The sequence below is a fragment of the Pelobates fuscus genome, chromosome 8, assembly GCF_036172605.1.
Source record: "Pelobates fuscus isolate aPelFus1 chromosome 8, aPelFus1.pri, whole genome shotgun sequence".
Lineage (NCBI taxonomy): Eukaryota > Metazoa > Chordata > Amphibia > Anura > Pelobatidae > Pelobates > Pelobates fuscus.
Window position 1 is genome coordinate 94,478,936 of NC_086324.1, and position 72,089 is coordinate 94,551,024.

A 72,089-nucleotide genomic window follows, 5' to 3' on the forward strand; every position below is an offset into this window, starting at 1 on the left:
TGGTACAAAACGCCAGAGAAACACGCTACCATGTACAGCACGAGCGCACCGGAATGCTGGAGATGCAGAACCGAACTGGGCACGCAATATCATATTTGGTGGACGTGCTCTTGGATCCAACCCTTCTGGAGGGCAGTCACAACACTCACAGACAGCGCAGTTGAGCTCGTGCCAGAAAACTACCTGCTGCACCCTTGCAGTTGGCTACCTACAAAAAGACAATTACCTCGTACTTGGTGAATGCAGCACGCACCCTGATCTCAACATTTTGGAAGAAAATCACAACCCCATCCATAACGGATTGGATAACGAGGGTCGAAGAAATGAGGTCCATAGAGGAAATGATCCTGACAGCAAGGGGACGAAGCCAGACGCACCAGAATATATGGTTTCACTGGCTTCAATGGCTAACGACTAGATTGAACCCACAAACCCACCCAAAAGGACTGGATACTGAGAATTGAGGACATGAGGACCAAAGAGAAACAAATCCTGTCGACAAGGAGAATACTACATGCATGCCAGAAGAAATGGCTTTCAGGTCCTCGATGGCTAAAGACTGGACGTACGAAGATGAAACTCTGCAAACCTGCAACAGACCGGGCCTGAGGGGAGCTCATGTGCCAGCGGGGCACAGGGGTGCAGGCCCTCGGACAGATAAGGGGATGCCTCGGTTAAGGAACATGGGACATAGTAGCCTGGACAGGCCCACACTTGAGGACACCTGACTGGAATTCACAGGAGGACAAACGGCACACCACCCCTTAGTAGAAAACATCAACAGTACTATAGGGAGACTAGGAGATTTGTGATTACACAATGCCTGAGCTAAACTTAATATATGACACTAAAAAAGGTTGGTACCAGTAAGAGAATGGGAATGTAACACCTAGAAACGAAATGAGGTATCAACAAAACTTAAAGGTGACTCAAAAGCGGTACTGATTCAAAAGGCACTGCTATTCGCGCACACCTCTTCATACTTCATGATTATTATAGCCTGGATATAACATAACTGAACATGTGCAGCTCTCCCATACGCCACATTACTACACATTGCAATGGTTCCAAATGGCTATACTGGGCATGTCAGGGCCGCCCTACCACACCTTCCTGCTTCCCCCCCTATTCTTGCAACCAGGCTACTCATTTGCACTACTCTGGTGTCACTTAGGGAAGAGTGCCTTCTATCACTCCACTGTTAATATGTGCTGCTATCTTCCAAATGGCTAAACATGTGCAATGCAAAGGTTATTATCTGAATATAACTACTGTTTCTATACCTGCACAATAATAATGTGTGTTATTGTCACGACTACTAGTGTGGTCCAGCACGCAGAAACTATGTAAACATATACATATACAAGGAAAGGAAAAATAAAAGGACAGAGCGTAAACCGGACTAGAATGGCCGGACTAATACGCTAGAGACAGAGAATGGTCAAAGGGAAAGCCGAGGTCAAGGAAGCCAGAAAATACACAATACCGTAAACACAAGCCAAGTCAGGGAAACCAGAATTCAGAATAACCAGGGAAAAGCCAAGATCAGGATACCAGGAAATCAGATACACGAATATAGAGCACTCTCAGGAAACGGAAACCACGACAGGGCAAGGTACTGGGGTGAGTTAGGGATTTAAATATCCCTCTCTATGCTCTGATTGGTCAGAGGGCGACCTCTGACCCCAAAACGTGCGTGTGCGTTGACGTCGTGACGTCACGCACACGTTAGTATAATTTTCGGGGGCGGAGCTAGAGATGGACGCGACCACGTGGTCGGCGCCATCTTGGATTTGGGCGCGATGCCCGGAAGACCTGGGGGAGCGGTTGCCGGCTCGCCGACGAGCAGGTAAGCTCGTGTTGTTGGCGAGGCTGTGCCGGTCGGGCACGGCCGTGTGACTCGGCGGGCTGGCGACCGCAACAGTACCCCCCACTCGAAGACCGCTCACCGGGCGGGAAGGACCCGGCTTAAGAGGAAAGTGGTTGTGAAACAACTGGACAAGACGGGGCACATGAACCCAGTCAGCAGGAACCCAACAACATTCCTCGGGACCATAACCCTTCCAGTCAACAACATAGGACAAGTAGTGTTGTCGCAAACCCGAAATTTTCGGTTCGCGAACGGCGAACGCGAACTTCCGCAAATGTTCGCGAACCGGCGAACCGCGCGAACCGCCATTGACTTCAATGGCCAGGCGAATTTTAAAAACAACAGGGACTCTTTCTGGCCACAATAGTGATGGAAAAGTTGTTTCAAGGGGACTAACACCTGGACTGTGGCATGCCAGAGGGGGATCCATGGCAAAACTCCCATGGAAAATTGCACAGTTGATGCAGAGTCTGCTTTTAATCCATAAAGGGCAGAAATCACCTAACATTGACACCTGTCCTCAAAGCCCAGCCCTGATACACACTGACACAGAGCAGAATAGAGACTGTTCCCCCTACATAGGGTCACTTGGCAGATATGGATTGACACCTGTCCTCAAAACCCCTGATACACACTGACACAGAGCAGAATAGGGACTGTTCCTCCTACATAGGGTCACTTGGCAGATATGGATTGACACCTGTCCTCAAAACCCCTGATACACACTGACACAGAGCAGAATAGGGACTGTTCCCCCTACATAGGGTCACTTGGCAGATATGGATTGACACCTGTCCTCAAAACCCCTGATACACACTGACACAGAGCAGAATAGAGAGTGTTCCCTGTCCACAGAGACCATGATACACACTGACACAGAGCAGAATAGAGACTGTTCACCGTCCACAGAGACCATGATACACACTGACACAGAGCAGAATAGAGACTGTCCCCCCTACATAGGGTCACTTGGCAGGTATGGATTGACACCTGTCCTCAAAGCCCCTGATACACACTGACACAGAGCAGAATAGGGACTGTTCCTCCTACATAGGGTCACTTGGCAGATATGGATTGACACCTGTCCTCAAAACCCCTGATACACACTGACACAGAGCAGAATAGGGACTGTTCCCTTGTCCACAGAGTCCATGATACACACTGACACAGAGCAGAATAGAGACTGTTCCCCGTCCACAGAGACCATGATACACACTGACACAGAGCAGAATAGGGACTGTTACCCCTACATAGGGTCACTTGGCAGGTATGGATTGACACCTGTCCTCAAAGCCCATGATACACACTGGGGGGAGCTACTGTCCTCCCCAAACCCTGCACGGTGGGTGGGGGCCATAAATCACAATGGGGGGACCTACTGTCCTCCCCCCCCTCGGCCCCCACCCCTGCGCGGTGGGTGGGGGCCATAAATCACCCCACAGTGTTTGGTTCTAATGAGTGCAACATAAATGGCTGCACAGGAGCTGGCCAACTGGAGAATTCAAAAGAGAAAACATGCACTGGAACTAATCGAGAAAGAGGAAAGACAGCCATACCAGATTCAGATGACTAAGCTGACACACAAAGGGTTAATTGAAATTGATACCGTGCCCGATCAGAACTTGACCCTAGAGGATCTGTCTGATTCTGTGTGGCAGCCTCAGGATTCTCAGCAGGATTGCATCTCAGAGAAAAGGGACAAAACATCCCAACACAAGAGCCACCTTTTAGATCAGGACTGCCTTATATGCAAAGGGCTGATAAACCCCCCAGGTGATGCTGACTTAAGCCAATGGGTAATTACCAAGAAACCAGAGAAAATATGAAAACACCATATAACTAATGGCAATCAACATTCTTCATGCATTGAAAAGAAGAACAAGAAATTGTATGATCCAGATACTAGACTCACAGATCCAGCAGACTCAAGTGTGTGGAAGGGATTCCTTCACATGTTCTCTATAAAGCAGTTTAAAGTTACAGCCACGCCAGAGTCTGGTTATAGCAGTCATCTTTGCCAGGATTTACCAAAAGTGTTAACATCCGAAGGATGCATTTTGCAAGAGTCTGTTTGGGAATATGTGGATCGTATCTGGCCAGAGTGCACCAAGGACATGTGTGTGATCCGACTGAATCAAAGAACGTCAAGTGATGCAGTTTCATATGCTCGGCTGTATTCTTATCTTAATCGGAAGCTGAGATATGCAATCATCAGAAGTCATGGCATGGAGGCGTTCCTAGTGCCTCTACCTGCCGGCCAACCCATCCCTCAAAGATTGCGTCCTTTGGAAGGTCCAGGTTTGGAAGACAACCATCCTATTCTGCTTCTGATCTTGCTTCTTCCAAGCCATCCTTCCTGGACAGCTTATCCCAAAAAATCTTCCAAGAAACATAAAGAAGGTTTGGATATCCCAGATGATATTTTCTCTGACATATTAGCAGATGTTGAACGAGAGGAGAGACAAATGGCCGAGCAAGGGCTCCCTCCTCCAGGTTTCCCAAATTTTGAGCAGTGGAATCAGAATTCTGAGGATACAGTAGAGGAAGTTGGCATGCCTGAGATCATGAATATGCTCCAAAATTTGAGCAATGGCCTTCAGTTCCCAGGAGAATTCTCTGTAATTATAGGAGAGAGTCAGGGTGCTAATATTATGCCACCTCTCCATGTGCCAAATACTGTTCCAGCAGGTCTCCCATATCCATCTTTTCCATTGTATCCAGAAGCAGCCTACCCTGGCTGGCATGGTATGTTGCCCCCTACTCATGCAGTAAATCCACTGTCCATTGACCCAGCCAATCTCTTCTCTTACCCGCTTTCACAAATAATACCACCTAACTTCTTATCTGATCAACATTTTACTGCAGGACCTCAACCTTTTCCATAAATGTTGTAGTTTTGTTATATTTACGTTTTTTGTTTTTTTTTAACTGTTATGTTTTAGCGAAATATTGAAAAAAATACATGTAATGTGCTGAACATCAAAGCTGAAATTTTAATTTGTCTTAGTAAGTTGAAAGCCATACTTTCTATGGGAGTTTCAAATGTTCAATAATTGTTTTCTGAAGAAAGCATAACTGTCTGTTTTTAGCAAGCAACAACCCCATATTAAGCTGTTTATTCACTGAACATCTATTTGTACTGAATTGAAAACTGAATGACAAAATGTAGGCAGAAAACGAATGATTTGAATATATTCTTCAAATACCAGAATTTTTTAATTTGTTTTTTAGTTCACTACTATTCTGTGTTTAGTAATGTATAAGTGTGCCAGATGTGACAAGTTTACATAGGTTAATTATAGCCACTGTTATATCTGGGCTACAAATACATGCATTTTGGCAAACACCTCAAAGCCCATGTAAGCTTTGTGTTGTTGAATTTCAGTGATTTCTTTTATGTTGCATGTGTACAGTTGTACTGTAAAATGGGTAAAGCATGGGATATGTTTTTACATTTGTATACTAAAAATTTTAATATACGTTGAAAAAAAAAAAAAAAAAAAAAAGGACGCATGAGCCTACAGGCATTGCGCATGAGCGTCCAGTAACGTGGCAAAAAAATTCCCAGCTCCCCAGAGGCTGTCCTAGCACCCCGGTCATACAAATATTCATTAACAGCTTTTTCTTGTTGGAGCAGGCGGTCGAACATTAGGAGTGTTGAATTCCAACGTGTAGGGCTGTCGCAAATCAAGCGCCTCACTGGCATGTTGTTTCGCCGCTGGATATCGGCAAAGTGAGCCATGGCCGTGTAGGAACGCCTGAAATGGCCACACACCTTCCTGGCCTGCTTCAGGACGTCCTGTAAGCCTGTGTACTTATGCACAAAGCGTTGTACGATCAGATTACACACATGTGCCATGCACGGCACATGTGTCAACTTGCCCAACTTCAATGCCGCTATCAAATTTTTTCCGTTGTCACACACCACTTTGCCGATATCCAGTTGCTGCGGAGTCAGCCACTTTTCCACCTGTGCGTTCAGGGTGGACAGGAGTGCTTGTCCGGTGTGACTCTCTGCTTTCAAGCAAGTCAAACCCAAGACGGCGTGACACTGCCGTATCCGGGATGTGGAATAGTACCTGGGGAGCTGGGGGGGTGCCGTTGATGTGGAGCAAGAAGCAGCGGCACAAGAGGACTCAGCCGAGGAGGTTATGGAAGAGGATGGAGTAGGAGGAGTAGAGGAGGTGGCAGCAGGACTGCCTGCAATTCGTGGCGGTGTCACCAACTCCTCTGCAATGCCACGCATTCCTTGCTTGTCAGCCGTCAGCAGGTTTACCCAATGCGCAGTGTAGGTGATATACCTGCCCTGACCATGCTTTGCAGACCAGGTATCAGTGGTCAGATGGACCCTTGCCCCAACACTGTGTGCCAGACATGCCATGACTTCCTTTTGCACAATCGAGTACAAGTTGGGGATTGCCTTTTGTGAAAAGAAATTCCGGCCGGGTACCTTCCACTGCGGTGTCCCAATAGCTACAAATTTTTTGAACGCCTCAGACTCAACCAGATTATATGGTAAAAGCTTGCGGGCTAATAGTTCGGACAAGCCAGCTGTCAGACGCTGGGCAAGGGGGTGACTTGGTGACATTGGCTTCTTACGCTCAAACATGTCCTTGACAGACACATGACTGTGGGCAGATGAGCGGGAACTGCTCAAGGCGGGAGACGGAGTGGCGGATGGTTGAGAGGGGGCAAGAAGGACAGCAGTGGTTGACGTGGCTGAAGATGCTGGACCAGGAGGAGGATGGCGGCTTAGAGTAGGCTTGCTGCTTGTACTCATGTGTTGATCCCATAGGCGTTTGTGATGTGAGATCATGTGCCTACGCAAAGCAGTTGTACCTAGGTGGGTGTTGGACCTCCCACGACTCAGTTTCCTTTGGCACAGGTTGCAAATGGCATCGCTGTTGTCAGAGGCAGACACACAAAAAAAATGCCACGCTGCTGAGCTCTGCAATGACGGCATTCTGTTGGTGGACACAGCATGCATTGATTGGCGTGCTGTCGGGCTGACCCCGGGTGCCGATGCATGCTGTCTGACTGTGCCACTAGCTCCTTGCGACGACCCCTCCTGCTTCCAACTCGTCTCCTCCTCCTCTCTGTCTCCCCATCTGAACTTTCGCCCTGTTCTTCTTCTTGCCGAGCAGGCACCCACGTGACATCCATGGACGCATCGTCATCATCAACCGCTTCGCTTGTATCTGACAACTCAGAAAAGGAAGCAGCAGCGGGTACAACATCATCATCATCACACCGTACCTCCATGTGTTTAATGCTGCCTGCCTGAGACATATCCCTGTTATCTACATCCTCTAGCAATAGTGGTTGCGCATCACTCATTTCTTCAAATGGGTGTGTGAATAACTCCTCTGACATACCAAGTAAAGCAGCTGTGGTGCTAGTTTTGGTGGTGGCGGCAGGCGGGTGAGTGCTATCTTGAGAGGTGCCTGAAGCTAAGCTGGAGGAGGATGGTGCGTCAAGGTTCCGAGCGGAGGCTGTACAAGATTGGGTGTCCTGTGTTAGCCAGTCAACTATGTCCTCAGAACTTTTCAAGTTCAGGGTACGTGGCTTCTGAAAACTGGGCATTATTCTAGGGCAAAAGGGAATCACAGCACCACGACCACGACGGCCCCTGCGGGGTGGCCTGCCTCTGCCTGTCATTTTTTTTGGGATTAGTGGTACTATGCGTGCAAGCTACTGTGAGACCAGATATGATTGGCAATGTGAACTGTAACAGTTCTGCAGAGCACACACTGTAGGCCTAAGACACCCGCTTGAAGACAAGCAACTGCTATTCAATCTATAACAGTGAAAAATAAATTTTGGTTTTAAAAGCACGCTATAGAGACACCAGATATGATTGGCAATGTGCACTGGAACAGTTCTGCAGAGCACACACTGTAGGCCTGAGACACCCGCTTGAAGACAAGTAACTGCTATTCAATCTATAACAGTGAAAAATTAATTTTGGTTTTAAAAGCACGCTATAGAGACACCAGATATGATTGGCAATGTGCACTGAAACAGTTCTGCAGAGCACACGCTGAAGGAAGGACTGACAGAGCCGCTTGAAGACAAGTAACTGCTATTCAATCTATAACAGTGAAAAACAAATTTTGGTTTTAAAAGCACGCTATAGAGACACCAGATATGATTGGCAATGTGCACTGGAACAGTTCTGCAGAGCAAACACTGTAGGCCTGAGACACCCGCTTGAAGACAAGTAACTGCTATTCAATCTATAACAGTGAAAAACAAATTTTGGTTTTAAAAGCACGCTATTGAGACACCAGATATGATTGGCAATGTGCACTGGAACAGTTCTGCAGAGCACACACTGTAGGCCTGAGACACCCGCTTGAAGACAAGTAACTGCTATTCAATCTATAACAGTGAAAAACAAATTTTGGTTTTAAAAGCACGCTATAGAGACACCAGATATGATTGGCAATGTGCACTGGAACAGTTCTGCAGAGCACACGCTGAGGGAAGGACTGACAGAGCCGCTTGAAGACAAGTAACTGCTATTCAATCTATAACAGTGAAAAACTAATTTTGGTTTTAAAAGCACGCTATAGAGACACCAAATATGATTGGCAACTGTCAAAGCACGCTGGAACAGGTCTACAGAGCACACGCTGAAGTAGGCCTGACACCCAGACGCTTGCAGACAACTAACTGATCTTCTATTACAGTGAAAAAAAATTATTTCTTTAAAATCTAAAGCTTAAGCTATTGTTAAAACAGATATGAGTGGTGGCACTGACTGTGCAAATGGGCAAGGCATCCAACCTGACACAGAAGCTGGCAGGCAGGCAACTGCTCTTCTATTACAGTGAAAACTAATTATTTATTTTAAATCTAAAGCTTAACCAATTGTTAAAACAGATATGAGTGGTGGCACTGGGCAAGTGGGCACAGTATCCAATGTGAACCTCACACAGAAGCTGGCAGGCAGGCAACTGCTCTTCTATTACAGTGAAAAAAATTATTTATTTAAAATCTAAAGCTTAACCAATTGTTAAAACAGATATGAGTGGTGGCACTGACTGTGCAAATGGGCAAGGCATCCAACCTGACACAGAAGCTGGCAGGCAGGCAACTGCTCTTCTATTACAGTGAAAACAAATTATTTATTTTAAATCTAAAGCTTAACCAATTGTTAAAACAGATATGAGTGGTGGCACTGGGCAAGTGGGCACAGTATCCAATGTGAACCTCACACAGAAGCTGGCAGGCAGGCAACTGCTCTTCTATTACAGTGAAAAAAATTATTTATTTAAAATCTAAAGCTTAACCAATTGTTAAAACAGATATGAGTGGTGGCACTGACTGTGCAAATGGGCAAGGCATCCAACCTGACACAGAAGCTGGCAGGCAGGCAACTGCTCTTCTATTACAGTGAAAACAAATTATTTATTTTAAATCTAAAGCTTAACCAATTGTTAAAACAGATATGAGTGGTGGCACTGGGCAAGTGGGCACAGTATCCAATGTGAACCTCACACAGAAGCTGGCAGGCAGGCAACTGCTCTTCTATTACAGTGAAAAAAAAATATTTATTTTAAATGTAAAGCTTAACCTATTGTTAAAACAGATATGAGTGGTGGCACTGGGCAAGTAGGCACAGTATCCAATGTGAACCTCACACAGAAGCTGGCAGGCAGGCACCAGCAATTCCATTACACAGGAAAAAAAAAAAAAAGCAGCCTGATGTTATAGCCCTAAAAAGGGCTTTTTGGGGTGCTGTCCTTACAGCAGAGATCAGATGAGTCCTTCAGGATTGTAGTGGACACTGAATACCCTAGCCTAGCTATCAATTTCCCTATCTAATCAGCAGCAGCTAAACTTTCCCTCCTCTCACTAAGCATGCATCTTCCGAATGAATCGAAAATGGATGCTGGGAGGTAGGTTGGAGGGTGTGGAAGGGAGGGAGTGCTGCTGATTGGCTGTAATGTGTCTGCTGACCGAGAGGCACAGGGTCAAAGTTTGCCCAATGATGACGAATAGGGGGCGGATCGAACTGCGCATGTGTCCGCCTGCCGCGGCGAACGCGAACACGCTAAGTTCACCGGGAACTGTTCGCTGGCGGACAGTTCGGTACATCACTAAGGACAAGATACCTCTGGATATTTTGGAATCCATTATAGAATGAACTTCGTACTCCTCCTGGTCACCCACTACCAAGGGGTGGATATTCTAGTGTATCGATTGCAAGTAAGGGGCTTGAGTAAAGATACATGAAATGTATTGGCAATCCTCATATGAGCAGGAAGTGCCAAGGAATAGGTCACTGGATTGATACGTCGGGTGACTCGAAAAGGACCTATGTACCGAGGGGCAAATTTCATGGAAGGAACCTTAAGTTTGATATGTCGTGTGGATAGCCACACCTTGTCACCTGGATGATAGACAGGATTGGCACCCCGTTTCTTGTCAGCTTGGACTTTCACACGTATCGAAGCCTTTTGCAGAGCTGAATGAACGGAATCCCAAGTATCATGAATAGATTCTAAACGGGTGTTTAAAGCAGGAATGTCCGTGTCTGAGAATTCAGAAGGGAAAACAGTGGGGTGATAACCCTGATTTACAAAGAATGGACTATGGTTAGAAGATTCAGAGTCGCGTTGTTCCTGGCAAACTCAGCCAGTTCATACCAGTTAGACTGATTGGCATTGATAAAACAACGTAAATAGGCTTCTAAAGACTGATTAGCCCTCTCTGCTGCTCCATTTGTTTGAGGATGATATGCTGACGAAAAGGAGAGTTCCTAGAAATAAACCTAGAAATAAATTGGGTACCTCTATCAGACACTATGCTTTTGGGTACACCGTGCAACCGAAAGATCTCTCTCAAGAATATCTGAACTAGATCTTGAGCAGAAGGTAATTTTTTAAGTGGAATAAAATGTGCCATCTTCGAGAATCTATCGATGACCATAAGTATTGTATTGAACCCGTTTGAACTGGGTAGATCCACAATGAAATCCATGGCTAAATGGGTCCATGGAGCATTAGGTATGGACAGTGGTTGTAACAGTCCAGGAGGTGATCTAGGAGAAACTTTAGAAACGGCACATATTTGACATGCCCCCACATAATCTTTGATATCGTTCCTAAGAGTAGACCACCAAAACCTCCTGGAGATAGCAGAGAGGGTTTTATGGACTCCAGGATGACCTGCTGTGAGGTTATCATGGAATAAATCAAGTACCTTCTTTCTTAACGGAGGTGACACATACAGTTTATCCTGAGGTTTTCCCACGGGTGCCTGAGTTTGATCTGCTATTATGGCACAGAAGAGTGGAGAAGACACTTCGGAAACTGTGGTGGCAATGAGTCATTCTGGAGGTATGATAGGAAATATCTCTTGTTCAGGAACTTCATCTGTCTCAAACTGTCTAGAAAGTGCATCTGCCTTTGTGTTCTTAGTTCCAGGTCTATAAGTAATTACGAAATTGAATCGGGAGAGGAACCATCAAGCCTGACGAGAGGACAATCTCTTAGCGTCCCCAATATAAGCCAAATTCTTATGATCGGTAAAGATCAAAAGTGGCTCTTTGGAACCTTCCAAAAGATGCCTCCATTCCTTAAGGGCAAGTACAATGGCCAAAAGTTCCCTATTCCCTATGTCATAGTTCTTCTCTGCAGGTGTGAGTTTGCGAGAGTAAAATCCACAGGGATGTAAAGGCGTATCAGGACTTTCTCTCTGAGACAGAATGGCTCCAACTCATGTTTCTGACGCATCCACTTCTAGGATAAATGACTTGGTTGGATCAGGATGGGTCAGGACAGGTGCTGAGGAAAATAAAGATTTTAACTGTTCAAATGCCTCTATTGCTTCTTTGGGCCAAGATATGCAATTTGCTCCTTTTTTGGTTAGATTGGTTATAGGAGAAATTACAGAAGAAAACCCTTTAATAAATTTGCGGTAGTAATTTGCAAAACCTATAAAGCGTTGTGTAGCTTTAAGGCCCTTGGGCAACGGCCACTGTAAGACTGCCTCCAGCTTGCGGGGATCCATCTGGAAACTGAACGGAGATATAACATATCCAAGGAATTGTATCTCTGTTTGGTCAAACTGGCATTTCTACAGTAGAGACCGTTCTGTAACAGGGTTTTGAGTACTACTCTCACATGTTCGTGATGTGTCTCTTGGTCTAGGGAATAGATGAGAATGTCGTCTAGGTACACTAGCCGAGGTACTCTATTAGAACATCGTTAATAAAATCCTGGAATACCGCTGGAACGTTGCATAATCCAAACGGCATAACCAGGTATTCGTAATGTCCCATTCTTGTGTTAAATGCGGTCATCCACTCGTGACCGTCCTTAATCCTGACTAGGTTGTACGCACTTCTGAGATCGAGCTTAGTGAAGACTCGAGCTCCTTTCAACCTGTCAAATAACTCTGATATAAGGGGAATAGGGTAGGCGTTTTTATAGTAATCCTATTCAAACCCCTATAGTCGATACAGGGGCGTAGGTCTCCTTCTTTTTTATAGACAAAGAAGAACCCAGCCCCGGCGGGTGAAGAGGACCTACGGATATGACCCTTTCTGAGAGCATCCTTTATATACTCCTCTAAACAAAGATTTTCTTGGGGGGATAAAGCATAAACTCCTCCCTTTGGAGGCATAGTACCTGGTAATACATTTGTGGCACAGGCATAGGGTCTATGTGGAGGAAACCCCTCTGACTGGGCCTTGTTGAACACCTCCTTTAAATCCAAATACTGCGGCGGTATCTGTGTGGTCAGGGGAGGTGCAATGGGAACATTGATGGTACCATTTGGTTGTGGTATCTGCTTTAAGCAAACACCTTTGCATCTCTCACCCCAACTCACGATCTCTCCTTCAACCCAATCTAAACGTGGATTGTGTTTCAGGAGCCAAGGGAAACCGAGTATTATCGGACATGTAGGTGTAGATATGATTTGAAAAACCATCTCTTCAGAGTGAAGAATAAACACTGAGACAGTGATTGGCAGAGTTTCGTGTGTGATAAGAGGCTGGGTAAGAGGCCTTCCATCAATGGCCTCTACTGCTATAGGTCTCTCTTTCTGTCTTAAGGGCAGGAGATACTTTGCAGAGAACTCTTTGTCTAGGAAATTCTCCGCTGCCCCAGAGTGAATCATAGCCTCACACTGTACAGTGGTTTTCTTAAAAGACAAGGTAACTCTGACAAGGAAACGGTTCTTAGTCAATTTAGGGGACATATACATCACACCTAAGGTCGGTCCCCGTACGTGCCTTAGGTGTGCAAGTTTTCCGGCCGAACCGGGCATGAAAATCTTTGATGCCCCTTCTTGCCGCAATACATACATAACCCTTCATTACGTCTGTGTTGTCTCTCTGCCTCAGTGAGTTTAGCAATACCCAATTGCATGGGTTGAGGTTCTGGAGGAGGAGCTTGGATTATCACCACTGGGTTAGAGAAACAAGGGGCTATGGACAAGTTAGGACGTCTATTACGTTGTTTGTTTTTCTCTCTTTCTCTGAGCCTGTTATCGATATCTATAATGTACGCAATAAACTCATTGAGATTAACTGGAAGGTCTCTAGCTGCGGTCTCGTCCTGTATACTCTCAGCTAGACCTTCAGAGAAGGCAGCCACCAAACCACTATTGGTCCAGTCAACTTCGGACGCCAGTGTTCTGAACTCTATGGCGTAATCGGCTACAGAGCGACTGCCATGTTTTATCCTCATAAGGGCTTTGGCAGTGTTCTTTTCTCTGCCTTTAGGTTCAAAAGTAGCCTTAAATGCTGTGAGGAAGACACTGTAATCACGGGCTACTGCGTTTCCACTCTCCCATAAGGGGTTAGCCCAGGTTAAGCCCTTTCCTGTTAATTGGTTCATCAGATAGCCAATTTTTGATCTAACTGTAGGTAATGAACCTGGGGAGGCTTCGAAGTGGTACTCAATTTGGTTTAAAAAAACTCTAAATTCAGGGCAAGGTACTGGGGTGAGTTAGGGATTTAAATATCCCTCTCTATGCTCTGATTGGTCAGAGGGCGACCTCTGACCCCAAAACGTGCGTGTGCTTTGACGTTGTGACGTCACGCACACGTTAGTATAATTTTCGGGGGCGGAGCTAGAGATGGACGCGACACTCCTAGCAGTCAACTGGAACAGCATGCAATAAATCCTTCCCCCAATAATGAAACGACACTTCACTTTGAGGGTAAAACAGGAACTCTGGACTGGCACATCCAGCCTGCCTTTTATTACAAGTGTTGAGAATACAGGACCGCCCACAGGGAGGGACAAAACAACCAATAGCATAATGGTTACAACCCCCAGGTTCCCTCCCCTCAGATAACCAGTTAACATAATTATTACAGCCAGGGAAAATACAGTTTTATACATGTGCTATAACTTTAAAACCATACATCTAATCTTCATAACAATTACATATTTGGAATCAGCACACTTTAAACATAAACCCTTCCAAAAATCAGCCAAATCCCTCCAGTGGATCAAAAGTTAGCTGGAGGTCCCTTTATGACCGACCGCAAGCACAATTTCCTGCTTAAAACAGTTCCATAGATTTGGGCTGTGCGGTCGGTCAATTTCATGCCGAACGGGACTTAGTCTCTGGAGCTGAAAAACGAAGTGTAGGAGAAGGTAAGGGTCAGCGGTGTTCGGTAAAATGTGTAGCCGATTTCAGTTCCACAGAATCTTTAGCATACACCGCTGACCGCATCTGAATGAACAAAGATGGCCGCCGCCACGTGTTCGTTTGCACGAACTGAGGCCACCCAGTGGTCGGTAATTACCCTGCAGTAACCTCACAGCCTGGGAGGTAAATTGCCTGCACACTTTAACTTCTGGGTGGTCTGCCTGTGTGGTACTTGGTTCAGTAAGCCCTATTTACTGAACCAAGAGGGAGAAAGCCAGGAACAAGTTATTTTACAGGTCTGGGGACATAGTCTTAAAGGAGCATTGTTCACCACAGTTATAAGATGTCCCCAGACGGTTCTTAAAGGGCCATACACACCGAATAAAAGTCCATACGTTTTCAGGGGCCATAGTCTTAAAGGGTATTGTTACCCAAAGTCTCAATATGTCCCCAGACAGTTCTTAAAGGGCCAGCAGCAGTACAATAAAATACAATATGCCCCAAATAACCTAGGGGCCATAGTCAGCAGGTAGGAGGCTAGCAAACAGGCTTCTCCAGGGCCCAGTGGCGAGGTTGGTTTCGCCACACTCGTGTTGTCGGCGAGCCTGTGCCGGTCGGGCACGGCCGTGTGACTCGGCGGGCCGGCGACCACAACAGTTATTCTCTACCTATGATATACACACACCTGTTTATGTTATATACGCTGATGGTATGAATCAACTGTTTTGGCAGCAGATTTTGTTACATGAAAAATATGAATAAATAAAAAAGTTTAAATGAAAAAAATATATATACATAGCAATCTCACAATATAGTTAAAGATAAGATACTTTGAATGCATTTTATCTCATTGCAGAGCAATGTTGAGTCTATTCATTGATATTAAAAAAAAAATGCAATTCCAATAAGATTTTTTTAAAAATTGCTTCTATCAGTGTTGGATCATTTCAAAATTCAAACACAGTTCAAAAAAATATCACCAAAGTAGAATATTGACACTGACTGCAGATGTTTACAATTTAAAGAATACTTGTTTTATTGTGGCTGATGGCATCTTTTCACTCGCACAACTTGTGAAACTTGTGTGAAAAAAGAAGGAAAGCAACAAAACAAGCAAAATGCTAAAATACAATAACATATAAAAAAATGCTGGCATATAACTGAGCAAATGACTAGCGCAATGAACGAGTATGTTTGTTTGCTCCGTGATTCTGAATTCTACCTATGGTGCCAAAAAAAAAGAAGAGAGATGATTGATTGGAAAAAGGGTGATTGACAACTAGGGGAAAGCCACAAAATATTGATTTTATTCACAGTACTAATAAGATGGGACCAATAAAGGGAAAAAAAGGAGGAGCAGATATAAAAAAAATAAATCTTTATGTTTTATATTAAGATATTATATAGTTAATACTTATATATAATAAACAAAGATATAAATATAGATTATTATTTTTTTACTACTTCTCTTTTTCTATCCATTGGTTATTTTTTCTCACTTGATCTGTGAGCCAAATGGTGGAAAAATTACAATCTAATATTTACCTTACATATCTGTTTTGCTGTACACTAATTGGCCCATTTTCACTCCCATTTTTTGTTCATCCAAACTGTTTTTTTTAAATATTTCTCATGGACAAATTTAGATGAGTCAAACCAACAAATTTACATATTTTAGAGATCCCAATGGCCCAGGGTGGATAATTCATTTTTGCTCTATAGAATATATCTATGAAATGTATGTAGAGCAAACATGATTTGGCTACTTTGTATAGGTGGTATGGCCAATTTCAGCATGAGAGTGGTTACATTTGATTGTATGGAACTGTGATAGATGTCAGAAGGTCTGCAACACAAATTATTCTTTTAAAGCTGTGACTCCAACCAGAGCTCCTCTGCCAGGTGTGAAATGTTACATATGTGATGCCTCTAAATCTAGTTTTAATGTAAATTATTTTTTGACAGCATCTGGACCAAATAACAGTAATCCAGGTCCTTAGTATTGTCTTCAGCAAACTGTTTGTGGGTTTTCTTGTGCATCATCTTTAGAAGAGGCTTCCTTCTAGGATGACAGCCATGTAGACCAATTTGATGCAGTGTGCGGCGTATTGTCTGAGCACTGACATGCTGACCCCCCCTCCTTCAACCTCTGTAGCAAAGCTGGCAGCACTCAAATTTTTATTTCCCAAAGACAACCTCTGGATATGACACTGAGCACGTACACTCAACTTCGACCATGGAGAGGCCTGTTCTGAGTGGAACCTGTTCTGTGAAACCGTCGTATGCTGCAGTTCAGTTTCAGGGTCTTGGCAATCTTCTTATAGCCTAGATAATTATTTTTTTCAGATCATCAGAGAGTTCATTGCCATGAGGTGCCATGTTGAACTTCCAGTGACCAGTATGAGAGAGTGTGAGAGCGATAACTCCAAATTGAATACACCTGCTTCCCATTTACACCTGAGGCCGTGTGACTCGGCGGGCCGGCGACCACAACAGTTAATTTCTACCTATGATATACACACACCTGTTTATGTTATATACGCTGATGGTATGAATCAACTGTTTTGGCAGCAGATTTTGTTACATGAAAAATATGAATAAATAAAAAAGTTTAAATGAAAAAAATATATATACATAGCAATCTCACAATATAGTTAAAGATAAGATACTTTGAATGCATTTTATCTCATTGCAGAGCAATGTTGAGTCTATTCATTGATATTAAAAAAAAAATGCAATTCCAATAAGATTTTTTTAAAAATTGCTTCTATCAGTGTTGGATCATTTCAAAATTCAAACACAGTTCAAAAAAATATCACCAAAGTAGAATATTGACACTGACTGCAGATGTTTACAATTTAAAGAATACTTGTTTTATTGTGGCTGATGGCATCTTTTCACTCGCACAACTTGTGAAACTTGTGTGAAAAAAGAAGGAAAGCAACAAAACAAGCAAAATGCTAAAATACAATAACATATAAAAAAAATGCTGGCATATAACTGAGCAAATGACTAGCGCAATGAACGAGTATGTTTGTTTGCTCCGTGATTCTGAATTCTACCTATGGTGCCAAAAAAAAAGAAGAGAGATGATTGATTGGAAAAAGGGTGATTGACAACTAGGGGAAAGCCACAAAATATTGATTTTATTCACAGTACTAATAAGATGGGACCAATAAAGGGAAAAAAAGGAGGAGCAGATATAAAAAAAATAAATCTTTATGTTTTATATTAAGATATTATATAGTTAATACTTATATATAATAAACAAAGATATAAATATAGATTATTATTTTTTTACTACTTCTCTTTTTCTATCCATTGGTTATTTTTTCTCACTTGATCTGTGAGCCAAATGGTGGAAAAATTACAATCTAATATTTACCTTACATATCTGTTTTGCTGTACACTAATTGGCCCATTTTCACTCCCATTTTTTGTTCATCCAAACTGTTTTTTTTAAATATTTCTCATGGACAAATTTAGATGAGTCAAACCAACAAATTTACATATTTCAGAGATCCCAATGGCCCAGGGTGGATAATTCATTTTTGCTCTATAGAATATATCTATGAAATGTATGTAGAGCAAACATGATTTGGCTACTTTGTATAGGTGGTATGGCCAATTTCAGCATGAGAGTGGTTACATTTGATTGTATGGAACTGTGATAGATGTCAGAAGGTCTGCAACACAAATTATTCTTTTAAAGCTGTGACTCCAACCAGAGCTCCTCTGCCAGGTGTGAAATGTTACATATGTGATGCCTCTAAATCTAGTTTTAATGTAAATTATTTTTTGACAGCATCTGGACCAAATAACAGTAATCCAGGTCCTTAGTATTGTCTTCAGCAAACTGTTTGTGGGTTTTCTTGTGCATCATCTTTAGAAGAGGCTTCCTTCTAGGATGACAGCCATGTAGACCAATTTGATGCAGTGTGCGGCGTATTGTCTGAGCACTGACATGCTGACCCCCCCTCCTTCAACCTCTGTAGCAAAGCTGGCAGCACTCAAATTTTTATTTCCCAAAGACAACCTCTGGATATGACACTGAGCACGTACACTCAACTTCGACCATGGAGAGGCCTGTTCTGAGTGGAACCTGTTCTGTGAAACCGTTGTATGCTGCAGTTCAGTTTCAGGGTCTTGGCAATCTTCTTATAGCCTAGACAATTATTTTTTTCAGATCATCAGAGAGTTCATTGCCATGAGGTGCCATGTTGAACTTCCAGTGACCAGTATGAGAGAGTGTGAGAGCGATAACTCCAAATTGAATACACCTGCTTCCCATTTACACCTGAGGCCTTGTAACACTAACGAGTCACATGACACTGGGGAAGGAAAATGGCTAATTGTGCCCAATTTGGACATTTCCATTTAGGGGTGTACTCACCTTTGTTGCCAACGGTTTAGACAATAATGGCTGTGTGTTGAGTTATTTTGAGGGGACAGCAAATTTACACTGTTATACAGGCTGTACACTTACTACTTTATATTGTAGCAGAGTGTTATTTCTTCAGTGTTGTCACATGAAAAGATATAATAAAATATTTACAAAAATATGAGGCGTGTACTAACTTTTGTGAAATATTGCATATGTTAGCATAATGGCAGTTGAGGGGTTCAAACATATTTTATTAAGAAAAGTGTAGAAAGTACTCATCTCTTTGCACCATAACCACTGCAATTAGCTTAAATGGTTATGGCTATTACTGTGACTTTAAAAATTATTTTGGAGTATATATTTTTTTCATTGTTAATTATTTTTAAAATTTACAAAATGAATTTTGACTTTGAACATAGGAGCATTCTGTGTCCACATTTCTGTGTGATAGTAGTGCCATTGTGAACGCGTTAAAAAATATAAAAAATGTGGTCATTCATTTTCTCTGTTGACTTGAACTAGAAAGGTTTAAAACATAAAAGGTATGTGTTACTTGGGAAACAAACTAGTATACTGTATCCCCACAAGGAAAATTATAAGGTGTAACAGAGCTTAGCAACACCTCTAGGTACAGTTATCAATTGCCTTATATGTGTGGGTGAAAAATGGACTGTTACTATGGGCTTCTTCAGTTAGTCACATAAAAATGAATTAATATTATATATAATCATTTATAATACATTTGTAGCCGGTAACAAAAACATTTGTTTTTAACTTTATGGTTTTGTGTTTCCATTTAGTAAGAATTAAGATTAAATTGATTTTAACTTTGTAGTTGAATATCTAACATATAACCATGAAAAATAGCAACATATAGGGTTATTAACTAGTGAGAATTCAAGTGAATTTGAAGTGAATTTGAACTTTAAGGCCAAAATAGCCAAACTGGAAATATATGCAAGCCAGCTAGCTTCCAGCTCAGCTATTGTTCCCTAAAATTTAAAATTCACTTTGAATTCACTTTAAATTCTCAATTTTAATAACCCTGATAATGTCAAGCACACCAGCTAGATAATGTGCCTTTATAGACATTATAATATAGAATGAAGTCTAACTTATATAAAATAATTAGTAAGGGGGCAGGAGTGTAAAAAAAACTCCAACTTTGTCACGTTTACAGGGTTATTTACTAAATTGAGAATTAAAGGTGAATTTCAAATTGAAGGTCAAAGTAGCCAAACTGAGAAAAATATCTAAGTCAACTAAGTTTTAATTTTGGTTGCTCTGGCCTTAAATTTTAAATTCAGTTTTAATTATTGCTTTAGTAACTACCCCTGTATGTTTTCTGTATGTCCCCCAGTAGCATTAAAGTTGTTGACAACAATTTAACATGGAAATCCCTGCTTACCCGAGGACATTTTAGATGAATAATAAAGAAATGAAACGTTCCCATTTTGTCATCCTAAGCAATGTTGGATGGTTTGGCCACTTGGCAAAGTGTTGGAATCCAGCAGACTTCAAGGCTATCGCGCATGTGTAGAAAAATGACGCACTGCACCAAACAACATCTTTTCGTAGAGATGCATTGAATCAAAGTATCTCTATCAGGGAACATTTAATGTCTCCATGTCGGGCATGGAGACGCTGAATGTCGGTGCTTCACATGTACAGCACTGACCAAGAAAGAACTTCTAATGGCCATCTAAGTTACTACCAGTAGAGGTGTTCCTAGGTAGTAATGTAAACACTACATTTTCTCTGAAACAAAAAGTGTTTAACCCCTTAAGGACTGAGCCAAATGTACACGTTGTGATCAAAACAAAACGTAAAGAAAAACTTGAATTTGCGCTATATGTCTGTTCAGCCGTAAATTGCCTCTTTCATATTATGTGTACCCACACTTATTATATATCATTTTATTCAAGGGAAACAGGGCTTTCATTTAACATAGACTATTTAGGTATGAAACATAATTTAATATGAACAAAATGTAAAAAAAAATGGGAGAAAATAAGAATTACATTTTTTTTTGTTCTACGTGACATTCTAACTGTGAATATCATAATACTGTTTGCTTTTACTGCAATAAAATACAGATATTTGTATTCAGCGATGTCTCACGTGTAAAACAGTAACCCCCATGTACAGGTTTTATGGTGTTTTGGGAAGTTACAGGGTCAAATATAGCATCTTACATTTTTCAGTTTTCTCACATCGAATTTCGCCAGACTGGTTACGTTGCCTTTGAGACCGTATGGTAGCCCAGGAATGCGAATTACCGCCATGATGGCATACCATTCGCAAAAGTAGACAACCCAAGGTATTGCAAATGGGGTATGTCCAATCATTTTTAGTAGCCACTTAGTCACAAACAGACTTTTACAGACTGAAACGTCGACTGGAACGTTGTGTAAATTTGTAATTGCTCAATAAAGCAACAGATGAAATTTACCTTGAAAGACTCCTGAGTGCTCTCTACTGGTATTGTGTGTGTATATATATATATATATATATATATATATATATATATATATATATATATATATATAGATAGATAGATAGATAGATTTTTTATTATTATTTTTATTTATATTTATGCATATGTACAGTGATATATACGTATATACTTATGTATATAGATATATATATATTATTTCGTTCTACATGTATTTTGATATCAATATATTAATTTTAAAATACAGTTAGAATGAATTTACACATATGTATTTTTTCTTTTCAATTACTTTTTTATTTTATTTTTTAACATATTTACATATTTATTTTTTATTAAAATTATACATATATGTAATCAATATCATTATACATGTTTTTTGATATTAATATATATTTATAATTATATATCTATTATTAAAAGACACTTAGACAGTGTATGTATATGTATGTATATGTGTATAATAAATATATATATATGATCTAAGTATATATAATTGTATTTTACACTTTATTTAACATTTCTTTTTTTATCCAGGCAGCAGGGGGAGTACCTGTCATTACAGGCACTCCCTCTGCTGGCAATGCCTTGGACGGCTATCCCGTCCATGTGATTGTGAGGTCCTCACAATGACCTCGCGATCACATGGCCCATGGGGGCTGAAGAGGACATAGGGGGACTCCCGGGGCTCCCAGGTAAGTACCCATACCGCGATCGCTGGCGTGGGATCGCCGGCAACCGGGTAAGTATAAAGGACGGTTTGGGCGTCCGGCCTCCGGCGTTTAGAGCCAGTTCCCTAAGGACAGCATAGAACGCCCGCTGTCCTTAAGGGGTTAAATTAAAAAATCTGCAGGGACAGGCTACATTTAGCTATAGTTGTTCTGGTAACTATAGTGTCCCTTTAATATAAATCCATTCATTTAATAGGAATTTAAGTCACATGACGCTCACACAATTAGGCTTATTCTCAAAAGTGAGAATTGTTAGAAAGTCAAAGTGAATTCAATGTGAATTTCAAATTTAGGTCCAAAATTGATGAATTGGAGACATTTTTCAGTTTGCCCATTTTAGACATAAAAGTGAAATTCACTTTGAATTTCTAGCAAATCTCATGTATGTTTTTTAATTTGTTTGTTTTTTCTTTAAATGGACTAAGCACCAACACAAATGTAGCCTAATTAATACATTTACAGATCATATCTCTGCATTGTAAGTGCTCAGTTCTGTCATTTGGGTTCTAAATCACTTTGCTTATTCAGCCTTAACCACAACTTCCCTGACTGGGACATACAAAGTTTTTATACATGCTCACATTTTTACCTTTCCTTACTGCACAGTGTGTTTAATTTAGAAGTTATCGTTTGATCTGTTAAGTACTTCCTAGAATTTACAGCAACCTGCTGTGTATGATTAAAGAAAGATTATAGTCACCTAAACAACTTTACTTAATGAAGCAGTTTTAGTGTATAGATCATGCCTCTCAGGTTTTATTGGTCAATTCACTGTCATTTAGGAGTTAAATCACTTTGTTTCTGTTTATGCAGCCCTTGCCACACCTCCCTGGCTATGATTGACACAGTCTGCATGAAAAAGAACTGGTTTCACTTTCAAACAGATGTAATTTACCTTAAACAATGTTATCTCTTGCTCTGTAAATTAAACTTTAATCACATAAAGGGGACTTGCAGGGTCTAGCAAGTTATTAACATAGCAGGGAATAAGAAAATCTAAATTAAACAGAACTTACAATAAAGAAAGGATAAACTTTAGATGACTCTTTACAGGAGGTGTTTAGGAAGGCTGTGCAAGTCACACGCAGGGAGGTGTGACTAGGGTTCATAAACAAAGTAATTTAACTCCTAAATGGCAGAGAATTGAGCAGTGAGGCTGCAGGGGTCTGTTCTATAAACCAGAACTGCTTCATTAAGCTAAAGTTGTTTGGTGACTATGGTGTCCCTTTAAGGTTCAATTAGCAGAACAGGAGAACTTATAAAGTAAAAACAAAGCCTTTCTTTTTCATGGAGGCTGTGTTACAGCTATGGGAGTATGGCTAGGGCTGTATAAATAATGAGATTTAATCCTTTAACCCATTAAGGACACATGACATGTGTGACATGTCATGATTCCCTTTTATTCCAGAAGTCTGGTCCTTAAGGGGTTAAGAACACTTTATTTTGGGATGTTTCATGCCATCTTCCAATGAGTGAACTTTAACAAAGTTAAGATGGGATGGAAAGTCCATTATGGTGTGAGTAGGGTTAAATCCTTGCTTACACCTGTAAGACTCAGGTGTCAGTTGATACCTGGGGCTCCCCTCTGTCAGCTGGGGACACATTTATGGGCCCCAGACCGAGCAATACGCTGCAGCATTCAAAGTGAGCGGCTGAGCGACCATACCAGAGGTGAATCATCTTCATCCTTACTAAACTATTATAGTGAATAACAATAGGAGATACTCAAATTTGTGTAATATGACTACTCCTCACCCTCCCATATTTTGTAGTTATTCAAATTTGTAGAACTCTCATTGGTGTTCACTATAATGCTTAGTAAAGATGATGATGATTCACCTTTGGTATCTTTAAAAATCCTTGTATAAAAGTTTGTACAAAAATAATTAATGCTTTGGAAAGCTTATACAACAATATTAAATCAAGGCCTTTGTCTTTGATTCTTTGTAACTGTAGTAGGCTAGAGGGTTAAGCCCTGAGCAGTTTTAGTGCTGCTCAACTAGCACAAAGCACTGGACTTTTTCATCCTTTTTTTATACTTTCTTTTTCATTGAACTATTTCCATCCTTCCATGGATAAAAACAAGTAAAATGTGTTTTGTGGATGTATTTTCACATTTGATTACACAACAAGCAATAATGTGCTGAACAGGTGTTCTTGCAAGTGTAAAGTAATTTCCTCAGTCTGCAAATGTCCAGTGGATGCAAATTTGCTCGTTAGTGATCCGAGGATATTTCCAAGAAAAAAAGCTAACTCTTGCCGCATCAATGCGAAAATTAACATACCCGTCATTTTTTTTTCTTTCCTCCTGCATTTCAATATGTGGAGTTGTCCGCATATTGTCCTAAACATACAAAAAGCTTGCATGTTTTTTTTTTTACATGACAAAGCATACTTGGGAATGTCAAAATGTATATTTACTATTAACGTGTTTCCACAATATTTGCAGAAATATTTCGCATGCATTCGCAGAAAGATATGGCACTGTGGGAAGGGCAGGTTTCACTAGCATTTTCTAATTCTAAAACTGTTTTATTTAAAATGAGTCTCTCAGCTGCATCACATTATAGTCCATTTAATAGGTCTCTTTAGGATGCAGTTGTAAGGTTTATTGCTGTGCATTTAAATCTAGACACTGTATCTTTGGGATAGTGTACAATGAAGCATAATCTCATATTCCCTTGGCAGTATTTATATTTACCTTATGTTAACTAATGACTGATCTTCTTCCGCCACATGGTGGTGTGTGTTATACAGTGATTTCATACAGAGCTTGTCTGTAGTGTTAGCAAAACACACAGCTTCCTCTCTGAGCATTTCACAAATTGGGTGACATTTGTTAGAGTCTTGAATAATTCACAAAATAAACATTGATTAATGTAATATCATTTACCAGCAATGACTCTCTCTCTCTCTCTCTCTCTGTGGTTATGACTTGGGAGGGATATGCCCTTTGTAGAGTGACAAATAGCAATGTCAACATCTATAGCATTAACTATAATGGCTAGAGAGATTATTTATTTTTATTTTTTTACTTAAAAATAAATAAATTAAAAGATGAAGTAAAGTAAGTTCTGCAAAGAAAACAAAGTACATCCAGTTTTAAAGGACCACTCTAGTGCCAGTAAAACATACTCGTTTTCCTGGCACTAGAGTGCCCTGAGGGTGCCCCCACCCTCAGGGTCCCCCTCCCGCCCGGCTCTGGAAAGGGGAAAAGGGGTAAAGCTTACCTTTTTCCAGAGCTGGGCGGGGAGATCTCTGCCTCCGATCCTCCTCCGTTCCGCCCCGTCGGCTGAATGCGCACGCGCGGCAAGAGCTGCGCGCGCATTCAGCCGGTCGCATAGGAAAGCATTTACAATGCTTTCCTATGAACGCTTGCGTGCTCTCATTGTAATTTTCACAGTGAGAATCACGCAAGCGCCTCTAGCGGCTGTCAATGAGACAGCCACTAGAGGATTTGGGGGAAGGCTTAACCCATTAATAAACATAGCAGTTTCTCTGAAACTGCTATGTTTATAAAAAAAATGGGTTAACCCTAGCTGGACCTGGCACCCAGACCACTTCATTAAGCTGAAGTGGTCTGGGTGCCTAGAGTGGTCCTTTAACTGTTAATTATGATTTTTTATACTATCATTTTATTCACAAGACATAGTGGTGAGATTGTCAACCAATTTGCAAAATCTAGTCCAGAATATTAGAGGATATATTTGTATGCAACTTTAGCTTGTTTTTCGGCAGTGCTTGTCCTTGTTTTTCATTTTACAAAAAGGGAGAAATTTGAATAGAAATTGACATATTTATAAATGAGTCTTGTTACACCCTCCAGGCAGACAACTGGTTGTGTTATTTCCTGATTTGGTTAGCTCAGTGGAGCTAAATTCAAGGGGCAGGCAATTGTTCAGGGCACCTGTGGTTAACAAATTGCAGACTACCCAATGCAACTTAAAGTGCTTGGTTAGACAGCATAATTAAATGAATGCATGTTTTCATTAGGGGTATATCTATTCAATAGTGAATTTTATGTTTTTGTATTCTGGCAGTGGAGTTGTCCTTTAAAGAAAATAAACATACACATATATGAGTAAAAACATTTGCATACATCAAAATAATTCTGGGCTACCAAATTTCTTCATCACTTTATTTGTGGCATTAAATACTTTCAGAATTTAAAATACATGAATAGAACAGTTCAGCAAGTTTTCAGAATGGTTTTCATGAAAGAAAGTACTTGCAGGTATGATAACAGCACAATATAGCATTTCCACATAGGTATAACAAAGTTATACCTCGCTTCAGAGACGGCTCTAGACTTTATGAGGCCTTAGGCGAAACTCAAACATGAGGCCCCACTAACAAAAAAGTGTCACATATACACATTGATGCACAGTTTATCTGTGAATGTGCCTCAGAGTGTGTCCGTCCATATGTGTATGGGGTAGCTGCTTGAAGTGTGTTGTGTGTATGGGGGGGGGGGGGGGGGTGATGGTGTGAGGGGGGTGATGGTGAGAGGGAGGTGATGGTGTGGGGTTGATGGTGAGAGGGAGAGGAGGTGATGTGAGAGGGAGGGGTGCTGATGTGAGAGGGGAGGGGGCTGATGGTGAGGGAAGGGGGATTGATGGCGAGGGAAGAGGGTTGATGGCGAGGGAGGGGGTTGATGGTGAAGGAGGGGGTTGATGGAGGGAGGGTGATGCTAAGGGAGGGTGTGATGGTGAGAGGGAGAGGGAGGTGATGGGGTGATGGTGAGAGGGGGTGATGTGAGAGGGAGGGGGGCTGATGTAAGAGGGAGGGGGGCTGATGGTGAGAGAAGGGGGCTGATGGCGAGGGAAGGGGGTTGATGGCAAGGGTGGGGAGTTGGTGGAGGGGGGATTGATGGAGGTGGGGTGATGGTGGGGGAGGGGGGTTGACGGCAAGGGAGAGGGGTTGATGGGAGGGTTGATGGAGGGGGGGTGATGCTAAGGGAGGGGGTTGATGGTTGATGGTCCAGTGGGCTCCCTGGTGGTCCAGTTAGCTCCCTGGTGGTCCAGTGGGTTCCCTGGTGGTCCGGTGGCCATCATTTCCGTGTAATCTCGCGAGACCATCAGAGCGTTGTCGTGGTAACCCGCGGCAACGCTCTGATTGGCCAGTTTTCGCGAGACACATGGTCTGCAGCTCTACTCACTGCGGAGCTGCAGACCGGTGTCTGCGGTGGCTGGCCGGGCAGCCAGGAGGGACCTCGCACCCTGCGGCATACCAGGCAAGCCGCCGGGCCCCCTCCTGGTGTCGGGTCTTCAGTCACTGACCGAGGACCCGACACAGTTTTCCCACAGGTGGTTTAGGCGGTCGCGAGGCCCCAACCAGCGCGAGGCCTTAGGCTTCCACCTAAACCACCTAATTAGAGAGCCGCCTCTGCCTCACTTACCAAACTATCCAGTACAATGGCTTTTCTTAATTTGACCTCTCAACTGCTTTTGAATTATTATATATCTTAGTCCCACACAAGGATATCAAATTAGGGAAAAGATACTGTAAGATCAAAATTAAGAAAGGGGCTTTTCTTAATTTTGACCTTTTAAATATTTAATAGATAGCTCACTCATTTGGTAGCATTATATATGGCAACCCAACAAAGGATACATAATTGGGGTTGTATCAACTAAAACGCTGTAAAATTCAAACTAAGAAAAGGACATTTCTTAATTTTGATATTTTATGTGTTATTAGTCTTTTTTTTTTTTTAGCTCTGTAGATGAAGGCAGTCCTGCAACCACATACAGACATGGTGTCCAGCCCTCATGCAAATAAAAGGTTGTCAAACCTCTGCTTTAAAATATACCTGAGGTTTAGCTGACGTTCCCTTTTTAAAACAACATAGAGTAGCTCTTGCATCATTAAAGGGACACTATAGTCACCCAGACCACTTCAGCTCAATGAAGTGGTCTGGGTGCAAGGTCCCTCAGGTTTTAACCCTTCATATGTAAACATAACAGTTTCAGAGGTGCATCTGCAAAGCTGGAGGCGAATTTTGCCTCCATCGCGCAGAGCGTCCAGAGCGTCCATAGAGATATGCTTTCCTATGGACACTTTGAATGCGCGTGCAGCACTTGCCGCTCATGCGCATTAGATTCCATTGACGTCGGACGGGGGAGCTGATGTTGGACGGGGAGGAGAGGTCACCAGCATCGAGGGAGCCCGGTGCAGGATTAAGGTAAGTGGCTGAAGGGGTTTTAACCCCTTCAGCGCCACGGGAGGGGGACCCTGAGGGTAGGGGCACCCTCAGGGCACTATAGTGTCAGGAAAACCGCTTTGTTTTCCTGACACTATAGTGATCCTTTAAGCACAGGCGTCTACAAACTCCGGCCCTCCAGATGTTGCTGAACTACAACTCCCATGATTGAAGTAGGCTGAGAATCATGGGAGTTGTAGTTCAGCAACATCTGGAGTGCCGGAGTTTGGGGAAGCCTGATATATATATGCGCTTAATGATGCAAGGGCTCCTCTGTGTTTTTTTAAAAGAGAATGTCAGCTAAACCTCAGGTATATTTTAAAGTAGAGGTTTGACAACCTATTTCTGCATGAGGGCTGGACACCATGTCTATATGTGATACACACATATCACAGAATGAGATAGAAGCTTGTTTTGCTTTACAGATTATTAACTTCAATTTGCAGATTACATAGAAATATGTGGCTGTTTAGAATCTGCATCCTTCTGAAACAGTGACTGCACCAGAGTGGAATATGCTTACATTCTAATTATATATCTATATATCATTTCTGCAAGGGCACAACAGTGAAATAAATAAATAAATAAATAAATATATATATATATATATATATATATATATATATATATATATATATATATATATTTATATTTATTTATTTTTTATTTATTTATTTATTTTTTTTAAAGCCTATTGTAATAATATCCAGAAAATATGCATTGAATATCGAAAGATGTAATGATATCCTATTGCTCTGAAACGCCGGCTGAATGAGAGCAGTTGCACCTAGCCTCGTGCTTTTGATGTGCTGCTAGGGTGCTTGTGGGTTGATAGTTACAGCTAATGGCTATTTCTTAGGAGCTTTAGCAGCTCTGTCTAGAAAATGAAACTGATTCTCTGATGCTCCTAACGTCTGAGCCAATCGATCGTTCCTAATGGAGTCTCTTTAAAGAAAGAGAAAGGTGCCACAGCCCACATAAAGTGATCTACAGCTCTATTGTCCTGGCTTCTGGTCCTTAGATGAAAGATCAGGCTTAGTTAGGAACAGAGATCAAAAGGATAAAGGCTGTAAATAAATTCTTAAAGTGCTGACCTCTTCATGATATACTCATTTCATTAATGTGCTGCAGATAACAGGAAGAGTGATATGGTGCTGTCTGCATGTTGCTAAAAGAGAGAGAAATTGTGGTTTGCTTTTTATGTGTAGTAGCAATGCAAAACATCCAGTTGATCAGGCTCCTATTGTTCAAGGTCAAAGTCATAATTTAAAAATATATTTTCTTATATTTAGTCAGGGAAGAGGTAATCATCGATAAATAAAGCATGTAAAAGAACTATATATGTAAAACTTCTAATTAGCTGTTTTCAAACACTCATGCCATGTTTGTTTACAAAAGCTTGGTGTTTTAAAAATTGGTGTTGTGACAGAGTTACAAAAAAATAAAAACTTTGTCAGGACCTTTTACTTACTGGCAATATGGCAAAGCTACACAACTTTGTGGCAATGTCAGTAAGTAGAGGTTTGCGATAGACCACAAGTGCTCCATAGGAAACCATAGAAAAATAAAGATCAATATGTAAATATAAAATAGTTTTAGGGGATAAAAAAAGCCAATTTTTTTGCTATACCAAATGAGAATTCAATTAACCTTTGCAGTGCCAGACCATGCAGATTGTGATTTAGAATTCTAGAATATTAGATAATGTCCTGTCTCCGGCCTGCTTAGAATGCAAAATATGATATGAAAACTGTTTTAAATCAAAATGTTACTTTAAAGAGCATGTAATATCTAAAAATAGAGTAAGATAATACCATCATAAGGTTAACTCACATTTCACGCACAAGTGACTCATTAAAGAGCCTTATACTTTGAGCTGCAGAATTTTGTGCACCAGAGTTTTAACTAAAACCAAAGAAAATAGCGAGGGATTTAAATGTGTGATTGTAGGGACAGCTTAAAGGTACCATCAGAGCTACTATATTGCATTCAGAAAGAATATAGACCCCATTCATTTTTTATTTTATTTTTTATGTTGCATCCTTGTGCTATATAGTTATTTAAATGATTTATTATTTTTATCCTAATCGTGGCAGCAGCACTTATGGGTAGCTCCGCCCCCAGCCAAGTCAGGACAGGAAACAATTAATCACTGTAGAAATAAAAGTTCCCTCCTCCTTCCAGATCACAGTTAGTTTTTTTGTCCTGACCTCAATAAGACAGACAGGTTTTCTTATAAATATTTTTTATTTTTGGCCACCTTCCCACATATGCCATGGGCATGCCAAACAAAGTTCAGCCTCTCTTTATTTAAAGGACTCGGTAAACAGCCTGCACGATAAGGACTAACTGAGTTAACTTCAGTTTACTTACTGAACTGCATGAATTCTGCTTTTCTGCACAATTATCTTGATATAGGGATACTGCTGCCTCCCTTGTAGACATGGCTCAGTTTTTCCCACTGGGTAGCATACCCATTTTATGCAGAGTTTTTATGAGAAGCCTCAGTTTTACCATTTTTACTGCCTGTTCCAAACTGTTATAGCAAAACGATCCATTGACCAAGCCTGCTTAGAGAATGCGGATCGATTCGCTGAAAGCCAGATCTTGGAGCCGAGATTCCTCCAATTTTTTTCAGAAATTACTTACCTGCAAAGGAGCTGCATGGCGACACCAGAAACGTCACACTCTTATGCTCTTGGGTTGGGAGAGCATGAACAAAGAGTTCAGAGACTGCATAACGCTATGGCACACGAGTGAGTCTCGAACCATATTTAAAGAGCTAGAAATTTCCCAGGTAATGTAAAGTTACCCCCTTATTGTTTCTAAGAAGTATTGGACTTTTTGATTTGCATCATAATTGATTGTTTTCAAAGTACTTTTCTCCCTTTAATGCTTATTATTATGATATATATATATATATATATATATATATATATATATATATATATATATATATATATATATATATATATCATAATTTATTTATTTTTAAGATGCTAATAAAAATAATTGGTTATATTTTAGACTTAACTGCAGGGATAAGAAACAATCTATATTCTGGGTCCATAAAATGTGCTGGCAGATTATCTCAACAGATTTACTATTCTCTCGGGAGAATGGAGATGGAATCTGGACGTCTTTCTGAAGATATCTGTGATGGAGCTCCAGTACTCCGACTGAGTACCTCCGTCAAGTCTGCTTCCCAGTTGCTATCAGGGACCCTGGAGCACTTCAGACCCAGTCGCTGAGGCTTGACTGGGATCACTGAGGACCTTTTCCACCCTGGACTAGGCTACTGTGTTTATAGCCCTGGACACATTTTCCATCAGTAGATTTCCCCAAACACCAGGCAACACTTGGTGAAGGTTAAAACAGCAACTAACTTCACTAGACATAGCACACTATTAAGCCCCCAACAGCCTCATTTGCATACAATGGTACATAAAGCACTATTGTACATGGAAGGGTGGGGTCAGTCAATAGTAAGGGCTGATGGGAGACTGAGGAGGGACACGGTAGCTAGTTTAAACTGGTCTGGCAGTTTCCCTGGGACAACGATCTGCTGGGGAAACAATAGGACAGGACAAAGGGGGAGGGGGAGGGGGAGGGGGAGGGGGAGAGGCACAGACAAGCAATACATTCAACATACCCTGCACCAATGATGGGCACAGGGTGAACAAAACACAAAAGGAATCTGGGGACTCACACATAGTGTCTGTCTTCCATCCCCACTGACGGTGACTACCGTCACAATATCTTTCAAGTGAAAGATTGATTTGATAGCCAACTCCCAAAATACCCAATTCTTTTTTTTTCAATTTATATTTTTTATTGAGTTATCTTATGTGATATACATCATTTCCATTGTATAAGAAAACAATATTGTATAAGAAAACAATATGCATGTGTCCATTAATCAGTTACTGTCCTGGGGCAGCCTCCCGGGAAGCATGCCGTGGGGTCTCCCAGTAGCTATCGGACAAGGGCATAAGTCTCTGTGGGCTCAGGTGGCTATCTGGGCTCATACTGTCCTAGGTATCGTTATAGCCTCTCTGTCTGTTGTTCGGGTGAGATTGGTTTGCTTTGTATGCTGTGGCGTCTGGGGTCCAGCGTCCTGAGGCTCTTCCTCCTTCTGGTCTGTTCAGACTCTGCACTTTGCTGGGGCTGATCTTTGATCCGCCCGCTTGGTGGCGCTTGGAGGGTGGCTCTGTTGTGGACCGGGGCTGCAGTCCCAGAATTTTGTAGAATGCCTCGGGGTCATCTGTTGACGTCAGGGTGTGGGATGTGTCCCCCACTGTCACTTCTAGGGACCCCTCCATTCCCCATCGGTACTTTATGGAGTAATCTCTAAGTTTCCTGGCCACCGGTGCTAGTTTCCGTTTCTCCACCAGTACGGAGAATGGAATGTCTCCATAGATGGCTATGCTGCTGCCATCGAATTCTATGGCCCCCTGCGTTCTGGAGCGGCTCATGATTGCATTTCTGGCACTTATGTCGCGTGTTACCGCTATGACATCCCTGGTGGTCCCTTCTGGTGCTGCTGGGGATTTGCGGACTCTAAATGCCGAGGTTATGAGCGGCTGGGTAGCTCCCCTTCAATTCCCAGGGTGTCTATGAGGCTCTGAGCATATGGTAGTAGCCTCTCGTTACCAATCGCCTCCGGTATCCCCCTGAGTCTAATGTTCCTGCGCCTATGTCGAGTTTCCAGCACTGTCACATTGCGGTTCAGTTTCTGTACCTGTGCGGCTAGGTCCCCTATTTTTGCCACGGTCTCTTGTAATTGTGCATCTCTGGCACCCTCTCTCTCTTCCAGAGCTCGGACTTTGGTGTGGACTGTTCCCACCTCAGCCTGGACCACTTTCAGGTCCTCTTTCCACACTCTCCTGAGGTCTTGCAGGAGTTTCTTTATATCCCCCTTCGTGGAGGGTGCTGAGTCTTCATCCGACTCTGATGCAGTGGAATCTCCGCCTGACCGTTGCGGTGTGGAGGGCTCTTCTTCCTCTGGAGAATCTTCCGATAGTGTGTTTTCCACTCTGGCCTCGGGCGCCATCTTGGCTTGCAGCCGCGGTATGGGCCTTTCGAATGAGAGCCGAATATCAGGCAGTCGGGTCGTCTCTGTGCGCGGAGCTTTCCGGTTTTTGCGCCCCATTGTTCTCTCCGGTGGGGGGTGATGTTTCTGTCCGGTTACTTTTGTTTTTTCACGGCCAAATTTGCGGTTTTGCTGTGGTTCGATACGGAGCCTCTCACTTAGGCGTCCGCTCAGTCTCTTGGTCGGCCACGCCCCCTCAAAATACCCAATTCTAAAGATTTTTTACTTTACGGCTGGATCATCTAGCAGTAGGTCATGATACCGTATCTCAAATTTGGAACTTCGTTCTGGGGTATGTGTTCCCTTCCCTGCCTTTGATTTATGGTATCCTAAAAAAGGATCTGGAAGGAAGGAAAAACAATTAAAGCCATCATTCCAGTATGGCCAAGAAGACCCTGGTTTGCACTCCTTAGGAGAATGAACTGGAACCTCCCTTGATATTATCAGTGAGATAGGATTGCAACTTCAGGGACCAGCAGTTCACCCCAATTCCAACCAGTAGAGTTTAGCATGGCTGTTGAAAAGTAAAGACTAATTTAACACGGATTATCAGTCAGTGGTTACTATTCTTCTGCAATTTAGAGAACACTCTACTTCACCTTGCTTTCACCGTGTATGGGAAGTGTTTAAATCCTGGGGTGCTAAGAGGTCTATTGACTTCCAACATACTTCCCAATCTCAAGTTTTGGAATTCCTTTAATCTGGTTTAGAAAAGGGACTACACCCAAGCACTCGGATCCCATAATCTCAATATTCTTTAAAGCTGCTATGTGCATTAGACCACCTATTGGAAATTCTAATCCTCCTTGGGATTTACCTTTAGTTTTGGACACTTTAACAGAACCTCTTTTGTCTTAGTTGGATAAAACGACCATTTTATTGACTCAAATAATTGTATTACTTGTAGCTATAACTACCAGTAAAAGAGTCTCAGAAATACAAACCTTTTCCTGTGAGAATTCCCATACTCAAGTATTTCATGACAGAGTGGAACTCAAGCCTAAAGTAGTGTGAAAGTTCTAAACTCTTACAAAATTGTTCAACCGTCTTTCTTCCCTGAATCTTCTACAGAGTTGGAAACTAAGTTACATGAACTGGATGTCGAAAATTGCCTAAATAAATATTTATATGTATCTGTAGAATTTAGAAAAGCTAAGCAATTATTTGTTCTTCCAATAGGACCTAAACAAGGGGAAACAGCTTCAAGTGGAGGCCACTGTGCTCTTGTGAACCTTTATTGAAACCTGATTAATTTTCTATACACCTAAAATTACTCCCTCGTAACATTACTGTTATTGATACACATCCCACAAAATATAATTATAGAGCAGCATTTCTGCCATTACTTTCCATAGCTGATAGTATGCCATATCCAGCTTAATTTTCAAACCTTTCCTGTTTGCCATCTTCTTTTTATTTCAGCAGTCTGGAAGAGTTCAAATCTTCTTGAAAGTGCCCAACTTGAGTAATTGTGTACAAAAACATTATGCCCTGGGCTCTAAACTTGTTAGTATTTGCGTTTCTGGAACTACTTTAGCAGTATTCAAATGAATATAGGAAAATAAACTTTTACGGTTAACATGAACAGGAATTTGCTGTTAAGCACAGTAACTTTTAACAGTTAAAGAAATAGAAAGAAAAGTAAGATATACTGTGTATTCTATTATTATGCCCCTTTAGTGCACATGCCAAGTGATGTTGCTCTTTTGCAGTATAACTTTATCATGCAGACCCATACAATTATTCCATAAAATACTACCGGTATTTTATGTTTATACAGGGTGGACCAAAATTCAAAAGTAGAATTTGACAGGTAAATAACGTATTTGTTAGTAGGTACATTTTTTAGTTTCAGATACAGATAAGAAATGAGTCTTGGGAGATTAATCGTGGGTAATTTCACGAAGGAACAATGAATTAGACAGAGAAAACAATGAATTTATTCATCGACTCATCATGTCTAACAAAGCTAATTTTCATTTAAATAGCTTTGTCAGTAAGCAAAACTGTCATTTCTGGGGTACAGAAAATCCACAGATAATTAACCAGTTGTCAATTTCACATTACCAAATGCACTGTCTGATGCAGGGTTTGCAGGAAGTTATCGGGAAGAAATTTGAGTGCCAGATACTCAAATATTAACTAATGTCATGAATGATGAAATCGAAAGAGCATAACTTTGCGAGGCGACAAATATAGTTCATTTAAAAGATGTCATCTTCCATACCTCATCGAACATATCTCCATATGCTACGTATTCATTGTAATGTAAAGCAATTATAACAACTTTTCACATGCCCATATGTGACACACATCTACTACTCACCTGCTAAATATATCTCAACAGACTCAATCTGATTTTTAGTTTAGTTAAGTTTACTTACTTTATTTGATTATAATTAGTAATATTGTTCATACTTTACCAAATTCTATAGGATGGGTACTTCCTGAAACACCACTTATTGAGGGATAAATATCTGCTAAATACGCAATGTTTTCAACACAAATAACTGCATGTATATCATCTCTTTCTAACTGTTACCCAACAAAGTAGTATGTACGGCTAAGGATTGTAGTGAATATTGTAGTGTACCAAGCCTCTTCTAATGTATAACATGCTATGTAGCGTCTTTATATGCCAATAAATCTTTAAAAAAAAAAAAAGAAAAGAAAGTGTGTTAGTGTGTTAAATAAAAAAACTTTATTGACTCCTCAAATCCTACTCTGAATAATAGTTTTTCAGTCGTTAGTGCCTCTGAAAAGATCATTCATTTTAGGAAACCACATTCAATTGTCATGATTGAGTGTACATTTTTGGGAATTTGTAACTCTCTCTGCCTACATGTTGTACATGTTGCATCCAATATATGGAAGTGACAGACTACATATCTCTCAAAGAACTGAAAAAGATGCAGCTTTCCTATATGTCTTCATATTAGGACTATTTATTTGTATGTAATAACCAACATCATACTCCGGACTCTATACTTGTCCTTTTATTTTGTTTCATGCTTTTTGAATAATTTTGTCTCTAAAACCATGAAAACCTACTCTGGCAATGGCACGAACTGACACATGCATATTATTTATGTTCCTGCACCTTTTTTCAGGACTCTGTAATAATGCTGTATAATGCAAATGTGCTATTGCTGTTAAATGTACGTATTTACTTGAAATAGTTTCTAAAAAAAAAAAATACATATGATAATCTAGTAATTGAATATCAAATGAAAAAATAAAACTCACAGTGGCTTAGTGCTTGTGAATATAGTTGACACATTTTACTACTGCACTGTCTGTAATGCATGCTTAATGGAATTGTTTAGTATGTTTATTGTAATGTTATAGGTCACTAGGGCTCTACGTGTACATTATGAGATAAGTAAATAAAAATATGGCTGTATATTGCTTCCTATTTAGGGGGTCATACTCCTCATAATTACATTTTAATTATACATATTTAGTAACCTTATACTCTTGGGAAGTTGAAAATTGAATTCAATATAAATTTAATATATTAATTTAACTGATGTATTGTGTATATTACACAAGAGAAAATGCTGTCTGTGCATAAGAGTAATATTATCCCTCAGAAAATGATCTTGTGAGGCTTCTTTATAGTAGCTGAAATTGTTGTGTCTGATGAGCTATCTATTCATAGTCATGTCGAGCGGCTGGATAAGGGCAAAATCAGAACCACTCACCTGTCACGGAGTATACAGTACATGACTGCCTATCAGATTTATGGTAATTCACTATAGTGAGAACATTCAATGTTTCAATGAAATCTTTCCATTTCAGCAATTTTGGCCTTAAATTTTTAATTCACTTTGATTTCTCACTTTAGTGCATAACCCTGTATGTCTGCACCATTGCTGGTGTTGGCACTTGGAATTCTTGTCAAACAGATAGTGAAGAATTCTATATGTGGTGGTTTATTCCTACAGGTTATGTCCCGATTGCTGAACCCGTCACTTGTTTGGAATTAAACTCCCACTACCTACCTACCGGCTATGGTGTATCCTGGTTTTGTGCTGCCCTAGGCAGGACAAAACTCAGGCACCACCCTACCCCCCCCTGCTCCACCCCCACCCAACCCTTCCCCCGCCCCGCCTTCTAAATACACACACACACATTCACTGACAGATACGCATACACTAGCTAACAGACACACACACACAGTCAGACACACACACACACTAACAGACACACACTCACTCACTAGCAGACACACACACTCACTAACAGACACACACACTTACACTAACAGGCAAACACACACACAGTCAGAGACACACACACAGTCAGACACACACTAACAGACACACACACACACTAACACACACACTCACTAGCAGACACACCCACACACTCACTAACAGACACACACACACACACACACTCACACTAACAGGCAAACACACACAGTTAGACACACACACACACTAACAGACACACACAGTTAGACACACATACACACTAACAGACACACAATAACAGACACACAAACACACACACACATTAACAGATACACACAGTCAGACACACACACTAACAGACACACACTAACAGACACACACACTAACAGACACACACACACACACTAACAGGCACACACACACTCACTAGCAGACACACACACACAGTCAGACACACACACAGAGTCACACACACACTAACACGCACACACACACACACACTCTCACACTAACAGGCAAACACACACACAGTTAGACACACACACACACTAACAGATATACACAATTACACACACACACACACACACACTAACAGACACACACACACACACACACACACACACACACACACAGATTAACAGACACACACACAGTCACTCACACACACACACACTAACAGACACACACACTAACAGACACACACACACACTAAAAGGCACACACACACACACTCACACACACAGTCAGACACACATACACACAGTCAGACACACACACACTAACAGACACACACTAACAGACACACACACACTAGCAGGCACACACACACTAACAGGCACACACACATTCACTAGCAGACACACACACTCACTAACAGACACACACACTCACTAACATGCAAACACACACACAGTCAGACACACAGACACATTAAAAGACACACACAGTCAGACACACACAGACACATTAACAGACACACACAGCCAGACACACACACACACAGTCACACACACACTAACATTAACATATATATTTTTTAAACCTCCCCCCAGCCTCCTTACCTTTGGGAATGGTGGGGGGTCTCTTTCTCCCTGGTGGTCAAGTGGCTGCTAGGTGGGCGGCACTGGGGGGCGGGCGGGTGGCTGGCGAGGGAGCACTTCCTCTGAGCACTCTACTCAGCTCCCTCGCGCGCCGCAGAGTGAGGCTGGGAGCCGGAATATTACGTCATATTCCGGCTCCCAGCCTCACTCTGCGGGCGGCACACGAGGGAGCTGAGCAGACAGCTCAGAGGAAGTGCTCCCTCGCCAGCCGCCCGCCCGCCAGTGCAGCATGTCAGTTAGCCGCAAGGCTAACCAGGTATTTGCCCTGGGCATTTGGGGGCGGCGTTTTTTGCCGCCCCCTGGAAAATGCCGCCCAATGCAAATGCCTTGTTTGCCTCGCGGCTAAAACGTCCCTGCCTACCGGACTGCCTGCTTCATCTGATTACTGAACTGAGTCTTACAAGCTGTTCACCCATCTTGAGGTTCATTGTTTTGGTCCCCATTTAATCTGCTGCTGCATGTATCTTTCATATTGGATTTCCTAGTGTTACGGTGGATTTCCTGCTGTCATACATATGCTACTTGTCTATGAGCCTGTCAAACGTGATCCTATCTCTTTATGACTAATCCATGCAAAATTTAGATTAGGCTTCATGCTTACTCCCATGTTTCAAATGTGGTCACGTTTTTGGTTTCACAAGGGTGTGAAACGCCTCCTGAATGTTAGACTTCATGAATTACAAACCTTACAAATATTTAGAAATTATAATATTGTTTCTTTTTTGTTGTTGTTGTTTTTTTATCACATAAAGTGCAGGCATGCAAAAGCTTGAGAACCCTGATGCTAAAGTTTAATAGAAGAATCAAGTTGTCAATGTCGGATTTGATACACACGCAGACACACATAAAGATACAAACACTGACATACATACAGATTCAGACACATAGACACACACAAATACCCAAAGAGATACACAGATAGAACAATGACACAAACAGATACACAGACACAGATACAAATACTGACACACATGCAGATACACAGATAAACACACCTTGACACACATGCAGATACACTGACACACATGCAGATACACATATACCAACACTGACGTAGATGAACAGACACATACATACAAACATTGACACACATGCAAATACACAGGCATATACAAACACTGATGTTAAACTTGCTTTGCTCTTTTTTTACATACATGACAATTTTCATTCTACAAACATTTTTGATACTTAGGCGAAGATGTAGTTTGCACCCCACCCCCCAAAAATATGCATCTTCACCTGTGTGTCTCTTAACCGCCTTTTGAATTTCTTACCCCTTTTGTGTTTATTATCTCATCTGTTAAATATTTGAACCCTTTTTGTGTATCTTACCACCCATTTTGTTTATATCTTATACCACATTTTCACATTTGTGTCTTTAATCCCCGTTGTGTGTCTCTCACTTTTCCCCTTTGTATGTTATGCTTTCCTCCATCCCCTTTCTGTGTCTTTTACTTCTCCAAGCCCCTTATGTCTCTTACTTTCGCCTAGCCCCTTTGTGCGTCATTGTCCCCTTCCCCAGCTCCTCTCAGTCATTGCCCCCTCACCAGACCCTCAGTGTGTGTGACTGTCCCCTTCCCCAGCCCCCTGCATGTCACTGTCTCCACAGCCCCTCTGTGCCATTATCCCCTTACCCATCCCCTCTGTATCTCTGTTTCCAATCTGCTGTGTCTTTTCCCCGTCACTAGCCCCTCTTTGTAACTCTTATTCCCCAGCCCCTCTGTGTGTCACTGTCCCCTTGTTAGCTCCTCAGTGTGTGTCACTGTCTTTTCTCAGACCTCTCTGTGTCATTGTTTTCTTTTCAGTCCCTCTGTGTCATTATCCCCATTCCCCAGCCCCCTCATGTGTCTCATTCCCCATCCCCTCCATGTGTCTCATCCTCCAGCCCCTCCATGTGTCTCATCCCACCAGCCCCACCACGTGTCTCATCCTCTTTCCCCCAGCCCACCCATGTGTCTCATCACCCCCAGCCCCTCCATGTGCCTAATTCTCCCTAGTTCATTTTTTGTGTCTTATTCTGCCCCCAGCCCCTTCATGTGTCTCATTCCGCCTCTTCCAGCCCCTTTATGTGTTTTAATAAACCCCACCAGCCCCGCATGTGTCTTAGTCTGCCCCCACAGCCCCTTCATGTGTCTTATTCTGCACAGCCCAACTGTGTGTCATATTATGAACCACAGCCCCACATGTGTCTCATTCTGCCCATCCAGCCCCCTGACCAGTGCAGCTGTGCACCGGCCCTAAAGTTGTGCCACCCAACACTCAAGTGCAGAGACACCCAACTGTTCAGTCTGCCATTTTTATAGGGCAAGGGTAATTACAAAAATCCAGAGGGGGGAACAAGTGCCACCCCTTGCCCCTTCATGAGTATGCCCATGTATACATCCAAGATGATATATGACTGCCATTTCACATTCAAGAAGGAATTCTTTCCTAGTTTATTGCAAAATTGGAAGTGCTTTAAACTGAGGTTTTTTGCCTTTTTTCGATCAACAGCAAAAACAAATGTGAGAAAGGCTGAACTTGATGGTCTCTTTTCAGCTATGTATGCTATATGCACTTTTGTGCTGGGGCTAGTTGCACATATGGCAACTCTGTTCCGGGCTGCCTAATGTCAGTTCTGTGCATATTCCAAGTCTGTTAGCGTGCACAGCACATTGTGCAGACTTAACGTCTGATGTGTCCTCTCCTTCCCTTCCTGCAGCCCTCCCAACTCCCTATCCCCTGTGTTTAGTTTTTTTTTTCTTCCTCACTCGGCACTCCCTCTTCCCTCACCTTGCTGACTCAGAATGTACACATTAACACAGTTAAGTGGTCTAATCAAGGGCTTCTCAATAAGAAACCTTTGCTTGGAAGGGAGTCGGCTGCTGTGGGGTGTTGAAAGCTGGGGTGTTGAATGCTGGGAATGTCAAACTTTGCCTGGCACTGGAATAAAAGGAGTTAAATAGTATTAGAATGATTGTTAAGGGAGGACTTTAACGCATAAAAAAGTAAAAAAAAAAAATTAAAGTGACACTTTAAAATTTTTTTTGCATTATTATTTTTACTGGCATTTATAAAATGCCAACATATTCCACAATGCTGTACAATCAAGGAACATATGCAGCACAGTACAGACAATCCAATTCAGAAGGAATAAAGGAACCTGTCTGGGAGCTGAGATCTAGCATTTGCAGCCATTGTATACAAACTACAAAGCTAAGTGGTTAGTTGCCTTAAATGTAGTGATGATATGAACATAGAACACCCATCCTTCTAGGTATTGCAAGAATTCTTTGCAGGTCTGGTCACCTAAGGGTACGTGGATCTATCCATAAAATCCAACTTTTTAAAAGGAAGGTCATTTGAAAAGGTCACATTATTACTTCTGGTAATAAAGAGCAGCAAGACAAATATCCAAGGTATTTTGCATAAGGCTAAGCATAAAACACTGGCATAGACCTTATCATGGTTCAAATGATTTAAATAGTAGGAAATCACAATCTCAGTATCCCTGCCCCCCTTAGCCCTGTAGTATAAAACACTGCAGTTTAAGAGAAGACTTCCTCTAGTGCAGGGGTGCCCACACTTTTTAGCATCATGATCTACTTTTTAAATGACCAGTTCAATGAAATCTACCTACTAAAAAACACACGGTTTCTTAAAAAACAAGCAAAAAAATTAAATCCCTATTGTAACGTCTGTAATGTATCATTGTATTAAATTAATCTAATAAAATAAATAATAAAATAAATAAAAAACCCTGTCCCCATTACAAAACATCTGCCCCATCTCTACAAAACCCATCACTCCCTTTACAAAACCCCTGTCACCTCTCTACAAAACCCCCTGTCACCCTTCTACAAAACTCCTGTCACCCCTTTACTAAAACCCTGTCACTTCCTTCACAAAACCCCTGCCCCTTCACAAAACCCCTGCCTCTCCTTACAAAATAACCTGTCACCCCTTTACAAAACTCCTTGTTACCCCTCTAAAAAAAATCTGTCACCTCTTTCCACAAAATCCCGTCACCGCTATACAAAACCCCTGTCACCCACTTCTACAAAACCCCTTTCGCCCTTCTTCAAAACCTCTGTCAACCCTTTCAAAACCCCTGCCCCCTTACAAAGCCTCTGTCACCCCCTTACTAGACCCCTGTCACCCCTTTACTAAACTCCTGCCCCCCCTCTACATAATCTCTTTCACCCCTTTACAAAAACCCTGCACCCCTCTACAAAACCCATGCCACCACTTTACTAAACCTCTGTCACCCCTCTACAAAATCCCTGTCACCCCTCTACTAAACCCCTGTCCCCCTCTACAAAATCCCTGTCACCCCTCTACTAAACCCCTGCCCCCTCTACAAAATCTCTGCCCCCTCTACAAAATCTATACCCTCCTGTTACTAAACCCCGTCCCCCCCTCTACAAAACCCCTGCCCACCCCCTTACATTAGTATCCATAAAAAACAAAACACAATATCTGCAAGAAGACACTCCACTTACAATTGATGATGGTCTGCTTGCTGCTCCCTGCTGCTGGAACTGGCCTCCATGTTTTACGACCACGGCCCTCCAGCACCTAGGAATCCTTACGCAGCCAAATATCACTGGAGGAAGGTGGAGCATGTTGATGTTGGTGTGGCACACCTCCGCGCGCTTCACCCTCCTCCAGGATCAAGTAGTGCTGCATAGCCCACCCCTCACCCCATGTCTAAGTAAAATGATGGCCGTAATCTACCAGCATTGCCTTTGCGATCAACTGGTAGATCGCAATCAACGTATTGGGCACCCCCGCTCTAGTGGCTGTCTACCAGTTTCTTGCAGTTTTACAGACTTTGACTCAGTGACATCTAAATGCTTTCCTATTTGGAAGGTCTAATGCGCACATGGCCCTCGTCGCACAGGTTTCCCCATCAGCTGACATTGGCGCAGGAAGAGCCCACCAAGTACTGTGGTGCATCGACACTGGAATCAAGTTAGTGTTTAAAGGGTTATTTAACCTTTAATTGCAGGTGGGTGGGGTGGGGGGGGGACACAAGGGGTGGAGGGGGAGAGGGCAAAGAAATGTATTCCTAACACTAAAGTGTTCCTTTACAAACAATGCTAACAAACAAATTATTGTTAATCAATTAAAGAACAAACAAGCACTGTAACTAAGATATAACATAGCAAAACAAATAACATACAAATTACACATGTGCAAAAGATTTAAAAAATCCCTCAGAGGTAACATAAATAAATGCACACATGCTGTAATTTCCTTTCCATATGGAAGATAATTGGTTAATTACACATCTGTCACCTATTAGCAACATCAAAGCACTTAGCTGCCCATAACCTTCAACCTGTGTTGTAATCAAAAGCCATGTAAAGTTACCATTTTTTTCTCATTAGCCTCGTAATAATGGCTATTGAGCTTGACATTGTGGGATTGACATGAATGATCACAATTTGGGTCTGGTTTTAACTCAATAATGTTTTAACTTCAGCAGCATTACAGTTAGAAAAACACGTTTTGTAACATTTGAATTGTGATTTTATGCTTTTATAATTGTCAAGAAATAGCAACAGAAAATCTCACTGCTTGGTTAACGACATCAGGCCCTGGGGAGATAGCGCAGCTAAGCGGACAAGGGCACATGTAGGAGTGTAGGGATAGATGCATGGGATTGTGTGGGAAAGAGTATGTGGGTGGGATTATGTTCTGTGTAAATTAGTGTGGGGGAGGTCTTACCTCAGTGCCACTTGGGATTCGGGCCAGCAAACAGCTTCCTTTCCTCCTGCTCCTGTTTGCCTGGGCCTGCAGGTTTACACAGCTTGATGGTTGAGGCTTCCTGGCTTCCCTCAGGGCTGCTGCAGCGTGGATGGTGGCTGGCACCTGTGGGAGCAATCTGCAAGCATTAAGGCAGGTATGGCTACCGGTGTGGGTCCCCCCCCCCGCGGCCTACCTCCCCCTGGAGCACCCCTGCTGCCTCCCCTGCTGCCTCCCCTGCGGCCTCTATCCCCGGTGGCCGCTCCAGGCTCTTCCCAGCTCCTACTCCTCGGGCCCGGTTGAGGTCTGGGAGCCCGGGCCCGAGGCATCCTCAGGACCGCGTGTCTGGGGCTCCAGACACGCGGCCTGCCACTAGTGGATGTGGTTTGTGGCCGCACGCGTGGCACGGCCTTCTGTCACGAGGCCTGCCACTGCCACACGGCCTGCCACCTTCTTTGCCGCCCGGCCTGGCCCTTCCAGGCCGGGGATGCGGCCTACTACCGCCGCGCGGCCTGCTGGTTCCACAGCAGCGCGGCAGGTTACTCCCAGGCTGGGGATGCAGCCTGGTACCGCCGCGCGGCCTCCGGGTGCGGCTGCCGCGTGGCCTACCCGTGAATCACCATCCGCCCCGGCCGCCAGCGGTGGATTGCGGGCCGGGGGCGGCCGATGCTGCTATCCGGTCCAGGTCCCCCTGCGGCCGGCGGGGAGGTAGGGCGGTGAGTAGGCCCCCGCGGGCCGCGTGGGGTACCTTGGTACCGCCATTGGGAGTCTGGGGGGGTCCCTTGCCTGGCGGGAGCCTCCTCTGCCAGTGAGGAAGGCTCCCAAGGCTCCATATTTACTGTCCCCCCTCCATCCCCTGTTTGTTCTTCCTTTTCTTTCCTGGGGGCCCAGCTTTCCCTTTCCTGGGCCCCCTGGTCTCCCCCTCCTCCTGCCTGGTTTCTGCCCCCCCCTCCCTCTCCCCTTCTGTGGGCCTGCTCTCCCCTTCTCTTTCCCCCTCCTGTTTTTCTTCCCCCCCCCCCCGGGTTTCCATCCCTTTCTGTCTGAACCCCTATGTCCCCCCTCCCCCTCTACCTAGCTAGGACCCCCTCGACCCCCCCCCCCCACAAGGTCACTTACCTCGGCCGTCTCCTCTGGGGCGTGGGCTCTCCTCTTCTCCACTGCTCTCTTCTCAGGACTCTGCTGCAGTTCCTGGACCCGTCCAGCAGGTGGCACCTGGATCACAGCTGATGTCTTCTGTGGATGCTGGTACTGATGTTTCTTTGCCTCAGCCTTCTGTGAGCGCAGTGCCGGGCTTGGATCGCCATGCTGCGAACGGTGAGTACTTTTCCCCCTTCTTTTTTAGCGCTTCACATGCTTACGTTGTTCCTTCCTTATTCAGTCTAGACCTCTTAGCACAGAAAATATAATCAATTAAAAAAAAAAAAAGAAATTACAGAACAGTAATATATTGTGTAAATTACCACATGGCATGAATTACAAAGAAAAAAAAAAAATAACGTAAATACTATGTCGAGTACATGGTGATGACTACTCAAAGCAAAAAAAAAACAGAAAACAAGAAACAAAAAAAATAAATAAAAACAGAGGAAAGATTACAAACAAAGATTATTTGGGAGATGGATGGCGCTCCCCCCCCCCCTTTTTCATTTTCAGTATGTATCATATGTTTAAGTACGCTTTCCTGCAGCGTCTGGCGCAGCCGTTGGTGCCGGCGGTGCCTCCCAGGTTCACGTGACTCTTGGTGTTGCTAGGCTAATATGGCCTGCTTGGCTTGCACACAATAATAGGGAGCAGATGGGGGAAGGTTTTTTTTATTGCAGGTATGTTCCCTCCTGCCACGGGGGGTCCCTTGTCTAAGAGGGACATTAGGGGCTCCGGGAGGGTCATGGGGTACATCCAATGGCGCATATTCGGATGCACCGCGTGTTCTGGTTGGCATGGTCGGGGAGGGGGCTCCCCAAAAATGTTAAGCGTGGTTCTGCGATCAGGATGCTCTCGGGATGCATATCGTCCCTGCGAGGAGCTTGATTGGTGGAGGTACGTTTTGCACTGTCGTCCACGGGTATCAGTGCGACCCTTCTTGGCCTGGGACTGGATGGGCTTCGGCCTCTGGTTTTACTTGGGGCTCGCCTGGCGCCTCAGCACGGTGCATTTTGATCTCTGCTATCTGTCGGGGTGGGGGACGTGGGCTCTCTGTGCAAGACCCTCTGTCCATGTGTAGCTCCATCGGGCGGTGTGGGGCCAGTTTACCGAGAACACTTGATAGGCTTACTTCCCGATCGTCTAGTGTGCCCCTGAAGTCCGCTCTGCGGGTCCCCTCTTTGGGATTTGGTGCCCATGGGGGAGCGGGGTCGATATCGCCAGATTCTTATTTACTCAGTTGTCGTTTCCTTCCAGGGGCTGGGTTTGAGATGGTGGGGCTGCGGGGCCCTGGGGCCTTGCTGATGAAGGCGGCTGTGGGATAGTTTTTTCCGGCTGCTGCCGGTACGCCCGTCGGGTTATTGTTTCCAGGCGTTGTTTCTGATGGTCCGGATTAGGTGGCTCTGTGCTTCTGCGTGAGTGCTCCCGACGTCGCTTCTGCGTGGGGCCGTCAGTGTTGCGTTTCCGCACTCTGCTGCCGCAGTGTTTTCTTGGAGTAGAGTTTTGGATTTTCGGAGTTCCGTGGCCCAGGCCTTATCCATGGGTCGGGTTACGTGCTGTAGTCTCCTGGATAGTGGGATTGATTCCTGCAAAGGGGACGTCCGTTGCCCCTGACTGCGGTTTGGGACATCAGGTAGGAGGCGTCGGTGGTTTTGAGGGGCGTTGTGGGTTTCGGCTGCGCTACCCGTGGGCTCTCCTGGGTATGCTGGGCTTTGCCGGTTGGGGTTGCCCTTGGGACTGTATGGGGTTCCTTCGGGGCCTCCTTTTCCGGTGGCTTTGTGCAACCTGGCCCTCTGAGTCATTTCCGCTGGCTTCCAACTGTTTGACGCTGCAGCAGGTTTGGGGGTTTTGGGCCATTTGGGCTCTCGGTGGTGTGTTGACTCTTGCCCATTGCGCTGGCTCTGACGGACTCTGGTGTTCTCGGAGCTTCCCCTTCCTGGTAGCATGGTAGGCATGGGGTACCCAGCTCACGAACGAGTGGCTGGGTTTTCCTTGGGGACCATCATGGGGTGGTGCTGGCTGTCTTTATCATGTGTCGGTATCCTCTACCCCGGTGGTACTATGGTACTCTGGTTGCGGCACCTGGATCGGCGTGGTTTGGGTCTAGGGGCGGCTGGTCCGGGGTTTTTGTCCGGTTATTCCCATTGTGTTGGCCCATGCTCTGTCTTGTTCATTATAGGGCGTACTTCGGGCAGAGGTGTCGCGGGGTCGATTTATAAGGCAGTGGAGGTGTGGTCGCTTGGTCCACCGGTCTGATCAGGCTGGTCCGTGGGTCGATCTCTGAGGTGGCGTGGGGCCCGCTCCAGTAAGGTGGGAGTGATTGGGATGGATGGGAATGTTTCCTTGTGGGTTATTTACTCATCTACATGTTTGGTTCCGTCTATTACGGGCGTTGGTGGCGATTTCTGCGATTAGCTGGGTTCGGCTTCCCGTTCCTGTTACGGTCGTCGGCACGTGGGTGGGTGTTTTGGTGGAGTTGGGTAAGCATGGGGACGGACTTCCTTCAGGTTTCGACGCTCGACGGCTGTTGTCGTTGGGAAGGGTAAGTCGGTTGCGGTTGCCTGATTCGTCGATAGAATCTGTGCAATTCTTGGATGTTGCGGGGTTGACTTTCTGCTTCCTCCTGAGGTCGGTGGAATGCACGAGGTAATGGTTGGGCTCCTACCATGCTGTAATGGGTTTCCAGGATAGTCTGAAATATCCTGGGGGCGGTGCAGGGTTCTGTCATTTGCCTGTTTTCATTGGGAGTTCTGTTCCGTCGCCTGGATTATTCGGCCTCCTCACCCTGTTTGGTTCTCGGAGATGGGTTTTCACCCCCGCGTCCATTTAGTTGGGGTGTTCCTCTTGGGGGCTCGAATTCCTGGATAAGGATGGTGGGGAATTCAAGGGGCATTTATTTTGGTTGAGGGCCCCTACGGACACCGCCAGGCTGGGCGTGCCTGCGCCAATGGTTCAGAGGGCTCGAATGGTGGGAGTTCGGGTGGTGGGTTCCTTAGGTTCGCCTTGCTGGTCTCTGACTGGATTTATCTCCGCGGTTACGGTCCCCCCCCTCCCCGGACTGGGGAGGGTGGGATTTTCATGTGTAATTTGGGCCAGGAGGCAGGGGCGAGTGGTTGGATCTTCCACCTTCGGGAGTGGGGGTTCGGTGGTCTGGCACCGGATACGTGCAGGGGGTGTGGCTCCTCCTCATACGGGGTCCGCTGTCCCGCCTCATGGGGGTACCAGGGGTTTTGTCATCCCTGGGTGGAATGTCATGGGTCGGTGACGGTTTCGGACTTGGGTGCTCTTCGATCTGGACATGTTACGCATTTTGTTTCTTCCCTGAGGTTCTCAGGGGCTAGTTATCTCGAAGGGAGGGGTGCGCTTGCTGGAGGTCGGACTTGGCCTCTGTTAATCTAGCGCTGCGAGAAGTGGTGGAACAGGCCATGGTTGGTTGTGGTGGGGTCCCCCGCTGATTTTAGGCGTAAAACAGCAGGGTTGTGACGGGGGTATGTCCATGCCAATTGAGTTTGAGGTTACGTTTAACTATATGGAATGAGATGAACACGTTTTTAAGGTCTCACACCTCCCCTGCTCCAAAGGTTAATCTTTAGGTTGCCTGAGGTCTCGTGCCCATCGAACGTGGATAAGGTCGGCTGATGGCAGGCATTGGAAAGATATGATTTTTATGACGAGGGGGGGGGGGGGTGAGAGGGAGTGGTGATTAGGCAAGGACGGTTGGGTTACTGTATAACACTATGTGTGGAGTTATATATGTTAATTTATGCTTATTTATGTCTAACGTTTTGGTTACAGAAAAGAAGAGATTTAATAAATAAAGTTATGGATGTGTTATGCAGTAATTTAGTTTGTGATAATAAATTCTGTGGCCTGTTTCATCCATACTAAGTAGTCTGTCGTTACTGGGGGGTTGAATGGGGTTACATTTTGTTCTAGGCTGCATCGCGATTCCCCACTACGTACATACAAGACCCTGGGGAGATAGCGCAGCTAAGCGGACAAGGGCACATGTAGGAGTGTGGGGATAGATGCATGGGATTGGTTGGGAAAGAGTCTGTGGGTGGGATTATGTTCTGTGTAAGTTAGTGTGGGTTAGGTCTTACCTCAGTGCCACTTGGGATTCGGGCCAGCAAACAGCTTTCCTCCCGCCCGCCCTATTAGTATATTTAGTCACAGCTAGCCGGGGGTATGTCCTTGCCAATTGAGTTTGAGGTTACGTTTAAGTATATGGAATGAGATGAACAAGTTTTTAAGGTCTCAAACCTCCCCTGCTCCAAATGTTAAACTTTAGGTTGCCTGAGGTCTCGTGCCCATCGAGCGTGGATAAGGTCAGCTGATGGCAGGCATTGGAAAGATATGATTTTTATGATGAGGGGGGAGGTGAGAGGGAGTGGTGATTAGGAACCACTCTATGTTTATTGGCAAGGACGGTTGGGTTACTGTATAACATTATGTGTGGAGTTATATATGTATATATGTTAATTTATGCTTATTTATGTCTAACGTTTTGGTTACAGAAAAGAAGAGATTTAATAAATAAAGTTATGGATGTGTTATGCAGTAATTTAGTTTGTGATAATAAATGCTGTGGCCTGTTTCATCCATACTAAGTGGTCTGTTGTCTTAGTTTGTTTCTAGATCCTCTAGATATTCTGGGTGTAGGATGCCCACGTGTCACGGATCGCCTGGGACAGTCCCGCATTTTGTTGTCTGTCCTGGGTCCCGGGCACCTTCAATTAGCTGGGCCCCATATTAGTGAAGAGCGGGCCCGCTGGCTTCCCCACACTGCCAGCGCTGCGGGCTCCCATTTGCTGCCCGCCAGTTGGTGTTATATATAAGGGGGAATGGACATGAAATATGGGGGGGGGGGGGGCAAACCTAGTTTGTTTGATATGCAGTGTGTAGCATTCATCTGAATATTATATCAGTTATGTATTTTTATGTAAAACTGTATACAGTATTTTGCTTTACAGAGAGATAATGTGATTAACAGTACATTCTTGCACAATTATCTCTCCATTGCAGCAAGGCATGCTGGGAAACAGCCTTGCAGGCTAAGTTCCCCATACAGTCCTCTTTAGTAAAACCCCTGCAATGTCATTCAGGAAACCCTTTGCATAAATACTGTGACCGTGGAATAAAATGACAGTTGACAGTTGAATCCCAGACTATGTGTCGTCTAGTTCTTGGGGAAGAGGGATTATTATTACGCTGCCTGTGTTTTACCAGCTTTATCCTGACTACCAGCGGAGATACCATGGCGGACTGCTACTCCGCTACAGGGGGTATGAAATATGCGGGTATGTACATGAAATATGCGGGTATGTACATGAAATATGAGGGGGATGGACATGAAATGGGGGAATATACATGTAATTGGGGGAAATAGAGATGAACTATGGGGGGGGAATGGACGCTGAAACCCATGCTACGCCGCTGTGTCCGGTGTGAAGAGGGGGTCCGGGAGGGACAAGGAAGTGTCCCTGAATGGGATTTTCGAAATGTGGTCACCCTGTCTGGGTGGTAAGGTATCATCTCAAGAAAGTCTGTGGTTGGAAAACCACAGGATGTCTGGGTTAGAAGGGGAGGGCTTGTAAAGGTTTCAGACAACAGACCTAGAGCTTTTCCAAACTGTTTTAGATATCCCCTAAAAAAATACCTAATTAAATCAATTTTCTCATTGCTGGTATATCTACTAAACAGTGAGTTTTACTTTTCTTTTTTGTATTTGGGCAGTAGAGTGTCCCTTTAATTGTAGAACAAACCTTTCTGAATATCGTTCATCCATAATTTTGTCTTCTATTTTACTACTTTTACTAGAACCAAGAATAAGCTGTTATTTTTCAAGCCTTCTGATTACGTTTCCCTTATTTGCAAGTATTGAGTCCTCCATTTCATTTGTGTACATGAGCGGGGGTAGTTTCTAGAAAATTCAGATTCCTTTTTTCCCTCGTCTTTGCTACGCTTTCAGATTTTAGTTTTTTTATTATTTGTTATATGTTTTATATTTATTAGAAAGATTTGAAAAGTTAACATTATTGATAATTGCGTTAATGGTTACAGGAGACCCAGCCTTGCCCACATTCAGTATACACAGCGGTTTTGTAAATTATGTGACATATATAACACATGTGATCATATGTAGTGATCATACGCTGTGTCCCCACACTGTGTTTTTTTTTTCTTCACTATCTAAACTGTCTGGTGTTTAAACAGCTTCAGAAAATATTTTTTTTCAAAGCGTCTTGGCAGAGTATTGGTTAAATATCTTCTCACAGTATTTTTTTTAATATTGGATATTGAATATTAAAGACACTGCCCTCAATTCATTAGTGCTTGAGAAACCCATCATAAGGCATAACATTAATTATGTGTATTTTTTCTAAAAAAAAAAAACCCCCAAAAAACCTGAAGTTTACACGTGTAACTTGTTGTAAAACAAAACTACCATAACTTGCCAGCTGCAGCGTAATTGATTTTGTGCCTAAAAAGCTTCAAACTTGCAGTGCAATAGATGCTCTGATTGAAGTGTTGTAAGTCTGCCTCTTCAAAACAAAGCACCAATCCATGACTTAGTTTTTCACTGTTCGATTTCGCTGGCCAAAAAAAAACATTGCAATTCTCCTAGATACTGCTGATTAACCTAGATATAGCATAACCAAGATGCTTGGCAGTTTCTGTTTTGATATTTTGGTAAGATTGCTTTTGCAAGGAGAAATGAACCCCTTAAGGACACATGACTGAAATATTCCCTCATGATTCCCTTGTATTCCAGAAGGTGTGTCCTTAAGGGGTTTAACGAGGGAAAGTTAACTTACATGTACACCTCTCACATGTGAATACACCGCAGAACACCAATGACTTTAAACCATAAAGCTACCACTCCTCATACTGAAATACCCATTCATTTTTTATTCTTTTTCAATCTGCTGTTCACCAAATAGGCTACATATATGTCTTAACTTGCTTTGCATTAGTGTTTAAGGGGTGATTTTCTATTAGTTAATTGAAGGATATGTGAAAAATTAGTAGATTTATGTATAATGTGTATATATACATTATATTTGGGGCTTTATCAATTTTTCCCCTCTATCTCTAATACCTAGTTTAGTATATCGTTTAATATGTGTTCCATTTTACAGTTCATGTTTAAGGCGACTGTTCGCCTATTTGTTCTCATCTTTTTATTTTTCGTAAGATCATATTCTACGCGTGCGCATAGTGTTCGGGTTTTTTCCCTTCACACATGCGCACACGTTTCATGTCTGTATTCATTGAAGTACTATTCACGATCACATAATTTACCCTTTCCTAAATCGCATAGAACACACGTCATTGCGTTCCACGGTTGAAACACACGCCATCAGGTGAAACGGATGGATGAAAATTTCTGGTGTTATAAGAAGTCCCTACAAAGAAGAGCAACTATAGATCCCTGAAGAAGTCCCCGTACCGGACGAAACGCGTTGGATACATTAATCTTGGACTCTATATGGACTTTTAAAATTTGTTTTATATTTGTTTTGTTTTTAACTGCTGCAACATTTGGCATTGCAAGATCTACCTCGATGCCACTTGGTTCCACATTATGTGGAGATATGCCCAGACTTTCTACCTGCTTGTAAGTGCAATCTAATAAAATCTTTTTTTTGGTTTTAACTGTACTAAACCATGTATGGCTCTCTTTCCTCCATTAACCCAAGGAATTTATGAGGATTTCCATTACTGAGATCTACCAGCTTTCTGATTCGTTTCAACCCCTGGTGGGGTGAGAAGCCTGTCTCATCTTATGTTTGTGAGTTTAATACTAACACTACTCACTTAGTTTTTTTGTTACTGCATTACGCTATGTGATGTTTATTTCTATTGTAGATCTGCATTGATCCCATTATCCTGGTCCATTCCTCCAGGTTATGTTGTAATTTCAATTCCTATACGTGTACTGGGTGTTTTTTTTCCACTTTTCTCTGCCTTTTATAAAACACATTAGGACAGGAAATAAGGTGGGAGTGAAGCAGAGCTGGAAGAGAGAGTAGAGTGCTGCCCTTTAGGAGAGAGTAAGAGAAGTATGTAAGGTAGAGGTTACTCTGGGAGGCCATAAGCTTTCTTAAAGAGATGGGTTTTAAAGGCACTTTTTAAATGATTGAAGATTAGGGGAGAGTCTGATGGCAGTAGGCAGGCTATGCCATGGGAAGGGAGCTGCCCGCGAGATGTCCTACAAGCGCGTGTTGGCCGTACGGGTGCGAGCAATGGACAGGAGAAGGTCATGGGCAGAGCGGAGAGACCGAGAAGGGACATACCTATGGATCTGTGAAGAGATATAAGAGGGGCTAGTATTGTTCAGTGCTTTATAGGTATGGGTCAGCACTTTGAATTGACTCATATAGTGTACAGGAAGCCAATGTAAGGACTGACAGAGGGGTGAGGTGTCAGAGGACGGACTAGAGAGGAAAATTGGTCTCGCGGCAGCATTCATTACAAACTGTAGCAGGGAAATACGGCTTTTGGGAAGACCAATTAGTAGAGGGTTAAGCACATCTTATTGGGAGTTTATATATAAGAGAAAATGTCTCCACTGGCAGAGCATACTAGTAGTAAATACCATTTTGGCATACATTTTCTCTGTAAATTGAACCCAGTATTTAGATGCATATTTTTCAGATGCCTTTCACAAAAGTTTGGGACAATGCATTGACTATGGGGTGTAGGCCTGCCATTTCTGCCACTGTTTCATTATTGTCTATCATTGTTTTGTTTTTCTTAATTTTCTTTTTTTTTATTTATGTTAATTAATTTGATTGGTGCTTTCCACTTAAAAATGTAAAAGAAAAAAAAAGTTTTGGCAGACATTGGTTATTTCCTGCTGAAATTTTCCTTTGCAGTATTTGTACAATCCTAAAAAAAAACATACAAATGGAAAAGAAAGCATACCATTTCTGAATGTGCGTTTAATGCCACAACAATTCCCAGATTTTACTATTAACATGACGTAAAGTCATGATTTTATTAAAGACACGGAGGCGAGTATTATGCATATCTCTTTCTTTATTACTCTCAGCAGCAAAGAAATAGAGATATATAAATAACTGAAATAAACAAAAAATACTGTGCTCAAGCAACCAATCACAAAACAACAGGAAATGACTATAACATGCATGAAGCACCCACAATCCCCCTCTTTCTTGCGGATAACGAAGACCAAACGTAGAATATCCAACTTCAGCTAACGTAGCCAACAGCGACACACCCATGGAAAATCACGACCACTTTAGGCTAAAAAGGAGACACAGAAAAAATAAGGTAATATCTGGGCTCCAACTGTATGTTCACAATCACAATAATTAAATCACTAAATGAAACCAAACGTTTTACATTCAAATACTGTAAGACATCAAATGGCCGTATCAACGCATACCCCAATACATAGGACGTCAAATGTTGAAAAAACATCAATCAAAACCACGAACAGAGAAAATAAAAACTTGTTTACTCACCTAGCATGCCAGCCAAAATCCAAACCCATCCGGGTGGGTGGGTGGGAATAATACTCGCCTCCGTGTCTTTAATAAAATCATGACTTAACGTCATGTTAATAGTAAAATCTGGGAATTTTATTAAAGACACGGAGGCTCCTATTATGTAAGTTTAAAGCTTAGACACCACTTGAGATGCAAAATGTTCAATCGGTCTGAAGTAAAAGTCACGAAAAGTCGATTCTCGCGACCAATCCGCTGCACGTAGAATATCTTCCAAACGGCAGCCTATAGATGAAGCCTTAGAGGCCATAGCTCCACGGACCGAATGAGGGGTGAATCTGGACGTATCGATCCCGGCCAGAGTCAACAACTCCCGCACCCATCTTGCCAACGTAGTTGTAGACACCGGAAGGTGCGGGGCTCTAAACGAAATGAACAAGGGGTATAAATCCAGGGATCGCAACGGTCGAGTAACCTCGAGATAGGTCTGAAGGCATCCGACCGGACAAAGTGCAGGATTATCCTGGAACCTAGGATAAACGAACACTTTCGAGGCTGACTTGGTCCTTCTGGAATTGTTACAGGAGATGCCCTCCGGGGTAAACGCAATGGCATTCCAGTCGAGTGCCCGAACATCCGACACCCTCTTACAGGAAATGAGGCACAACAGCATGACCACTTTAGCTGACAGTTGCTTCAGCGTCAGATTCTGGTTAGGATACCAAGAGGACAAAAATCGGAGGACCCCACTCACGTCCCAAAACCCAGTGAATCTCGCACAGGGTGGCCTAGTGAGACGTATCCCTTTGAGCAGTCGGCATATGAAGGGGTGACGTCCGACAGGTGAACCATCCAAGCCTCGATGCCCAGCCGATATAGCGGAACGGCATAAATTAATGGTGCGGTATGCTTTCCCAGATTCAAACATTCCAGTAAGGAATTCCATGATCATATGTAAAGGGGCAGATACGGGATCCACTGACCGTTCCACGCACCAACAAGACCAGAGCCTCCAGGCGGAACGGTATGCCACTCGAGTACCTGGTGCCCATGCATTGTCGAGGAGGTCGAGAGTCGATTGCGGAACCCCCGCGATAGTCCAGGGTCCCCTGAAAGGGGCCATGCCATCAGGTGCAGGAGGCCGCGGTCCACCAATTCGTGCGAGTTGCCATCCGGATCCCTCAGGAGATTCGGGTAGGTCGGTATTAGACGTGGGTAGTCTGCAGTCAATTCCAGTAACCGAGGGAACCAAGGTCGAGACCGCCACAGCGGTGTGATCAGCACCATCGAGCAGCCGTGACGAGTCAGTTTCGACAGCGTGCGGGCTATCAGGTTGAATGGAGGGAAGGCGTAAAGCCGAGCATTCTGCCAATCCTGAAGGAACGCATCCGTTGCTGCTTCCGCCGGATCTGGTCTCCAACTGAAGAACTTGGCAACCTGTGTGTTGAGACGGGACACGAAAAGGTCCAATTCGAATGGGCCCCAAATTAGTTCCAAGGCCTGGAAGGCCGCCGTGTGCAAGTGCCAATCTCCAGAGTCTCGCAAGTAGCGTGAGTTCCAATCGGCTGTCGAGTTGTCCAGCCCCGGAATATGTTCCGCCTGCACGGAAATGTTGTTGTGAAGGCAGAACCGCCAGAAGTCCTTTGCCATGAGAGCTAGCATGCACGATTTCGTGCCTCCCAGGTGGTTGATGTAGCGCACCGCTGACACGTTGTCCATCCTGAGCATCACACAATAGTTCGCCCGATCCGGTGCAAGGCTGCGAATGGCGAATGCTCCCGCCAATAGCTCCAGGCAATTGATGTGGAGCGTTTGCTCCTGATCCTACCATCTGCCTCCGGTAGACGCGGTACCACAACGTGCGTGTAAACTGGCATCGGACTCTATCACGACGTCCGGGACGGATCCAAATATGGCTCTCCCGTTCCAGGCATCCATGTGTGCCAGCCACCAGGTTAACTCGTCTCTGGCCTCGTCGTCGAGCCGTATCCTCATCTCGTACGAGCGGCCTGCACGCAGGTGAGAGCCCTTTAACTGCTGAAGGGCCCGATAGTGGAGAGGGCCAGGGAATATTGCTTGTATTGAGGCGGCCAACAGGCCGATCACTCTTGCCAGATGTCGAATAGAGAGGTCGTCTGCACGTAATGTACGCCTGATCTCTTTTTTGATAGCCTTCATCTTGGACTCCGGCAGGAATAGGAATTGTTGGACGGAATCCACCGTAAACCCCAGAAATTCTATCGATTGAGTGGGATCGAGCACCGATTTCTCCCAGTTGATGAGGAAGCCTAGGTTCTGGAGCAGGGACGTAGTCCATGAAACATGGACCTGCAGTTGTTCTTTCGATTGGGCCATCAGCAAGATGTCGTCCAAATAAATGACCAGACGCACCCCACGGCTCCGGAGGAAGGACACCACTGGTTTCATGACCTTGGTGAAGCACCAGGGGGCTGAGGAGAGCCCGAACGGCAGACAAGTAAACTTCCAGCATTCCCCTTTCCAGGTGAACTGCAGGAAATCCCTGTGGGCCGGGTTACAGGCACTGTAAAATAAGCGTCTTTGAGGTCTAGTTTGGCCAGCCAATCGGACTCCTGAAGGAGGTCTCGAAGGCAATGGATGCCTTCCATCTGGAAGTGACGATACTGGAGAAAGGCGTTGAGGGGGCGGAGGTTGATGACGGGGCGTACGCCCCCTCCTTTCTTCGGGACCAAAAATAGGTTGCTCGTAAACCCCGGTTGAGCAAACGGGACCTCTTGTATCGCACCCTTGGAGCGAAGTTCTACGATCTCCGCGGAGATCAATTCCTCTTGATCTCGGGCGAGCGATAGCTCCCTGGGGACAAAGAGTTGGACAGGCATGGATACAAAATCTATGTGGTAACCCCGTACTGTTTGGAGGACCCAAACGTCTGACGTTAAGGCAGCCCACGCCTCGTAAAACTGGGCCAATCTGCCCGCCACCCGCTCTTGAGTATGAGGGAAAAAAGGGGTACTCACCATAAGGTCGTCTGCTCGACGAGGCACCTCTCGGGTAGCGGGGGTTCCAGGGCCTCCCTCTGGAGGGGAAGAACGGGGCCTGTCTTGGCTCCTGGAAGCTTCTGGTGGGGAAGAAGGAGCCTCTCTGGGCTCGAGACGAACCCCGGAATCCACGGCCGGGTGGGCGGCTCCTGTTGCGCCCGGCCCCTCCAAAAACCCTAGGGGAAAACACCCTCTTCATATTGGCCTGGGCCTTGTCAATGGCCGTGAAGGTCTTGACATAGGATCCCAAGTCTCTGACAAAGTTGTCGCCAAATAGCATCCCCTCAGCCGAGGGGCCAGGCTCCGATATGGCCATGGTAGCCAGTTTCGGGTCGATTTTAAGCAGGATAGCTTTCCTGCGTTCGGCAGAAACTGCCATGTTAGCATTGCCGAGCAGGCAGATGGCACGTTGCACCCATCCAATTGCTACGTCTAAGCCAAGCTCCGCCTCACCAGTTTTGGCGGTTTCCAATAATTTGTAAGCCTTAGACAGGGGGCCAAGGGTGTCCAAGATCTTATCTTGGCAATGCCTCAGGGAGAAATCTAGGCCTTTCTTTTGTCTCCAGCCCGATTTGTTGAGGAACTGGGCGATTTGAGGGTCTACCTCTGGCGTCTTACACGCCGACCCCGGGACCGATGGCCTAGGGCATTCGGCCCGCAATTTACTGCGACTCTCCTTAGAGAGTGGCGTGCGCATCCTGTGCGCAATATATCTGGCAATATGCTCTAGGGGTTCCCACTCAGCGGAGCGAGGGTGACGCAAGTCGTCCGGATCAAACAAGGGTTGCCCTGCGGATCCAGAATCCCCGCATCGCCGCTCGCCCCTTGGGTAGCAACACCCCTAGCAGGGAAAACGCCTCCAGGGCGGGGTACCACGGCAGGGGGAGTTCCCTCCTCCGAGCCGGCTTCCTCATAGGAAGCATAGTCTAATTCCTCCAATTCGTCCTCCTCACTCCGGTCACTCTCGGACCTTTCCTCACGGGATCTAGCCCGTTTCCATGATCTGGTCGTTTTTGCCCGACCAGGGGCTCTTTTGCGCGGTGGGAGCGCGCCATCCGTGACTGCCTCAGACGAGTCTGTCAAGGCAGGTAAAACCTGCGTCATGGAGTGGGAGGAGAGGTGTTTGGCCTTCGCCTTGGCCTTAGTGGCAATGGGTGAGGCATTTCTAGGGGCCGTGTTTGTACCCAGTAGGGTAGGATTAGCTATCTGGGGCAGCAAAAGAGACTGTGCCAGCGTCTGGGAAAAGGAGGAGGACATAGCCCCCATAGCTGAGGCGAGCGCTCTCTGTAGAGAGGACGCCATGGTGGAGTCCATCAAGGCTTGGAACTCCTCAGACACTGCCTGATTATCAGGAATTCCTTGCAGGAATTCATCGGTATGGCCCTCAGGCCCATCCCCTTTATCCTGCATAGCAGCAGATGGGGATTAAAATACAGTAGTAGCAGGCAAAATGACAGGCAATCTGTAATTAAAGAGAAAAATTTATGTGTATAAGTAACCAGAATGAAAAATTACGTAAAGGAAAGGTATAGGGTTTATTAACCCACAGGAAAAACGGAGAAGAGAAAAAGTATAGAGAAGGGAAAAGGCTGAACAGGGCAGGTCAACCAAAATCAGACATGTATAGAGCAATAGAAAAAATGAATAACGAAAACAAATATGAATAACGAAAAAACGGTATAAGAACCTACCCCCCCCAGTGGTGTGTGCAGCGGGGAAGCAATACTGAGCGCCTGCGGTATCAGAACGGCAGAGGAGTGAACTCGAGGGGAGAAAATATGGCCGCCGCACGAGGAGAAGTGAGGCAGCCGGGCAGAGGGGGAAGGGAAGCGCGCGTGCAGAGCAGTGCGACCCGACCTTCACACGCCTGTGAACCGCCGCCAAACGAAGCGGAGGTTTACCGGCGTGTAGCAGGTAGTCAGACACGGGGCAGGGGATACCCCGCGGCCAGCCGCAGATCGCGGCAGGAAGGGGAAAGGGAGGTAGCCGGCACTGCCGCACGCGGCAGCCAGCAGTCCTCCAGGAGAGCACACCACAGGGGGAGACAGTAAAATATAGCAAACACGATACAAGAGAACGAAACTATCAAACACAAAGACTCCTAATAAACCAAGGGTTAGATTAGGAGCAGTAAAACAGACAAGATATAGTAATTCAAATAAATTCTTTGCAATATATGACAGAGCAGAAAAAAGGGTACTTAACTGGTCTGAGAGCAGCAAAGAAAGAGGGGGATTGTGGGTGCTTCATGCATGTTATAGTCATTTCCTGTTGTTATGTGATTGGTTGCTTGAGCACAGTATTTTTTGTTTATTTCAGTTATTTATATATCTCTATTTCTTTGCTGCTGAGAGTAATAAAGAAAGAGATATGCATAATAGGAGCCTCCGTGTCTTTAATAAAATCAAAAGATGAAAGAACATCTTCACAAGGCTGCAATTAAAGCTAGGTTGTCTGATGACAATTGCCATTTAAGTAAATGTGTTTTCCAGATGCTTTTATTTGAAATATAAATATTGAATGATTTAGTTGTACCAACTTAAAATACATTATACAAACTTAATATGAGCATTCAATTAAAAACTATTGTAATAATTGTCAACTAAGAAAAAGCAGTATGCCATCATAATCACTTTTCAACAATGAGGAGTGTTATAGTCACCAGAAAGTAGGTTTTGACATATGAGCATAAATGAGAATACATATTGCCTGCACTAAAATGTTTTGAATTGTGTCTTTTAAAGGTTAGTTAATAAATTCTACATTTGCAGCACCAAATCTCTCCAAAACAGTCTGTGTCATGTTATGTTTACAGCCAAACTAAAAGTGAATTAACCCATTACACAGATACATTGAATTGAACTATAATGGTCTAAATTATACCTACATTTTGGCCAAATAGCATGCTGTTAAGAGGTTATGCTGTTAAGAGAAGAGGTTAACGCTGACTTCTTAATAATTTTTCGTTTAGGGTTAGGAGGGAGCTACATATCTAAGCTGCTTGCAAAATTTCCCTTTTTTCAATACCTAAAACAAGTATAAATGTTTTTATTTTCATGCATTTTGCAGTGTGAAATCAAGCCTCACTAACTCTCATTTACAGCTTATAGAGGAACACATTGCTCTGTCAGAAGCCACTAGTCACGAATATGACCCTGTATATTTGATGAAAATGTACGGCGTCATATTGGTGACTATTAGCTTCAAATAATACAGGAAGTTTCATGGGTTGTATTATTCCTACAATCAGGAATAAGGGACTGGTGAATGCACTTTGCCATTTCACCGTTATCATCACATCCGTAGTTCAGAGATGGCTAAAGATTGCTATAGCCAGTGCCGGTGCTTCATGTAGGCTAAGTAGGCAGCCGCCTAGGGTGCTTCTTAAGGGAGAGGGGGGTCACCGGCGGTGGCTTTACTGCTCATCTTGCCGCCCCCCTATCAAATTGGATTGACCATATAGAGCAGGCTGGGGCTGCCACCGACCACGTTACTGGGTGCTGGGGAGCATTTACTTGTAGACTAGCGCCTGGTAGAACATCGGTCAGGCATTCACCTCCTCCCAGACAAGCACCATGGCAGCACAAGGGCGCATCATGCGCTTGCTCCTGCCCTTTGCTCTGTACGTGGGGACAAGTGGGCGGGAAAACAACAGGGAATGGGGTTGAAAAAAAGAGTTTGGGCTGCTGGGTGCAGTAAAGATGATAGGAACTAAGATCAAAGTATGTGTTTTTCTGTATGGGTCAGTGTGTATGCCTGTATGGGTCAGTGCACGTGTATATAGGTCAGTGTAGGTAAGTCTGCATGAGTGGGTGGAACGAATGGGGTGGCAAAAATGTTTGCACCAACCCTAGCTGTAGCAATCTGAAAATAACTTTTATTTTAGAAATATGATTTAACTGTATTTAATGTATGTGGGCATCTTGTTAAAATGCAGACATTCTTTTTACATTCTGTTACTTTGTTCAGTAAGCTTGTAATGTTTGCAGGGTCCTTGCAAAGACCTATGAGCATTATTCATTTCCAATTATTTATTTTTGTGAGAAACATTGCATGTTTGCTTTCAAACTAACATTTCAGACCCTGTGTGAATTATTGCAAGGTAGAAACATATAATGTGACAGGAGATGAAAACCATTCATCCCATCTAGTCTGCCCAATTGTCTTAGTATTTTAATTAGTCCCTGGCCTTATCTTAAGTCTATGATAGCCTTATGCCTATCCCATGCATGCTTAAACTCCCTCACTGTGTTAACCTCTACCACTTCAGCTGAAAGGCTATTCCATGCATCCACTACCCTCTCTGTAAAGTAATACTTCCTGAAATTATGTTTAATCATTTGCCCCTCTAATTTAAGACTATGTCCTCTTGTTGTGATAGTCTTTCTTCTTTTAAATATAGTCTACTCCTTTACTGTGTTGATTAATGTATTTGAATGTTTTTATCATATCCCCCCTGTCTTGTCTCTCCTCCAAGATATACATGTTAAGTTCCTTTAACCTTTCATGGTAAGTTTTATCCTGCAATCCATGAACCAGTTTAGTAGCCCTTCTCTGAACTCTCTCTAAAGTATCAATATCCTTCTGGAGATACGGTCTCCAGTACTGCATACAATACTCCAAGTGAGGTCTCACCAGTGTACAGTACAATGGCATGAGCACTTGCCTTTTTCTACTGCTAATGCCTCTCCCTATACAACCAAGTATTCTGCTAGCATTTCCTGCTGCTCTATCAATAATTACTCCTAAATCCCTTTCCTCAGATGTTAAGGTTAGTACAGGATCAAATATTCTATACTCCGCCCTTGGATAAAGGACACTGTATACTTTCTAAAGCTTTCAATTTCCAAAATATTGCATCCCTTGCTTTAAATAAATGTTATGCTGATATTTTCTCAATCAAAACGTGTTAGGTAGTGAAGGGGTTAAAGATTAACTATGTGCGCCTTTGTTATTTACCTGTCAGCTCATTATTCACTGGTTTGATAAACAGGTGCCTTGCAGCAACTCATCACTTCGTTGTCATTTTCACCCAAGTCTTTTGCATCTGCAACTTTTTTTTAAATTCTTTATTTTTGTAGTGCATGAGGTATACAAACTAGACAGGAGATATTTGTATAGCAATTATCAAGTTATACATAGGTCATACATAGCTTGCGGTGTGCACTTTTTTGGTTTTATAACAACATGGTAACTAAGTGTACAGGACAAACTTCGTGAGACAAACAAGCGTGTAGCCCATTGAGCAGCGCAGCTAAGGGGAATGGGCCTTGACATTTCTAGGAGACAGGCATAGAACAGGGGTATGTCTGGATTGGCTATGTGGATATTGGGGGTGGGGTTTTGGGTAAAGGAAGTATATATAGGAGTCATTTTAGATTTAGGGGCCATCTCAATTAATCCTCGCTTACCTGTTGTTGTCCCACCCTCCCTCCCTTTTATTGTGTAGCTCTCGCTTGGTCACGGCGGCGGGGGTTGAATAGAAAAGTTGGGGGATAGGTCAATTGTTCATAGATATGATAGTTTTAGTATGGTATTGGTAGGTTCGAGATTGTTGGTAGCTCTAAACCTGGTGTGTAGGGTGTATCTTGGTATGCCCCTACATTGTGAAAGCTGGAAAATCATGCCCTCGGTGGCAATGATTTATGCTTTTATGTTTATTTATTTATATGTAATAGGTGGTATCAATGATTGTTTATGTGGGTCATTATTAATATTGGGTTAATATTGTATTATGTATTGTGTTGACAATGACCTTATAATTTTATATGTTTATCTTTATATCATTAAAGCTGTGATAATAATTTTCCCAATACAAGGTATCTGAGTATTTTTGGGGGTGTGGGGTAGATTAAGCTTATGCCAAAAGGGGACTGTGCATATGTCATGTAGGCAGCAATCAATAGGAAACATCTGCAACTTTTACCTTTATTGATGGACTTTCAACCTTGGTTCTCTAATAAGACATATATTGCTCGTGACCTTGCCTCTGGTCCGATTCTTGGCTTTTTTCCTAAACAATTTGCTAGGAGATTGACTGATTATTTCAAGAATTCCCAAACTTCAATGCTGAAACTTACGATGTAGGGAGATTGTCATGCATAGATCAGTATTTTCCAAATTCTGTAATTGTATTCCTCCATTTTTCTGTGTCTGCTTAAATATCTCAAAAATATAGTAAGTTAATGCTGCTCGGAATTCACATTTTCTTTCTCAGTAATACGTATACAAGATACATTTTTCTATTAATGTAATACATCCATATTTAAAGTTTTGCCTAGTAAGGATTTTGAATATTACATTAGAAGGATCAATTGTGTCTCTTAGCTGAGTTTCCTCATATTTCAAGTCTATCTGCAGATTCATTATTTAGAACAATTAGTCAGTTGGAATGATAAGCTCTACAGCTGCTCTTGAACTACAGCTTCCTCGAAAGAAAGAAAAAAAAAAGATCAGAGAGGTCATTTGAAAGAGCTTTACTGGAATCAGCTTGGGAGAAGTTGATTAGGCTGTCTGTGATGTCTCTTAACTGAGAAAAAATTGGCAATGATTTTTAGTAGCACATGTTACATGGGAGATAACAACACTTTAGCACACGAGGAGACAATCTGTCCACCACTTAAACAAGACCAACCAAAGTCTTTACACATGTTACTGATGAATCCCAGAGAGCCCTCTTTGTACACAAAAGAGAGACATTACTGTAACACAGTACTATTTATGATGTGAAACAAGCCCATGGAGTTTGAAAATAGTGATAGATGTCATTTATATTGAGGAAATACTTTTACACTTTTAGTTTCACTTTTCTCATAAAATGTAGTGAATTTACATGTTATAGTGGATCTTTCACTTTCTCGCTCAACAATTACAGAATCTTGTTGTGACAAACTCCCCTCTCCAAGTGACGACCACGAGGTGGACGACCACGACATGGCGGTCATCTTGTTCGCATGAACACAGGCAGCGGTTTTCGAGTTCATGGAACTATTTTCGGACACTGGAACTTTTGAACACTGCTAGACTTCCATGATGCCTGCGTTCGGGTTTACAACGCTTAGAAAGACATAGTTCAGTGGAAACATTCCCACGAACAAAGGGAACAAGCTCCAGGGTAAGAACATTGACTATGTTCGGTAGTATGCACAGTTTTTAAACTACCGAACTAGACCGAACTAGACCGCAAGCCCTGATTCTCTGGAACTGTTTTAGGTCATGGGACCATGCGTGCGGTCTGTCAAATTATGACTTCCAGGAAATTCCTGAACCCCCGAACCGATCTGGGTTATCTTTGGATATGTTGGTCACCCAGATCAGGGTTATCAGGGGATGTAACTTTGTGGGGTTTTATGTATTTTTTAAGGTACTTTTGGGGTGTTTGGGAAATGTGTGTTTTTTGTGGCTGGAGATAATTGAGTTTAATACAGTGCTTGATTCAATTATCTACCAGGCACAGGGGAGGGATTATCTTGTTTGTATGGGAGCATCCTGGACCTGAGAGCCAATGTAATCGTGTGTATGTTTTTACTGTAGGCTAATCTCAGGTCCAGGGGGGAGTGCCCCTTGCATGGGGACCTGCATATAAGACCAGTTGTGGCTGCCAATAAAGGTATTCCAGCTTGTACTCCCAGAACTATGTGTCATCTGGTTATTGGAGGGGAAAGGGATTATCACTAATCACTGTTCCAGTGTGGAGGATTAAGCAGGGAAAGTCCTTGTAAGGACTAGAGCTCCCAGGACTGAGGTCGTCCAGTGCCTTGGGGATGGGTAGAGTGAGTTCCCCATTCGGCTCCAGGAGGGAGCGGTTCCAGGACCCCAGTCTAGCCTCGGCAACTGTGGCCAGGAGTGCTGCGCTTTGTCCCCTTTTCCAGCTAGGAAGCGGTCCTTGGCAGAGGTACCCAGCCATGGGTACAGGGAGCTCCGTTACACTTGTTAACTATCATGCAATCTTATCAAAGAAAAATACATTTGTATTGTCGTGTCTGTTTTGTGTTGGTATTATAATATATTTTTTCTTTGGTATGTTTGGTATTACTTGCAATTTAAAAAAAACTAAATATTGATTTTCATAGCATTACATTAACAATTCTTTGATATACATGACTCATGCGTTTTCGAAAATGACGTATCTAATTTTCTTTTATATTTATTTGTGATTAAACAACTCTTGCTTTATGAGTAGTAGGCATTCAGACATACATGTGCACTGTATAAGCAGTTGGCATTCAGAGGGATGAAAGAAAATATTCACATAAAGAAGAGATTAAAACTTGGAAAAACATGGCAACCCTTGGTACCGCTCTCATGGCTCGCGAGAGAAGAATAGCTGCTGCTGCTGGGGATTGTAAGTTTACTCTCAGGGCTTCCTCTTCCCTATACACACCAGCAGGGCCAAGAACAGCACATACTTGGCCCGGGCCCTGCTCCAGATTTCTTAACGGTGCAGGGGCGTCAAAATGGCCTGGAGCCATTGCCCCACTGCGGCCAATGGATGGACCTGGCCCTGCTTTGGTGGTCTTTTAAATGGTCTGACTATAATCCCATTAGCCTTCTTAATTGTGGTAATGGTCAATATAACATCAAGATAGTACACAAATAGTTTGAAAACAGATATACAAACTCAAAGAAAAGGATATTTATTAAAGCTCAGTACAAGACTATGACACTCATAAACAATCAATGCAGTAGATTGGAGCTCAATATCAGCTAACTTTTCATCTATTGACATCCATCCTTATCCACAGGTTATGTCCTTGGCATTAGGACAGCCATAAGGGAATAGCTGGTGTATATAGAGGCATGGACCAGTCAGGCAGCAAGAAAGGAATACAGGAAACAAAGTAAGCAAATGCCTAAAAAAACATGGACACAAAGACCATACAATGATGCCTGCATTGTTAGAGTCAATATGACATCCTCCATGTGCTCGAATCAGATTGGATCTGCAATGTTACTTCACTAAAACTACTGAAATTGAAACCTAAGGTTGTTTCAGTGGTAAAGGTCAATATGAGTATACAGGATGATACTCGTAAAAAAATATACTTATATAATATAGACAATATCAAAATCCTAAAACAATTTAGGCAAAAAATAAACGTGGTTAATTGTGTAGATTTCAAAACGTGTTCATGTGCCAATCTTTTAGCATCCTAACTTATTCTATTGCCTTATACAGAAATACTGCTCTGATTGTTTGTAATGTCAACACAAACCAACATGAACCTTTTCCCGACAATTACATTTAAACATGCCCATTTACATTCGATTAATACCTTCAGCACTTTCTCTGCTGTGAGATGCTACGGAATTAACTTTCAGATGTTTGCTCAGTATCCTGTGCAGCAGAGTGACAGGTTGACAGGAATATTTCCTTATATCGTGTGAATATAAAAAAAAAAATTGCTTAATAGTTATATATAGCACTATTTTTGAATTCTTACATGATTTTAAGTATTCTGGTTACAGTGTTGATTATTCTCCTAATTTCTACCGAGGTATTGTTATTGTGTATATCAACATGCTTAGACAAACAAATCATAGGACAGTGCACCTTAATAATAAATATATCTATGTGGAACCTTTAGTGCTGCAAAATGCCATTAATGAGAGCATCTGCACAGAGCTTCATAAATCTGTTGATGATCATATATGAGTAGATTTATACCCTGCCATTACTGCCCATATTACAGTTCAAGCAATGTTTTTTTTTTCTCTTCAAACAAATGGTTCTGTCATTTTGTTTCTACTTACGTCTGGATATTCTTGCCACAGCAGCTTAGTTTATATACTTTAGTTCCTGTTCTTCCTTCCTAAGGTTATTACATATGATAAATATGGCTGTCGTTAATTTTTAATGAGCAAATATTTTATATAAAAATCTCAAACAAAATTTATAAAACATGTATACCTGTGAAAAAGAGGAAACAATGATGTAGCTATTGTGAATATGTTATACTTGTATATGAATAAAAATTTCAGCTGATCATACAGCACATACTTTGTTATTGAGGGAACACAAGCACAGTTTGAATAGTATAACAAACTTCACTTAAGGCAGTTATTTACAGACAACCACAACCGAAATGGTTAGTCACCTTTGTGGCTCTTTTCAAAATATTCAAAGACCCCAAAGGTGAAAATATAGCTAACAAAAACATAAAGAAAAATGATGCACAAGGTACTTGATATTAGATGATGACAATTCCATGGCATGATGGTCCACTGACTTTCTGATAGACTAGAATCATCAATCAGAACTTCCAAGCTAGAATCAAAATCAAATGTTTTTTTGTACACCTTGTGAGCATGTTTATAATTTTTCCTTTTGCAAGCAGAGGATGTGCCTCAGACTGCAGATGGTGCTAACAATACACATCTGACCAATTGAGTGTCTTTTTTGACACTTTTCAGAAATCCAAAGCATTTCGGCACTTCCGAAATTCGGCACTTCGGCACTTCGACAATTCGGTTCGGTTTGGCACTTCAGAAATTCAGCACTTCAGAAATTCGGCACTTCAGCAATTCGGTTCGGTTTGGCACTTCAGAAATTCAGCACTTCAGAAATTCGGCACTTTGGCAATTCGGTTTGGCACTTCTGAAATTCAACTCTTCAGCACTTCTGAAACATTCGGAAGCATCCAAATTGCACATGTCTAATGCAAACCTTTGAGTACAGCTGTGTATAATGGTGCTAGACAGGGATGCACTTTCTCAACCATTCTTTTTACTCTTTCCCTTGAATTACTGCTCCAGACCATTTGACTGAAAGCCAAGATCACATGATTAAAGTGTATTAATGGACTACACAAAATAACTTTATTAGACCTACTGTAGAAAAGTTTTAATGACCGGATATAAACTTAATTTGGAAAAAAAAAATACTTCTTCCAATATAAAATGTATAAATAATAAAATAATAATAAAAAATAACAACAAGAGAACTAACCAACAATCACACAATCGAGGCACGATTTTGTTTCCAAAATGTGCTACTCCACCTTTACTTACCTGGGAGAATTTGCCAATTGTTTCCAACCAATTAGATTTAAATTGTCCTCCCCTCCTACTCCTCAGGCCCGGATTACAATTACAATAGGCCTAATTACAGAGTCATACCAACAGAAACTCACAGGATGCCGCCTGTGTGAGGAAACTCACAGGATGCAGCTATAGGAAAACACATACCCTATGCTAATCTCTCATTTTCATCTCTCAAGCAAATCCATACCCACTAACAGCAGCATCCGGTGAAGCAGGACATCGGTATGTGGGGTAAAAGGGTTGGCCACTAAGGCAAAGGGGCGGACATGATCAGAAAGGAAGCAGGTCTGCCCAGAGAATTGGAAAGTCCATCTAGTTTAAATACATGTCACGCTGCCTTCCAATCGTGCAGACTGGTCAACTAAGGGTGTACTATGCAGACAGTGCCCCGAGTTTGGTGCAAATGTGTCTAATGATGCATGATGTTTTGTGGAAACTGTCCCCTACCACTCACGTGTCCACTCCTCAACTTACCTTTAGGCAGAATCTCCAGGTATGAATTCTGGGACTGAGAAAATGTGGATGTAGTGAGTGTTGAAGAAAGGGGGCATGCCAAAGTGAGACTGAAGCAACAAGAACAAAGCTAGCTTTACCTTAACTAATTTCATTATTAACTAGTCTACACAACTTTTATTCTCCTACATCCCTCTTAAGTTTCCATAATTAATTCCCTTTGCACAAAGCAAGAGCATGTAAAAATTAAAAAAAACAAAATAAAAATAAAAGTTTTTTGATCGCTATGGCATTTATTGGCGCTATATAAAAATAATTATAATAATAATATTCCACAGGCCTGAACCTTTAGCTCCATAAGCCCCTATGTTAATCTGTTGTTCTATCAGATTCTCCTACCTCGTGAATATTACCGACCCTCGTCACTTCCGTTGAGGGGAATCAGCTGACCCCTGTGCTGCACATACGTGCTAGCACTCCTACTGGGGTAGGGAAATCTGATGGAGGCTTTGAGCATACTGATGATGAACCAGCAACTGGAAGGTAAGTAAAGCTATATTTTACACATGTATTATAGTTAGGGCATTCACTAAGCACAGGCATAGTTAGTACATTCACTAAGCATAGGGTTAAGTGAGGGTTCAAATTAGGGTTAGGTAAACTATTTTAACATCTCTTACTCCTTATTCTAACCCTAACCCTCCGGGTAAGAATTAAAGTAAAGTTACACATAATTCACACTCTAATGATTTTGCCCTAGTAAAAAAAAAATATATAAAACTGTATATAAACTACAACCCTAAATCCTAAATCTAACCCTAAAAATATCTATACAATGGTATATAAACTACAGCCTAAACCATAATTTGAACCCTAACATTAACCTTAAATGTCCCATGTCCTGTGCTTAGTGAATGCACTAACTATAATGACAGCGTAAAATTAGCTTTACTTGCCTTCCAGGACCTTGCTGTGGAGGAGTTTTCAGGACAGCTGCTGGCTCCTCATTTCATGCTCAGAGCCTCCATCAGATTTCCCTACTCCAGCATGAGTGCTAGTAGCACAGGAGCCAGCTGATTCCCCTCACCTGAAGTGACGAGGGTAGGGTATTTTCACGGGTAGGGGAATTTGATGGCACACCAGCCCTGCCTCTCCTCCATTTAGGCATGTCCTCTTCTAGATGGATCTCTGTGTAATATGGGCCATTCACTACTTCATGTTAGCATTTCAGGTCACTTTTTGTAGGTCATGACTTGTAAATTCAACAGATTATTGCTGGAATCTCTTCCAAAGTTCTCTGTTTTGGATACATAGGCCGGTCTGGAGATTCCCTACTACTAATATGGCAGTTCGTTTTTATTATGCATTTCCATGTTTGTCACAAGTAAAGAATTTAAAAAAAAATAAGTATGAACAAAAAGATAGACAGATAGATGTTGCTTAGTAGTGTTGTGGCATATTTACATAGTTACATAGCTGAAAAGAGACTTGCGTCCATCAAGTTCAGCCTTTCTCACATTTGGTTTTTGCTGTTGATCCAAAAGAAGGCAAAAAACCCAGTTTGAAGCACTTCCAATTTTGCAACAAACTAGGGGGAAAAAAAATCTTGACTCCAGAATGGCAGTCAGATTTATCCTTGGATCAAGCAGCTATTATCCTACATTGAAAAATGATATCCTTGAATATTCTGTTTTTGCAAGTATGCATCAAGTTGCTGTTTGAACATCTGTATGAACTCTGATAAAAACCACTTCTTGATGCAGAGAATTCCACATCCTTATTGTTCTTACAGTAAAAAAAAACTTTTCTTTGCCTTAGACGAAATCTTATTTCTTCCAGTCTAAACGCATGACCTCGTGTCCTATGTAAAGTCCAGTTTGTGAATAGCTTTCCACACAATGGTTTGTTTTGGCCCCGAATATATTTGTATAGTGTTATCATATCCCCTCTCAAGCGACGTTTTTCTAAAATTCCTTTTATTAAATTTGTAGCCCACCTCTGCACTTTTTGTAATGCCATAATATCCTTCTTAATAACAGGTGCCCAAAATTGCACAGCATATTCAATATGTGGTCTTACCAGTGATTTATAAAGAGGCAAAATTATATTCTCATCCCGAGAATGAATGGTTACATTTTATCTCCCAGTATTATTTTATTCAGCATCTAGATTTATTCCTTATGTCAAACCCTTTGCTTTATTATTAAAAGGACAGAATCTTTTCCATATCATTATCTCCAGACTGTATCTGTGCTTTCCTTAAAAGATGTCTTCTCTCACCTTTCATTGTTTCCCTCTACTTAGATCTTTGATAAAATTTATAGTATATAGTGTACAATTCCCATCTCGTCGTCTTTCAGCCATTTGTTTTGCAGGATGGGTTTATGTGACCAATGTACTCTGACTTTGATTAATGTCAGTTGGCCTCCTGAATTTCTCCAATACTATATTCTGGTGAAAGATTATATATGCAACACTGCCCTCCTCACTGTAATGGTAGATGATGCAGCATCTGTTTATTTTATTTTAGGCTGTTTGTACCATGGTTTCAGATTGTGTTTCTGAATTAAAATGAGTTGTGT